This window comes from Marmota marmota, unplaced genomic scaffold (assembly GCF_001458135.2).
Source record: "Marmota marmota marmota unplaced genomic scaffold, marMar, whole genome shotgun sequence".
Lineage (NCBI taxonomy): Eukaryota > Metazoa > Chordata > Mammalia > Rodentia > Sciuridae > Marmota > Marmota marmota.
The window spans coordinates 12652459-12724547 of NW_025999998.1; the positions used below are offsets into that span (position 1 = coordinate 12652459).

The 72089-nt window shown below is 41.4% G+C and overlaps 2 protein-coding genes across 23 annotated transcripts in view; both read right to left on the minus strand.

Annotated features, from left to right (window-relative positions):
• Positions 1–30799: 30799 nt before the first annotated feature.
• Positions 30800–33258, minus strand: LOC107148272 (xaa-Pro aminopeptidase 1-like). The gene is given in 2 exon segments (XM_048806901.1): positions 30800–31822; positions 31825–33258. Coding segments are annotated over 2 exon segments (2025 nt in total). The 5' UTR covers positions 33236–33258; the 3' UTR covers positions 30800–31208.
• A 26897-nt stretch (positions 33259–60155) lies between these two features.
• The window catches only part of Trpm3 (transient receptor potential cation channel subfamily M member 3), a 529872-nt gene continuing 517938 nt past the window's right edge, over positions 60156–72089 (minus strand). For 19 of the 22 annotated variants that reach the window (XM_048806882.1, XM_048806879.1, XM_048806881.1 and 16 more), the window contains 2 exons: positions 70223–70355; positions 60156–65645 (listed from right to left, as the gene is read on the minus strand). In XM_048806882.1, the coding sequence (XP_048662839.1) occupies positions 64193–65645; positions 70223–70355 (1586 nt within the window). In that variant the 3' untranslated portion in view covers positions 60156–64192. The remainder of the gene's footprint in view (positions 65646–70222; positions 70356–72089) is intronic. The other 3 variants (XM_048806896.1, XM_048806897.1, XM_048806898.1) reach the window with 1 other exon arrangement.

The following is a 72089-nucleotide window of genomic DNA, read 5'->3' on the forward strand; positions in this document are numbered from 1 at the left end:
TTTATGAATTGGTTCCCCTTGGCTGTTTTGGTAGGGGGAGAAGAGTTCTCTATCCTCAAAGGTACAAGAGACCATTTCAGTTTATTTTTTTGGAGTTTCCTAAACTTCAAGGAGTTAAAAATGCCAGGTTGGAAAACAGTCTGGGAAAGCCTTCTAAGCCTGAAGGAGCCTTATCTGCTTAAGTCTCTGAACTAAGCCGGCAGGCCAGGGTTGGAGTCTGTGGGGTCTGTCTGGAGCCAGAACAGGGAAGGCAGGGTCATGGAGGAATCTGGATGCTGACAGAGGTTCTGGCACACAATGGCCTCGTTTATGTGTGGTATCAAAGATGGCGCAAAGGAGAGTGTTTAAGGCAAGAGGAGAAGGGTGGGAGATGGATGTGTTGAGGATCAGGACAGAATCTAGCTGCTTTTTATAGGGGCTCCTAGAAGTTGCTAGATTCAGGGATGAAATTTTGGCTGTGGAACCAATGGATACATTTGCTCTGCTGCTTCCTCATTCTTCTGACTTTAGAAAATGCCAAAGAAGACGAACAAATATTATAAGAAAGGGAGAGAGAGGCCATTGTTTGGACACCAAATATCCTTAATAAAGTCCAGAAGCTATGAGAACACACAGGACGCTAAATGGATTTATGTTGAAAGTGGCTGAGCTATGTGAAGTTTGTTTTCTCACACTTCCTTGGAGAGAATCCTTAGTTCCTCCCCCTACTTGTTCCATAAGACAGCTTGTAATGCCCTCTCAAATGCGGATAACAGAATTCTCCAAACAAAAAAAAAAAAAGAAAAAAGAAAAATCAAAAGATTGAAAGTGCATTTTTTTTTAGACTTAACAACAGCATAAGCATCTTAGTATCTAGAAATAAATAGAAAACAGAAAAGAGAATTATGGTACATCCTTTTGCAAAGCGAATATAGTATGTGTAGTCCACTTAAGTTCATGTGCTTTGTGGATAGGATTTTTGGGGGAGTTCCTAAAGTAGGACATATCTGTATCCTATCAAGACCCTTCCCCCAAAGTGCAGGGCTGAATGACCATGAGTGATTACCACCATCATCAATTTTCCCTTCTTCCTCACACTATCTACTTGTTTTTCCTGTTTTGTGCAAGGAGATGACAGAATCATAGCACATTGGAGGAAGAAGGGAATGTTGATATCTTTATTCTGATCTCTTTAATCTGCAAAGAACCAAGGCTGAAAGGCTGAAAGGGGTACGTCCAGAGCCACATGATCAAGGAGTGGCTATAATGACACTGACTATCTTGCCCAGTTTCTTTCTTTTCCATAGAATTCCAGTTTGGATTCCATCCCTCCTGACTGTGACTCAGAAGCTGACCTCATTTGCAGCCCACAGTGGATCTTGGCCACTCTAAGCCACTTTGTGGCATTTCCCTGCTGTTGATCCAGAGGTGAGTACATGGATCAGGATGGCCCAGACCATCAGCTCAAGATGGAAGGGGAGGCCTCATGTCCCATGCTTTGGGGAGAAGATTCTCTCTCTCTCTTGCTTGTGATTGTCACCACTATTGGGAGCCAGTGTTTCACCTTCAGGGGTCTGTCTGATGCAGGTGTCCAAACACAATCAGGACACAGCTCCATTCCTCCCAAGTGAAGCACACTTCTCCTTCTGCTGCACAGTTGCCTCATAGTGCCCAGCAGGCCACGCTACTCCACTGCACAACTGGGCTAAGGAGAGTTTTATGGACTGCTAAGTTAGTGATTAGCCTCAGAATGGCACTTACTGAATTTCTGTGACTCCATCTTCGGCTGTTGGACTGTATGCAGGCCCTCAGTGCTGTAAATAGCATTGCCTGGTTCAGCATGGTGGTGCATGTGTGGAACCATAACAACTTGGGAGGCTGAGACAGGAGGAGGGTTTAGTTCAAGGCCAGCCTGGACAACTTAGTAAGATCCTCACTCGAAATACCAAATAAAGAGGACTGGGGCTGTAGCTCGGTGGTAGAGCAACTCTAGGTTCAATCCTTAGTAACAAACTAAAAAAAAAAAAAAAAAGTGTCATTGCCTATATCAGCATATGACTGATGAGACAGAAGAGGAAGAAATGACCTGAACCAGTCAAAATATTTTAGTTGCAAGAGATTGATGATTAAATTCTAATTCTAATTATTATTATTATTATTATTATTATTATTATTATTATTATTACAGGCTCTGACTGGGAGTGTAGCTGAGTGGTAAAGTACACATTTAGCATGTGTGAGGCCCTCCATGCAATCCCCAGCACAGGGCAGGACGTATAGACTAAATAAATAAAAAGTATGCATGCATGAGACTCAGTATGGAGATTAAAAGAATGACACTAGGATCCTGACATTATTCCCATCTTGATTTTTCTGCCACCCACATTGGTCTCATTCTCACCTCCACATGGGGTCAAGATAGTAGCCATAAGCCAGGCACAGTGACACATGCCTGTTATCCCAAGACTTGGGAGGCCGAGGAGGAGGATCACAAGTACAAGGCCAGCCTCAGCAACTTAATGAGGCCCTAAGCAATGTAGTAAGATCCTGTCTCAAAAAATAAATAAATAAATAAATAAATAAATAAAAATAAAATAAAATAAAAATAAAAAGAGCTGGGGATATGACTCAGTGGTAAAGTGCCCCTGGGTTCAATCCCCAGTACCAAAAAAAAAAAAAAGTAGCCCTAACCCCAGACACACCTTTCAGTTTCATAACCCAAGGAGAGGAGGTGGGCTTCCTCCTGTCTCCAGCGATGCTCATATCTCCTTGCCCCTGGTTTTTCTGATTGGGTCATGTGCTTACTCCTGACATGGCAGTATTCTGGCCAGCCCTGAGCTGCTTGTCTCTTCCTGCACTAAAGTGTGGGCTGAGATTGGCACCACGTCCCCAGAGGAAAGTCACTGTTCCGTTACCCAGGAGACAAGCAAATGGGTGCTGGTCTGCCAGTTCAATATCTAGAAGCTCTTCTTTGTGTGTAGATTCTTAATTTTTAATTTTTTGGTACTGGGAATTTAACCCAGGGGCACTTTATCACTAAGATACATCCCTAGTACTTTATATTTATTTATATTTTTTTGAGACAGTGTCTCTCTAATTGGCGGAGGGTGGCCTCGAACTTGCAATCTTCCTGTCTCAGCTTTCTGAGTCCCTGGGATTATTTCAGTCCATCACTTGCCCAGCTTAATGTGTAGATTTTTAATTTAAGTTTTTGGTTTTTATTATGCAAAGAATAGAGAATTTAAAATCAGAAAACCAAGATCACAGTCTCAGCTCTTCAAAACTCAGCTCCACAATTCAGTGGGAGGAATACTTTTATCGAACTGGACCCTGGTGTTATTCTGAGTGGGATTCTTTATAGGAAAGTACTTTATAAAATGTGAAAGGCTAAACAAGAATAAGGGATTGTTTGGGAGGCTGAGACAGGAGGATCACAAATTTGAGGCTTGCCTGAACAACTTAGTGAAAACCTGTGTCAAAATAAAAATTAACAAAACAAACAAAAAGAGTGGGCTGGGGATATAGCTCAGAGGTAGAATGCGTCTGGGCTCTCTCCCCAGTACTGCAAGAAAAAAAAATCATTGTTATAATTACCGTTATTGTCTGTTCTAAATGTCTTCTACTCATGCTCTGACTATGGTGTAAAGTTAGGCAAGACATGAAGAATGAGTGCACCATTAGCACCTGGAAAGAATTTGGGCAGGTTGTTGTAGGCACATACAGCATGTTTGTTAGAATCAGAAATAGACCTTTCCTTCTACCTCTGGACAGTCCCTCAGAACATGGCTTAGCAAGTGGATAGCATCTTTGTGCAAAGAAAAAGCCTCTTCCTCTAGGCAGACACTGGCATGCTAGGGCACCTGGTATGTTGAATGGAGCGCATGCTGGGTTTTGACTCTTGTTGTTCCCTCAGCAGGAGAGTGGGGTGGCTGCAAGGCTCTTTGCAGTGTAGAATCTGCCCTGATTTCTGGTGATGAACTACTGAGAAGGTTGAACTCTTGAAAGATTACTCCTTGTTTTCCTGGCAAAGTCCATCTAACACGCTAGGACCATTTTACCACTGACCCCTCTCTGAGTCTTTTCACTTATGCTTAATGCAGCAGTCTGTGCTAGCTCTCTTACTTAACTGCCCACCAGTGAGTGATCCAGAACCTGCGGGCCTTCTCAGGTGCTTGCCTGTGGATCGTTCCAACTGCAAAGAAGAGAATTCTTCCTTTTAAACTGTGTTGATGAGTGATTTTGCAGAGGACAATAAAGCCTTTAAAATGAACACAGTGCACTGGATTGCCACAGTTGGCTGTTGTTGGAAAGTCAGATGCTGATTTTACTAACATGCCCAGGAAAAGGCCATGAAAAGCAGAGGCTGCTTCACCTAGATTGACCATCACTGTTTGCTATTCTAAATCCTCCTGGCAACAGCAGCTGGGGAAATAAATTATTTGAACTAGATCCAGCCAGCCTCCAGGGAGCCAGGGATGTGACACAGTAGCCTTTATGTTACTACAACTGAAAGCTTTCTATTCTTAAATGATTTTCCTTCTCTTTTGTGACTGATGGATAGGTAGAGCCAAAAGCCACTTGCAAACTTGTGTGGGGACCAAGTCACCCCTTTCACTTCATCCTTGGAATCTTTTGGGTCATCTGAAATGCTTAGCTATGTCAGAAACTTTTCAAAATGATTATAGCCAGGATTAACCGGTCACCATGACACCAGTGGCGGCTTAAGAGAATTAGGTCTCAGTTTAAAGCACGCTCAGGTCTCTTCTGCCTAGAAAACACCTTTTCTCAGCGCAGCTATTATTACCTAATCTCTTTTCTTCCCCCACAGAAAGTGGTCTGCTGCCTTGACTGGCTTTCATTTCCTTACTCTTTACTTGCTTTAACTTCCTCCATTGGGTTAGTTTTTCTGTCCTCCCCACCCCCATTGCCCACCCAGATCCTCTTCCTGCAACTTCTCTCCTCCCCTGGGCTGTCTTCCAAGGGAAGGCACAGCAGGAGACTGGAAGGTGATAGGGCAGCGTGCTCTGTCATAGGGAGACTATACTCCCCTGCAGCCATTCCTGGTAGGGAGTGGTGCCCCGTGGCTCTGGAATCACACTCTTTCTCTTGTCCCTTCAGGCACAGAAATGGAAACAGCTTCCTGCCATCACGAGTCTCTGGGTGCCTCATTATCTCTTGCTGTTTCTCTTATTCCTTCCTTCACCCTATATAGTCCCTTCATCCAGTTCTTTACAGTTCAAGCCTTTGGAGCATTCATCTGCTTCCTGCCTGGATGGCAATTGATGTAGCGCTCATCCTCACCTGTCCTGAAATGGTTCCCTGGAGGTTCATCAGGGAGATCCAAAACGGACACCCAGGAAACTCAGCCCTTCTTCTCTTTAGCCATTCATGCTCAAATTACTTCTTCCTCTCTCTCTTCTCCTTTAGTCTCCTAGGTGCCGTTCTGACTCCCTTTTCACTCATTCTCTGACAAGAACTATTATACATAACACCGGTCCTTTTCTTTCCACTTCATCTTGCCCCATTTAACATATCACCCATAAAAACGCAATCTTCCCCAAACACCTGGAACCAATTTATGTTGCAGTCTCAATTGAGGAGAAGTAGATTCTGGACCATCTCAGTTGCCCCTCTCAACCAGGCTCTGAGCCCTGAAAGACAGACTGTGATAGGTAATCAAAGGACTCACGAGAATTCTAGCTTCCTGTTAGATCCAGCCAGTTAGAAAGTACTGCTAGGACTGGCATGGGGGCACACACCTGTAATCCCAGCTACTTGGGAAGCTGAGGCAGGAGAGTCACAAGTTGGAGGCAAGCCTCAGCAACTTAATGAGAACTTGACTCAAAATAAAAAATAAAAAGGGGATGAGCAGGGCTGTGGCTGTGGCTGTGGCTGTGGCTCAGTGGTAGAGTGCTCGCCTAGTACGTGCAAGGTGCTGGGTTCAGTCCTCAGCATCACATAAAAATAAATAAATAAAATAAGGTATCGCGTACAACTAAAATAAGTAAATAAATAAATAAATAAGGGACGTAGCTCTGTGGTACAGCACTCTGGTTTTAATCTGGGGAAGGGGGGAGGGATTCATGGCTCAATTGGTTAGCACGCAGTACTTAAAAGAAAGCTCTGGCTGGAGACCAGAGGGCTGGGGAAGGTAGGTTACAGTATTGCCCAACCTGATGGGCTGGTGGTGGGACATGGCTGTGTTCCTGTCCTAGACTCTGAACACTGTTTTCTGGCTACAACTTTCCCCTTTCAGGTTTATGGATGCCAGGGGCTCTCTAGTACTGCTGGCCCTGTGGGTTCTCCTTCATCTGCCCACCACTTCATCAACAGTCCTGTTCTTTTACACTCTTCAAATTTACCCGCATTTGAGTTGCCCTCTGCTTCTTGCTAGAACCTGACTGGTCCTGGGGCCCCAGTCACTGTCTATAGCTAGGGGCCTCCCTTTTCTTTCTACTCATTCCAATTTATTGCAACTTAGCCTGGATGGGTTAAAAACTTAACTTCATGTCTGATTTAATGCTTCTCTCCCTTCCTCTGCTCAAGAAGAGGGTCCACACGAGAACAGTACTGTACTCTTCTATGTCTCCTCCCCTGCCCAGCATGTCCTGGGTGCTGAGGGAACAGGAGGAAAAGGGGAAAGGACACCCTGTCTTTTTATAACCGGTGCCTGAAATAGTTTGGTCTTGCATATTTGCTAACGTCTAACACTCAGGCCCCATCAAAGCTGCCATGGGGTCAGAGCCCAAATGCCAATTCTTCCAGGACTGATAAGAAACAGTACTGGGGAAACAGATCACCTCCAAATTTTAATAACTTACAGCAACACAGGTTTACTTCTCTTTCATGTTACATGTCTGTTGCAGGTCAGTAGAAGCTCTGCCCACTGTGCCACTCAGGGACTCAGGCTCATGGGACAGACACCAGAGAACAAGAGTTCCCAGAAGGCCTTGCAGCAGGACTTAACTTTGGGTAGGCAGTGACCTAATACTTGCATTTCAATTGGCCAGAACTAACAATGTGGCCTCACCCACACCAAGGGAGCCAGGAAGTATACCATGTTTCTAGAAGGGGGGTGCTCTAGAAATATTTTGGAAATATTTGGAAACAGTGGTAATAACTATTGCAGGAAGTGTGTGTGTGTGTGTGTGTGTGTGTGTGTGTGTGTGAGAGAGAGAGAGAGAAAGAGAGAGAGAGAGAGAGAGAGAGAGAGAGAGAAATTCAGAAACAGAATGACTTCTTCAGAGGGTTCAGCCTGGTCTAGTTCTCAGGCGAGGGAACTCTGATGCTGGTCTGAAGACCCTGTCCCACCCCCTCACATTCCTGGAAGTCCCCTCCAGGACATCTTGCTGCTGAAACTCCACTCCTCATAGGCAGTTTTTGGGTGATGACTTACAAGATGGCTGAAACCCAGCAACTATTTTTTCTTTTTAAAGAAAATTATTGTGGTAAAATACATTTAACATGAAATTTACCAATTCAGTCATTTTAAAGTATACAATTCAGTGTGTTCTGTATAATCCCAATGTTTCATAGCTACCATCACTACTAGTTTGGGGCATTTTCATCACCCTAAAAGAAAACTGCACCCATTAATTAGTTTTTCCCTCCCCTCTCCCTCCCTCTGCCCTCTGGCAATCATCATTCTGCTTTTTATCTCTATGGATTTGCCTATTCAGGATATTTCATATAAGTGGAATCATAGAACATGTGATCTTTTGTGTCTTTAAATCCAGCTGCTGTCTGCAGTCCTTGTGACCCACAGGAAGCCCACACAGTGTACTGCCAAATGGTGGCAGTGATGGTACTCTCTAGGAGCCTTCTCTCCACCTGCTGTTGCTCCGATTTCTTTTTTACAGGCTTTGAAGGATCTCAGCACCCTGCTGTCTAAGCAAGGAATGCATTGCCTGCCTCCCTTTCCTTCAGATCCTCAGTCTTGATGAGTGAGTCTCTTGAAGGCCCTAATGCTGATGAGATTGGCCTGGAGAAGTTTGAGCCTCACCAGGGGGAAGTCAGATGGGGAAAAAATTGGGTGCATGTCAGCTGTCCAGAGAAGGGAAAGCCACTGCACTTCCCTGAGCCAGTCTCTCCTGACTCCCCGCTTCCTCTCCAAACATGCTTCCACAGCTTGAAGTAGTGGCCCTTATAGTGGAACCAAGGTTTGCAGGACCAGGAGAGTGTGGCATCTGGTCCCATCTGTTTTTTTTTTTTGTCTCTGTGTGTGTTGAACCCCAGTAGGGTTTAAACTCAGGACTACTCTATCACTGAGCTACATTCCAGTCCTCTTAATTTATTTTTAAAAATTATTTTACTATTTTGAGACAGGATCTGGCTAAGTTGCTGAGGCTTCTTTGAACTTGAGAACCTCAGCCTCTCAAGCAGCTGGAATTACAGGCATGGGCCACCATGCTTGGCTGGCTGGTGCTCTTTAGAAGTTCTTCATCTGCCTTGTTTTCAGCTGTGGGCCTGCCAAGTGTGCTTCGGTCGAAAAGTCCTATTTGACAGGGTGTAGTGGCCCACACCCAGCAACTAGGGCAACTGAGACATGAGGATCTCAAGTTTAGGGACAGCGTGGGCAACTTGGTTAGTGGAGGATCTGTCTCAAAACAAAAAATAAAAAGGGCTGGAGATGGGCTGGGTTGTGGCTCAGCGGTAGAACACTTGCCTAGCACGTGTGAGGCCCTGGGTTCGATCCTCAGCACCACCTAGAAATAAATTAAAAAATAAAGGTATTGTGTCCAACTACAACTAAAAAAAATAAATTAAAAAAAGAAAGGGCCGGGATGAAGTTTGATTATAGAGTGCCCTGGGTTCAGTCCCAGGTACTGAAAAGAAAGGCCCTCTTTGATGTTTTCTTTACTCTACCTCATTTTTGATAATGGAAAGATCCTGCTCAATGACTTTCCATGTCTCTATTTTGAATGAGATAAATTCCAAACTCCTGTCCTGGCATTCAAGGCCCTCCACAAACTAGCTCCAACTTAGCCTTCCAGCTTTCTCTCTTACCACTCTTAGCACAGATTTTCTTTCCTTCCAGACTGGCCTGCATGCTCACTGCCCCACAAATGGCCTCGCTCAGTTTTTGTTGGGGGGCTTCACTCATCCATCACCATTTGGAAGGCCCTTTCTCTCTTCTGGCCCATGCGGTTCTTTCCCATTATTGCCTCCTCATCTTTCCTCCCTGGTTCCCAGCCTTCCTTCCTGGCAGCATCCTGCTGTCTAGTTCAAGCCCATTGGACATGTATCCTTCTGCCTCCAGTGGTTGGGGGCCTCCTCACATGTTTTTGTCTCCTATGCTGGGAGCAGGGTCAGTTGCCAAATGACTGGCCGATTGATTGATTGGAGACAGCTTGGTTGGAGCCACGCCCACTCCCCCATCTGATGTCCTCAGTAAAGGGAACCAGCTGAGCCAGGCAGCAGGGACCTTAGCCAAGTCTAGGAATCCAATCTTTTTCTGATTGGTGAGTGGGGGAGAGTTAGGAATCAACTCTGGGTAGCTCTGCCATCTCCCAGGATGCCTGTCCAACTTCTCCTTGGGCTGGGGATCTGGAAGATATGGTTGTGAATTGTCTGCTAGGGTTGACTCAAGGACATTCTGTTGTTACCTTGTTTGTGTGAGGATGAGAAAAAGGGAGAGGAGGGAAGGAGCAAGAGCAAGGAACACTGGGAATGGGAAGGGGAGCTAGATATAGAGAAAAAGGCAAGCTGAGGCAGGAGAGTCTCTGGAGCTCAGGAGTTCAAGGCCTGGGGCAAAATAGAGAGATCCCATTCTAGAGAGAGAGAGAGAGAGAGAGAGAGAGAGAGAGAAAGTCAATGTGGGCAAGAGAAGCAGGGACCCCAAACTTTGAATGAGAAGAGGCAGGACCCCACTGTTTTGAAAGGCGGAACACTGTTGAGTGGCTTCCCTGTTTCTGTTTTTCTACCCCCATGCCAGGATACACAGCTTTGAACAAATTAAAAAACTGGGCAGAATGTGTCTTCCTTGGTAATCTCACCTCTGCCTTGAGATCCTGCACTTGCCTTGTTTTTGTGTTTCTGGTTTAGTTTGTCTCAGCGGAAGGGCCTACTTGTGCCTTGGGGAGACTATTCCAGGCGCTGGAGGAGTGCCCAGAGGGAAAGAGCTACCGCCCCAGTCCCAGTGCAGGCTGACCTTTCTCACAGTGGCCTAGAGTCACCCTTGCGCTAGAAGTTCCCCTTGGCTGTACAGGAAGAGGGCATGTCTCCTCCTCGGCCTCCCTAAACCAGGCCAGGCTGGCAGCCTTGTTTTGAGGCATTCGGACTTTGCTCTCCTGAGAGGCAGATACTACAGGCACGAAGCAGGAGAAAGTCATGGCACATGTGCTTCTGTAAGGCCTGTGATCTGGCTGCTCACCTGAGGGTGGCCTGCTCTATCCATTTGTGAACCCTTCTCACCAGGACTTTCCAAGACGGGTCCTGGCCTCCAAATTCTCCCCTCCCATCCATTCTATCTGTAGCTGCTGCATTAAATTTGTTAAAAGCCCTCTCTTATCTTGTTATTCCTCCACTTAGAAACCACTAGTGCCCAGTAAACCAGTGGCACATGCCTGTAATTCTAGTGTCAGGAGGCCAGCCTCAGCAACTTAGCAAGACCCTGTCTGAAGATGGAGATTTTTTAAATTTAATTTTTAAATTTGTTTTCATTAGTTATACATGACAGTATAATGCACGTATACACTTTGATATATTATACATAGATGGGATATAATCTTTCATGTTTCTGAGTGTACATGTTGTAGAATCACATTGGTCATGCAGTCACATATGTACATAAAATAATAAAGTCTGTTTTGTCTGTTTTGTTCTACTATCCTTCCTATCCCCACATCCCCTCCCCACCCCTCCCTTCACTTGCCTTTACCTAATCGAAGGTAACTCTATTCTTCTCTAGTGCTCCCCATCAAGATAGAGATTTTTTTAAAAAATATTTTTTAGTTGTTCATGGATCTTTATTTAATTTATTTATATGTGGTTCTGAGAATCGAACCCAGTGCCTCACACATGCTAGGCAAGTGCTCTACCACTGAACCACAACCCCAGCCACAAGATAGAGATTTTTAAAAAAGGGTTGGGGGGTTTAGTTCAGAAGAGCACCCTGGGTTAAATCCCCAATACCACATACACACACACACACACACACAACAAACAAATAAACAACAACAACAAAAATCCCCTAAACCATGAGTGGGGTAGAGGGGGAATGTGGCTTAGTGGTAGACTTATTGTCTAGCAATGCTTGAAGCCCTAGGTTATATCCCCAGCAACAATTAAAAAAAAAAAAAATCAGTGAGTCCACTGCTCATGGAATAAATAGCTAGTTGGTTTAGCTAGTGCAGTCAGAGTTGTTTTGTTTCATTTTTGTGCTTAGCCTTACACAGTGGTGCAGGGCTACAATCCCAGCAACTCAGGAGGCTGAGTCAGGATTCAAAGTTCAAGGCCAGCCTCAGCAATTTAGTGAGACTCTGTCTCAAAATAAAAAATAAATAAAATAAATAAAAAGGATTGGAAATGTAGTTCCATGCTCGAGCACCCCTGGGTTCAACCCCTAGGATAAAAAAAAAAAAAAAAAAAAAAAAAGGCTGGGATGTATCTCAGAGACAGAATGCTCTTGGGTTCAATTCCTAGTACCACACACACAGGCCCTCTAACAGTGTGTACTTATGAAGTTATTGTGCTTACTCCAGAAGGTACAAACTCTTCTGTCCTTCCCTGAGGAAGACCTGGGAGCTGGGGAGAATGGATGGACAGTAAGCTGCAGTATTCTGGGAATCCTATAATTTGCCCTCATCCTATTGCCAGTTCTAGAGGCTTAGAGTAGGGGTCCTGGGGTGAGCTGGCCTCAGCATTCCTTATACTTGGGGTTCCCTCCTTTGTAGACTTGCCATCAGGCCCTCTAACAGTGTGTACTTATTTGACCTGGAAAAAGGAGGTTCTAGATGAATCTCCAAGTCTGCAGAGAACAGTAGGCAGCGATGGCACTTCTTAGCGTGATGCCGTCACTCCTCCTCCCATATCCATGGCGGATGTGACTAATCCATTTTTGCCCACTGAGCCTAACGGAGGCCTCAAAAAAGCTTTTCAACACTACTCCAGGCAGCCAGCACCAATCAATTGCATTTAGCCAGTGAGATGAAATCTATTTGTTATCCCTACACCTGACTCTTTCAGGAGTGAAATGTTAAACCTTGTTGATACAGGACACCAGAAGATGTGAACTAGCCATTAAGGTGGACCTAAAGAGGCAGGGGAGCTGACTCATGTGAGATAATCCCATTTTGGGATTTAATCAAATCTCCCTTTGCATTTCCTTTATAGCACTTCCCTGAGGCTAAGGACATTCTTTAAAAAAATATTATTAATATTATTATTAACCCATAGGACATTCTCATGGCAAATGAATGACTCAGCAAAAATGCAGAGAGAACGCTCAGAGTTGAAACAGACTATTGAAATCTCTGGCAGGGGCTTTGAGTCATTCTTGCCCACTCTGCTCTGCTTTACAGAGTGTTACTTTCCCTCGCATTTTCAATAAGTCTGTGCTCTGCCCGTTTAAAAGAAATAAGGAAAAAAAGAAATTGCTGGCAGAGATGGTAATTTGAGGGGAAAAAGTTTTCAAGGTTCAAAGCTGAAATTTGGATTTCCAAAAGCATGGCCCCTAAGGTGAGTCTGGGCCTACAGAATATGGGATGAGTGGAACAAAGAACAGAAACAGCGCCGCACAGTGGTAAATGCCTGTAATTCCAGGGACTTGGGAGGCTGAGGCAGGAGCATTGCAAGTTTGAAGTCAGCCTCAGCAACTAGTGAGACCTTTTCTTAAGACAAAAATTAAAAAGGACTGGGAAGGAAGCTAAATTGTAAAGCAACCTGAGCTTAATTCCCAGTATGGAAAAAAAAGTACACATGGAACACATTTTAGCCGATATTTGTATACACTACCTATAGACATTATTGGCCTCAGATCAATATTGGCATCAGATTTATCATTTTAGGTTGGGAGCCATTTTATCTAGAGGTTCCAAAGTTTGGATTCTGAGGCAAAGCTGCTTAACTTCCAGTAAGAACACGTGCGTGCTATCAACCCCACCCCAGCTTAAACTCCTAAACAGTTTAGGAGGTCCCTCTTGCCGGCTATAATGCTGCTCTGTGAGTGCAGTCAGCCGGCTGCTCTCCTGGGAGGGACACCCTTGTCCGTATGCCTCTTGTTACTGACAATAAATCTCTTGTGAAACGTTCTGGTGTGTGGTGTGGTCTTTGGACTTTGCATGGACTTTGCAAGTGTCCTTTCAGACATTATCCAAACTACGATCATGAGGTGACATTTTCTGGATTTTCACTGTGACTCAGGAAAAAAGTTGGTGGCTTCTCTTAGAAAGCACCCCAAGGCAGGAGGATGCTTGAGCGCTGGAGTTCCAGACTGGCAAGCTCCCAGCTCACTGTTAGGGTCCTCAGGAATGGTGGGTATGGACCTGGTCACTGTCCTTCAGGAAAAAGGAGAAGGTTCAGAGATGGCAGTGCTAAGAGGTAAGTTGGCAGCACAGCGCTGACATTCAGTGTGGCTGACCGACTAGAATGTGCAAAGCTGGGAAGATCTGTCATCAGAGGTGGTGTGGGGGCTCAGAAAACAGTGTCCCAGCCCCCAAATCTGGTGATGTTAGCAACTCAGCAGTATGTTTCCCGACTCATTACCATTTACAAATAGCCAAACAGTTGTAGGAGCAGGCAGGAAATCTTAATGGCCAGGAAATAGAGAAGGGTGCTTCAGCTCTAAGGGCACCCTATCAGGTCTGTGTTTACCAGGACTGGGCAGTGAGGCGAGCCATATGCATGCTGTCATCAGAGCTTTCCATGGGAAGGGCAGGACATTTCCTAGGGTCAGGGTGCCACCTCTTTTCTTCCCTAATGTGGGCATGGCCAGATCTGTCATGGCATTGGTGGATATGTTTTTTTTTTTTTTATCATTATAATGAGATTATAAGGAACCCAAAGTCCTCTGGATATCTAATATGACATCTTGACCAGAAAGAGCCCAGTCTGGACACTGTGGAGCCTTCCTGCATGCTCCTCCTCATCCTCCTGTAACTGGAAATACGTGATGACTTTGTGATCGGCAGCTGAGAACATGTGGTTATCAGCATCCAGACTTTAACTTTTGCAAGGAAGTGACATAGCAACCTGGCAATGGGCTATCATTAATTTGGGGGCTTCGTATGGTGACTGAGGCTTTGAATTAAAGGAGCAACTTCAAGGTACCTGATTTCCCCACCACATGACCCTGTCTCTTACCCACTTTGACTCCCAAAGCATAAGGAGGAGATTCCTCTGAAGCTCTCTTCCCAGATAGTATACAATTATTAGGCAATCTCATTAACCAGGAAAGATGAACCACCCAGAAAGAAAGAGGCAAGAGTGATGTACCCGCAGGACACCGGCACCTGTGGACTTCTCATTGGTTCTGAAGGCAGCTCCTAAGAGATTGCATGATAGATTTTATCTGCATAATCAGACAACCTTGTTGGTGTTCATGCTTCCCCTCCTTCTCTGCTGTACCTTGGGATGTTATTTAGGCTCAATCATCTGTCCTTCTCGGAGGCTTATACTTTGTGTGGGATCCCTGTGCTGATTGTGTTTTCCCCTGTGTACGATAATATGTGTATCTTTTTTTTCCTATTTAATCTGTTCATTTCTGCCAAGTTTCAGAGGACCAAGGGGAAGTTTCTTTTTTGTCCCTGCCTTGGCAAAGATGAGGGTTGGGCTCTGTGGATTGTTCATATTGACCTCAAGCACCAGAGACATACATAAGCCAGGTCCAAGCAGAATAGCGTGGGAGGGAAGAAAAGATATTACGGCACACAGAAGGTGATATATCTATGGATGGTTAACCTACAAATTATGTGTTACTGGAATCCTAGGCCAGAAGCCCATCTCTGGGCAATCTAAGAAATCAGATCCAGTGACTTGATTCAAAAACCAATCAGAAAAATAATGTTGAAAAGCAGGAAAGGATTGATGTATCCACACCAGGAGGACAAGGGAATCCATGTCCTTTTCCCTGTCTTTGAGGGGCTTTCGATGATTTTGAGGTTTGACCCAGCTATCCCCCTCCTCGGTCTATTCCCTAAAGACCTAAAAAGAGCATACTATAGGGACACTGCTACATCGATGTTCATAGCAGCACAATTCACAATAGCTAGACTGTGGAACCAACCTAGATGCCCTTCAATAGATGAATGGATAAAAAAATGTGGCATTTATACACAATGGAGTATTACTCTGCACTAAAGGATGACAAAATCGTGGAATTTGCAGGGAAATGGATGGCATTAGAGCAGACTATGCTAAGTGAAGCTAGCCAATCCCTAAAAAACAAATGCCAAATGTCTTCTTTGATATAAGGAGAGCAACTAAGAACAGAGTAGGGAGGAAGAGCATGAGAAGAAGATTAACATTAAACAGGGACGAGAGGGGGGAGGGAAAGGGAGAGAGAAGGGTAATTGCATGGAAATGGAAGGAGACCCTCAGGGTTATACAAAATTACATACAAGAGGAATTGAGGGGAAAGGGGAGAAAAAAAAAACAAGGGGGAGAAATGAATTACAGTAGATGGGGTAGAGAGAGAAGAGGGGAGGGGAGGGGAGAGGAGGGGGGATAGTAGAGGATAGGAAAGGCAGCAGAATACAACAGACACTAGTATGGCAATATGTAAAACAGTGGATGTGTAACCGATGTGATTCTGCAGTCTGTATACGGGGTAAAAATGGGAGTTCATAACCCACTTGAATCAAATGTGTGAAATATGATATGTCAAGAACTATGTAATGTTTTGAACAACCAATAATAAAAATTAAAAAAAATAAAAAAAAGAAAGGGAATGAGGGCAGGGGTTTGCCTAGTTGGAGGCTTTGCACAGCTGTCAATGCAGGTGATTTTGATGAGGCGTGGTCTGCCCATCACAGACCCATCACAGGATGGGTCAGGTGGGGTCTTGTTGGTTGCTGTCACCTGGAGGGTAATTTCGATTCATTATAAGATGTTTACTGATTAAGCCTGTTGTTCCTGGAATCCAAGGTGACTCAGAGCAAAGGAGACAGATGCAAAATGTAGGCAGAGATGCCCAACTTTTTTTTTTTTTTGTAGATGGACACAACACAATGCTTTTATCTATTTATTTTTTTATGTGGTGCTGAGAATTGAACCCAGGTCCCTCCGGTGCTAGGCGAGCATTTTACCGCTGAGCCACAATCCCAGCCCCAAGATGCCCATCTTTAATCCCGCTTTCAGCCACCCGTTGGACATTTGTAGGCAAAAATAAAGAGTCAAAGCCCTTTTACATGTGTAGGTTGGAAACATCAATATGTTTAAGAAGGGGTTAGTATGGGGTTTCTTAACCCTGGTATGGTTGGCTTCTAGGTCACATTCACAAAAGTCTTTGTTGCATGGGCTGTCATGTATAATGTATGGGGGTCAGCAGCATTCCTGAGTTCTATTCATTAGGTGACAATAACATTTCATCCTTAGCGTAAAGTGGACACTGTTACACTATCAACTGAATACTTGTGTCCTCCCCCCCACCCCAAATTCATATGGCAAAGTGCTAAACCCCAAGGTGATGGTATTGGGAGGTATGGCTTTTTGGAGATGGTTAAGTTATGAGGGAAGAGGCCTAATGATGACTTGGATTAGTGCCCTCATAAGAGAACTCACGGAGGTTTGGGGATGTAGCTCAGTGGCAGACCACTTGCCTAGCATGTAAAGGCCCTGGGTTCAGTCTTCAGTATGGAACTGCAGGGTGGTCTACTTTATGCTTTGAATATAACCCTTGTTGCTATGCCACTGCAACTTACTTTTAAAATGGACAGGTTTCTCTCTCTTCCTCTCTCCCTGTTCCTCCCTAATCTCTCTCCATCTCTAATCTCAGGGGAAACAGGATGACCTTTCTTCCTCATCCTAGGCAGAATTATCTGTCCCTGAGTACACATCCACTATAGGAACAAAGTCATCCAGACTTTGAGGATGGTACCAGAAGAGCCAAGAAATGACTATCTTCCAAGTTAACAGTGAATGCCAACTCCAACAGAGAACACGTGGAATGGAGTCTTTGAATCACCTCTTTCTGAACCTATTCCAGCTGATGGGCAGGGGAGTCTGGGACAGGAGTCCCCTGTGTTTCTCCTTTGCTGGCAAAGCAATAAACCTTGTTTTTCCTTTTTCTCAAAACTGTGTCCTCGTTATTGGATTGGCATTGGGGACAAGAATTCAGTTTTCCATAACAAAACTGTGAGAAATTAATTTCTATTGTTTGTAAGCCTGGTAGTCTCTGGTATTTTTTTTTTTTTTTATATTAGCCTGAACTGGCTAAGCAGCTGTCAAAGGATGAAATTACAGTAAGTTATACATCTCAATTGGCTTTTTAAAATTCTAGGATTGAGTGACTATTTATTCCAAAGATAGAATGAATATTTTCATAAATAGAGCAGAGGACGTTGACATAAAAAAGGCTAAAGAGAGCAGAAACAAAAGCTAAAAAGTGGATTGGTAATTCCTTCCTTCCTTCCTTCCTTCCTTCCTTCCTTCCTTCCTTCCTTCCTTCCTTCCTTCCTTCCTTCCTTCGGCATTTGGGATTGAATTTGGTAGCACTCCACCTGTGAGTTATACCCTGATCTTTTTACTTTTTTTAAATTTTGAGACAGGGTCTCACTAAGTTGGCCAAGTTGACCTCAAACTTGCTATCTTCCTGCCTCAGCTTCCAGAGTGGCTAAGATTATAGGTATGCACCACCCGGCTGGGCAAATTACTCTCCTTCTACAGAGGGCACAGGGAGACAGAAACAATCGGAAAATAACTGATTACTTAACATCAGGCTATTTCAGGTTACTTCTTTTGTGTAAGGATTAAAGCAGAGGGAACTTCATCATGTAGATTAAAACTGTCCAGTTTGGGAAATTTGGCTGTTTTCTCTCTAATCCTGATTTCTCAGAAGGTCCGATAAACAGCTTAGTTGCAGTTTGATGACATGAAATGTTAGCAAAAGTGACTCCATTTTGGCTTTTAGCCAAGTCTGTTGGGAGCCTACTGCAGGAGTTTAGTCCAAAACAATACCTCCTTTTATTTGTATTTAACACAATCGATGCCTACCTTTATTGGTGTGTGTGTGCCAGGGATTGAACCAAGGGCCTTGCACATGCTGAACATGTACTTTGCTACAATTCCCAGGTCCTGATGTACACTTTAAATTTCAGAGGCAACATGTACTCTGGACATTGCTACATTAGATACATTTGTTATTGTAAAACATTAGGGTTAATAATAATGAACATGTTTTTAGTGTTTTACAGTGTTTGCCAAATATATTTGCTTTTCCCTCTTAGAAGTCCCCAAAGTAGATGTAATTATTACTTTTTTCTCAGTGATTGGAATGAATATAGAGCCTTGTGCATACTAGGCTAGCACTATAACATTAAGCTACATCTTCTTTTACATATTTTTTTATTTCTTATTTTGTGATCTCACTAAATTGCCCAGGCTGGCCTTGAACTTGAACTTGGGATTCTCCTGCCTCAGCCTCCTGTGTAGCTGGGGAGAATGATACGCAAATCAGTTTTGGATTTTTAGTTTCATGTTCTTTTTTTTTTTGTACTGGAGGTAGAACCCAGGGCACTTTACTACTTACCTAAATCTGCAGTTCTTTTTATTTTTTATTTTGAGATAGGGTCTTGCTAAGTTTCTGAGAGTCTTTTTAAAAATTTATTTATTTATTTGGTTCTGGCACTTAACCACGGAACCACACTCTCAGCCCTTTTTCTGAGACAAGGTCCCATTAAGTTGTTTAGGGCCTCACTAAGATGCTGAGGCTGGCTTTGTACATTTAATCCTCCTGCCTCAGCCTCCCAAGTAGCTGGGATTATAGACATGCACCATCATACCTGGCCCTAGGCATTATCTTGGCCTTGACAATTATCTCCTCTGAGTGCTGGAATAGGTATTACTAATTACTATTTTCATTTGACTACTGATGGGTAAACCCAGGTTTCAACATTTTAGGTGACTTGTTTTTGCTTACTAATGACTGTCACAGATTAGCTAGTGGAAGAACTTCGAAACTGACTGGAATCTTTTGCCTTTGGATGGGAGGTTGGACCTGAGCAGGGAGGCAGATCTGTGACACAAAGGTTGAGATGTTCTGTCCCTGCTTCCTCTCTCCAACATACACTGAGAGGTGGCAGTAACAACCTGAATTGATCTAAGTTCTCTTTCCAATGGAGTCCAACCATAGTCAAAGTCTTCAACACAGTGCCCCAGAGATACATCCAGTATCACAAGACACAGTGGGAGGCTAGGTGTGGTGGCACACACGGCCTGTATTCTCAACAAATTGGGAGGCCGAGGGAGAAGGATCACAAGCTCTAGGCCAGCCTCAGCAACTCAGGAAGGCTCTAAGCAACTGGGAAAAATCTTGTCTCAAAATAAAAAAGAAGGGCTTGAGTTGTAGTTCAGTGGTAAAAAGCCCCTGGGTTCAATTCCCCCTCCTCTCTGTTAAAAAAAAGACACATCAGGACTAGATTTTTTTTTTTTTTTAAGGATTCCATTAAACTAAAAATTTTATACTAGATGAGAAATCTGAGATTACTGAGCATGATGGATCTTATCTGTGGCATCTGCCTGGCAACTTTAAAAGTAGCAGGTAGGTCATTTGGGGATAATCTTCATTCTCAAGATTCATTCCAGTTTGGATGGTACTAATTTTAAATCAGCCATTAGTAATGGATACTAAAAATAGAGTACATAAAACACCTAGAGCAAATATTATACCTTAAAAAAAAATCTCCTGGTGGCTTCAGCTGTACTGCACTACATTTACTTCTTAGCTGATATTTTGAGTCTTATAGTTAGTAGCTGTAGATATTGTTCTAGGTTCAAGATTTTAGCATGGGTCAACATGATGGGATAGAAGATCCAGACAACTGTTGGGGAGAAGGGGAAAATGTCTCTTTTTAGCTTTAGAGAATGTCTCAAGCAGAATCCATTTATTTGTTTCAGATGTTTTTTTTTTTTAAAGTTTTTATCATTACTTTTTCCAAAGTCTTGCTTTTCTCTGGTTTACAGTAAAAATTAAGAGCAATTAAGATCAAAATCAATGTTCTTCCTTTGCATGGGATTGTTTACTATAAATTTGCTTCCTTTGATGTCTGGTCATAGATAATATGAAGTGTATCATATCAGTGTATGAAGATGGTAAAATCACTGTTTAGGATTCTTCATCTAAGGATTGTTTGTTATTTAAGGTCACACTCCCTTCTTTTTGATCCCATTTATTTTATTTCTCTTTCTTTTCCTTTTCCTTTTTTTTTTGGGGGGGGTAGTGAGAATTGAACTCAGGGGCACTTAACCACTGGACCACATCCCCAGCCCTTTTTATTTTTTATTGGGACAGGGTCTCACTAAGTTGCTTAGGGCCTTACTAACTTACTGAGGCTGGCTTTGAACTTTCAATCCTTCTGCCTCAGCCTCCTGAGCCGCTGGGATTATAGGCATGCACCACTACACCCAGTTTTTGATCCCATTTCTTAATTTTATATGAATGTGCTAGAAAGATGGTCAAATGATAAAGGAATATTTGGACCATTATTTGGCAGTCGTGTTTTGAATCTCTTCTTTTAAGTAAAAGGAATCCTGAATCTTGCACGATGAAACCACAAATGGAACTAAATTATGCTAAGCAAGAATAAATTCTTTTACTGAGAATTTCCCAGGAGTTTTGATATTTTTGACTCCTACTCACTAAATATGGAAAAGATTGAGACACTATGAGAAGCAGGGGAGCTGTGCTGCCTTTTTTAGACCTTCTTTTAAGAAGTAGCTTCATCCCTTTTATGCTATATAACAATATATTTGAAGTCCTCTCCCTATTGAAAGTCATAGCTCTCTAAATGGTAGGTTTCTAAAGATATTTTTTTATACCTCCTTTTTAATATAATGAATAAGGCTCTGAGAATTATACTTTATCTATTTATTTATTTATTTTGGTACCAGGGATTGAACTCAGAGGCACTCAACCACTGAGCCACATCCCCAGCCCTATTTTGTATTTTATTTAGAGACAGGGTGCCACTGAGTTGCTTAGTGCTTCACTTTTGCTGAGGCTGGCTTTGAACTTGCTATCCTCCTGTCTCAGCCTCCTGAGCCACTGGGATTACAGGCATGCACCACCACATCCAGCAATACTTTATTTTCAATGAGACTACTAAATGAATGTTTGGAAATTGTAGAAATGGACACTTAACATCTTTCCTTTTCATTTTATTCTATTTTATTATTTTGGTTATCAGGGATTGAACCCAGAGGCACCCAACCACTGAGCCATACCCCAAGATCTTTTTATTTTTTATTTTGAGACAGGGTCTCGCTAAGTTGCTTAAGGCATCCCTAGGTTGCTGAGGCTGGCTTCAAACTTGTGATCCTCCTGCCTCAGCCTCCAAAATCATTGGGATTATAAGCCTGTACCACCCTGACTATCAACAGTAGTAGTATTGATCCATGAGCAACCTGGGAACCTGCAGTACTCCCAACTGTTCCCCATCTTCACTTGGAACCATGTGATATGTTTCTCTGTCCCATATGGCACACACAAACTAGTGACTACACCTAGGAGCTTAATCAGTTTTTTTTTTTTCCTGAGCCTTTAGCCTTGACATTGTGTTTTTCATTCAGTTGTCTCTCCTATGGGGTTGTGACCTGCCGTTGGTATTTATTACCTAGATACACTAACTTATTAGACTTGCAAAATAATAGCATTCTAATTTTACCATGCTTTATTTACTGGCATACATCTAGAAAAGAAACTTTCTCATATAAACTACTTGGTTGCCTTGAGATACAGTGGCTTTGGAAAATCCCCCCAAAGAAACCAATGATAGTGTTTTAAAAAACAATCACTATGATGCAGAATTAAAGTCATCTTACTATAGTGATAAACGCATACCCATGTTTATATCAGCACAATTCACAATAGTCAAAACCATGGAACCGGCCTAGGTGTCTATCAATGAATGAATGGATAAAGAAAATGTGGTAAATATACTCATGGAATTTTATTCAGCCATAAATAAAAACGAAATTATATCATTTGCAAGAAAATGGATGGAACTAGAGACCATCATGTTAAATGAAATAAGTCTAACTTAGAAAGTCAAGGGTCATATGTTTTCTCTCATGCAGAAGCTAGAGAGGAAAAAGGAAAAGAAAGGTGGTGGTGGATTTCCTAAAAATTAAAGGGAGATCAGTAAAGAAAAGGGATGAAAGGATGGGAGGTAGTGAGGGAGGGGGGAAATGCTGGGAATGATATTGCCCAAATTATATTGTTATATTGTATGCATGTAGGAATTTGTAACAACAAACCCCATCATTATGTACAACTATAATGCACCAATAAAAAACCTGGGGAAAAACTAGTTACTGTGAACATTTAGATAGAACATACTATACTTGTGTTTTCAATCTACTGCAGTTGATGGCCAAATAGGTTCATTCTTAAGTCATTTAGTGTAATCCTGGTGATCTTTGCTTTCTTTGTTATTTGGTGATCAGATGTTCAATTTTGGCTTTAGACCTAGAATCAGTCATTTCTCCAAGTAGATCTGCTTCCTTACAGTGGAAAATGATATTTAGACAGCACAGTCAGGGTGCCAGAGGAGTTCATTGATACTGAGTTGGTCATTGTTTCTAGGTTCTTTTAGGAGACACAGCTAGAATATTTGTATTTACTTCCCCCTCCCCGCTAGTCCTAGGGATTGAACCAGGGCTCATACCACTGAGCTATATCTTCTGTCCCATAATTTTATTGAACTTTTATTTTTAATTAAAAAAATTTTTTTGGTACTTGGAATTGAACTCAGAGATGCTTTACCTAAATACATTTACTTTTTATTGTGAGACAGCATCTTGCTAAGTTGCTGAGGCTGACTTCAAACTTGTGATCCTCCTGCCCAGTCTCCTGTATCTCTGGGATTACAAGAATTCACCACTGTAATATTTAAGTATTTTAAATATTTTTATGTCCTTCCACCCCAAAAGTTAAGATATATTATGCATTTGGAATAAAACTTATAATTGTGTGTGTGTGTGTGTGTGTGTGTTGTGTGTGTTAGTGAGGATTGATCCTAGGTCCTTGCACATGCTAGGCAAGTGCTGCACCATTGAGCTACATCCTCAGCCCTTTTAATTTTTAAATTTTGGGTCAGAGTCTCACTAAATTACCCAAGCTGGCCTTGAACTTGTAATCCTCCTGCCTCAACCCCTGGAGTGCCTGGGGTTATAGGTGTGCACCACTGCACTAGGCTAAATTTCTTATTCTAAGTTGCCTTATTCCACAACACACACATGACAGTCTCAGAATAACAGTGTCAATACCACAACCAATAATGTAATTACCAGATATATATTTTTTTGCAGTTCTTTATTTAAGAAGACATGGAATAGTTCATCTTTGTGTGATTATACTACCAACTGTACACATAGTTAGGTTTTTGGTTTTTCCTTTTGGTACTGTCGATTGAAACTAGGGGTACTCTAGCACTGAGCTACATCACCAAACCTTTTTATTTTTTATTTTTGAGATAGGGTCCCATTAAGTTACAGAAGCTGGTCTCCAAATTTCAATTCTCCTGCCTCAGCCTCCTGAATCAGTGGTATTACTGTCATGCTCTATTGTGCTCAACTATTATTTAGGTTTATTTGCTTTATTTTGGTTCTGACTTTTAGGGTTGTTTTTGTACTAAATACATTTAGCTGTAATTATGAAAATATGAACTATTTCAGTTTTTTAATATTTAAGTATTTTGAGTATTTTAAAAATATTTAAATTTTGAATATTTATTTTAAATATTTTTAAAATATTAGCACATAGGTAAGTGCTGTACCACTGAGCTACATCCTCAGTTCTTTTAATTTTTAAATTCTGAGTCAGGGTCTCACTAAATTACCCAAGCTGGCCTTGAACTTGTGATCCTCCTACCTCAACCCCTGGAGTGTGTCCCCAAAGTTCATGTGGGAGATAACGCATAAATTTTAAAAGAAGTGGCAAGAATTGTAACCTGATTAGTGGCTTAATCCACTGATGTGGATTAACTGGGCAGTAACTGTAGGCAGGTGGGATGTGCCTGGAGGAACTAGGTCACTGGGGGTGTGCCTTTGGGGATTTATATTTTGTCCTTGGTGAGGAGTACTCTGCTTTCTAGTGGCCATGTCCTGTGCTGCTCTCCCTGCCATCCCTTCTGCCAAGGTGCTGCCTCACCTTGGGCCCTGAGATATGGAGTCAGCCAACCTTAGACTGAACTTCTGAAACCACGAGTCAAAGTAAACATTTCCTCCTCCACACTGTTCTCATCAGGTCTTTTGGTCACATTGATGAGAAAGCCAACTAAAACAATTTCCATAATTAAATCAACAACAACAACAACAAAAACACATATTGAGGGGCTGGGGTTGTGGCTCAGTGGTAGAGCGCTTGCCTGGCACGTGTAGGGTCCTGGGTTCCATCCTCAGCACCACATATAAATCAATAAAATAAAGGTATTGTGTCCAACTACAACTAAAAATTAAATATTTTTTAAAAACACATATATAAAGAAGTTTAGTTCTTTCCCCAGTCTCTGTACCTAATGCTTACTTTATCTATAGGCAATTAAAAAAATGGTTTACTGTTCTATTAAAAACAAACAAACAAAAAACTTAGGGTTTAGGGATGTGGCTCAGTGGTAGAGGGCTTGCTTACCATGTGTGAGGTTCTGTGTTTGATCCCCACAATACTGCAATAAATAAGTAAATAAGAATAAAATATATAAACATAGGTATCTTATCTACTTATATCTTTCTTTCTTAGATAAATGATAGTATGTATATCTGATACACTTTTATTCCTCCTTGCTTTCTGTATTTAATCTCTTTTGGGGGGAAGATGGCCAGTGTCTCATTGGAGGGTTCTTCTGCCAGAGGAATACAAGCCACCCTAAATGGTCACTCTCAATCTTAATATGTCAAATAATTAAGCCACCCTAAATCTTAATATCTCAAAAATTAACAAATAATAAAACACAAACACTCAGAAATATATTTACAAAAGTGAAGCCCCTGAGAGATCTAGTCTACGTGGGTTCTTGAACTAAACAAAGACAAAATGGCTCCTGTGGTATTTTAAGGGGGTACATCAAAGGCAGGGGTAAGGTTTCAAGGGTGGAGTCTTGCTTTGTGATGTCTTGCAGTCATCCAGTTGATTGACAACTTGGCAGGTCACACCCATCTCTGGTGTCCTGTGGGATCTCAGGCAGAGCTTGAGGGGGAAGTTCACCTGCATGAGAAGGTCAATCCCTGTGGGGAGTGCCCCAGGGAGTTCCCAGTGCCAGACTTATCCCCTCAGGAGGCTACCATGTGCAACAGAGTCCACACACAGCCCACAGATGACTTGTGACAAATCTCTACCTTGAAGATTACTCCACAGTAACATACATACATAACATGCTATTATTTTGAAATGTGCTCATTTTCAGCTGTGTTCATGCACTGTCCAGATATTAAACAGTTTTTAGGGACATATAGAGAAAACCAGATACTTTTAGAAGGACTACTCAACTATTGGTCTTCAAATGAGCAACCACTTTGAAGAACAATATGGCAAAATGTAGAAAAGATAAACTTGTGTGTTTGTTTTTGTTTTTTCAGTGCTGGTGATTGAACCTAGGGGTGCTTAACCACTGACCCATATCCCCAACCCCTTTTTATTTTGTTACAGGGTCTCACTAAGTTGCTTAGAGCCTTGCTAAGTTGCTGAGGCTGGTCTTGAACTTGTGATCCTCCTGCCTTAGCCTCCCTGGTTGCTGGGATTACAGGCGTGAGCCACAGTGCCTGGCAAACTTGTGTATTTACTACAACGCAGCACTTCTCTTACTGGAGAAACTTGTAATGTTAAAGGAATACATCATAATAGTGGGAATTTTAAGAAATTTTAAATGTTCATCAAAAAAAGAATGGCTAAATTAAATTGTGGTGCATTTGAAGGATGAAAAACTATATAGCAATTGAGATGAGTGAATGAGGTCAATATATAGAAACACAAATTTCAAAAATGAAAAACAGGTTGCAGATTAAATATAGCAACATATTTATGTAAAATTAAAACCTATAGAACACTATTATGTATTGTTTCTGACTACATAAATTGATAGTGACCATGTGAAAACATGAAAAATTTGGATACTCATCAAAGGTCTTCTATGAGCTCGCTGAGGTGGACACAGACAGCTGTACTTTGTAAATGAAGTGTTTTATAGAATTCTTTTTTCCTGTTCCTCTGCTCCTTGTTCTGCCTTGTCTTTTGGTTTTCCCCTAGGATTTATTTATTTATTTCCATTCTGAGTTATCCTTTCCAAGGGATACGAAGAAGTCAGTTTTGAGGTTGCTGGGCAGCAGTTCACCCTGGGGACCCAGAGGGGAGGCAGTGGTGTTAGAGCAAGTAAGAGAGAACCCCAGGCTGTGATCATTTAATCTCTGCAGCTCTCCAGAAGGAAGGATATTCTTGTGTAAACGTATCTGATCTGCCATAATAGACCCCAAATCAGTGCCTAAAATATCAGTTATACTCTGTGTGTCCTGTGACAGTGTAAAGTGTATATTTTCATTACAATAGAAGATAAAAACATTGAAAAACCTGAGCCCTGGGCAATATCAAGCAGGAGCCAAGAGAAATGAGTTTGGGGGCTATAGGAGACAAACTGGGACCCTAAAGACTTTGAAAAAAATTTTTTTTAGTTATAGATGGACACAATACCTTTATTTTATTTATTTATGTGGTGTTGAGGATCAAATCCAGTGCCCCTGCATGTGAGGCAAGTGCTCTGCCGCTGAGTCACAACCCATCCCCTAAAGACGTTTTTTATGAAATTTTTTGAAACAAATTTTTTGTCAAAAAAATTTTTTGGCGTTATTGGAGATTTAACCAGGGGTATACTACCATTGAGCTACACTTTGAAAAATTTTACTTATTTATTTATTTTTGGTACAAGAGATTGAACCCAGGGGTGCTTAACCATAAAGCCACATCGCCAGCCCTGTTTATTTTTTATTTATATTTTATATTTTAAAAATTAATTAATTTTACAGTATAATACATTTTATCATATAGTACACAAATGGAACACAGCTTCTCATTCCTCTGGCTGTCCATTGGCAGAGTCTTTACTTTTTATTTTAAGATAGGGTCTCACTAAGTTGTTTAGGGCCTCATTTGGTTGCTGTGACTGGCCTTAAACTTGTGAGCATCCTGCCTCAGCCTCCTGAGTGGCTGAGATTACAGGCATATGCCACCATGCCTGGCTTTGTCAATTTTTCATTCACATTATTGTGTGTGTGTGTGTGTGTGTGCGCGTGTGTGTGAGTGTGTGTATTTTAATGTGTAAACATTTAAATATTGGGAGATTTCATATTTAAGAAATCCATATTTTTTTATTATCTGAGATCAGAAGCTGTGGCCCTCCTGGGCACCGGGCAGCCTGGAACCAGCCAGTGAAGGTGCTGCCCTCTGGTGCAGTGTGTGTTCTGCTTATCACCGTCCCTATCAGACAGTGCCACTTATTCGTGCTACCTGCCTAGTTTGGGGGACCAGATGGTGGCATTTGTTTTTCTTGCCACTAACAGCTTTCTTTTTCCCAGACACCTCAGTCATGTGTTTCCAACTGTACTGAAATGAGCTGTGTTTTCTTTGGGGATTGGGCAGTATGATTCAATTAAAATCACAATGGGAAGTTCCTCGAAGACCTGCTGCCTGTGACTTTAGTGCTTGTTCTTGGTCCTATGTGGCCATAAAAGATGGCCAAGTTGGAAAACCACTGTGTACTAGGCAGCCCAAATTAATTTTTTGCAATTTCAAATGCAGACCACACTCTATTTTTTATAACCCTCTCAGCAGCAACTCCCCAAGAACTAAGTCTAATTAAGAAATCCTGATTGTTATCTAGCTCAGAAATGAATTGGGATGAGTCCTGGACGCTATCCATGAGTGTAGCATGGGGTGGGGCTGGGAGGGCGAGGACTCCGTAGACAGTCTCTGCCAGGAGGAGAAGGAGGAAGAAGGCCAACAGCTGGTTCAAATAGGAAGTTCAACCCAAAAGACTCATTTCTGTAGGGCCATCTCTCAGAGGGCTTCCTGTTCAATGCCTTTGGGCAGAGGTGGGCTCAGATGAGCCAGTGAGGACTGAAAGGCTCAGATACAACAGATATTGCTGGAAGTAGATATTGTGCAAGTAGAACACATGCAGCCATAGCTGGAGTTTTTCCATAAAGCAGCCATATGCATGGTGTGAACCATGGAGTGCTGGGAAGGGAAGACCCCTGCAATACCCACCACCACCAATTGTTCTCACAATTCGCTTCCAAAGTCTGCTTCCTTTTTTGTGGGCCGGGTACCAGGGATTGAACTCAGGGGCACTCGACCACTGAGCCCCATCCCCAGCTCTGAGAATTATACTTTATCTATTTATTTATTTATTTTGGTACCAGGGATTGAACTCAACCACTGAGCCACATCCCCAGCCCTATTTTGGATTTTATTTAGAGACAGGGTCTCACTGAGTTGCTTAGTGTCTCACTTTTGCTCAAGCTGGCTTTGAGATCCTCCTGCCTCAGCATCCTGAGCCGCTGGGATTACAGGCACACACCACTGCACCCAGCCCAAAGTCTGCTTCCAAAACTGTCTGGGATCCTGTCAGTAAAGTCATTGCTTTGTATCCAGGCACTATCCCTAAATACTATCTATTTACATATAGATGTCTTTAGGGTAAACTATAAAGAAGCTTCTTATGCATTCCTTCATACCCAGGGTCAAGTAGCTAGTAAGTGGTCTCCAGGATTTGTGATCCTCTTGACTCCAAGTTCATTGATCCTGTAGCACTTATTTTCAATGCAGGATCATGGGAAAACTTTCAGTGGGTCAATGAAGTGAGAATTGTTCTCCGAGTAACATCAAGACAATATTTGCCATTTTACCTCAAAGTGCAGAGGCTACGAGACGAGTGATGTTTCAATGGATAGGATGCAGAAGCGGACACAAGGGTTCAGCTGTCTTCTATTAAGCCAGGTGCTGAAGAGGTTTGCAAACAGGTAACACCATGCTATTCTTCTCACTAATTTTTGTCTTTTCGGTTTGAAGAGTGTAAAGCATCTTGAGACCAAAATATTTTAGAACCACGACTGTTCTGCCTGTCCAGTTTCATTGGAGTATAGACTACAGTGTTTCTCTAAGACAGGTGGTGAAGAGGGGCTCTCCATGGAGTGGGAAGAAATGTGGTCTCTGTCCATGGTGAACATACACTTTAGAAATAAAAGGTAGGCTGGGTGTGGTGGCACATGCCTGTAATCACAGTGACTTAGGAGGCTGAGGCAGGAGGATCGCAAGTTTAAGGACAGCCTGGGAATTTAGTAAGATCCGATTTCAAAATAAAAAGAAAAAGGGCTGGGGATGTAGCTCAGTGAGCTCAGTGGTACAGCATCCCGGGTTCAATCCCATCCTCAGTACCAGAAAAAAAGGAGAAGGAGAAGAAGAAAGAAATGGAAGATAGGATGAATATATTCAGGTAAAGGAAAGGCCACCAAGGGGGAAGTTCAGGAGGGAGAAACTCAGAGCAAGTCTTTCTCCTACCCAGGACAGGTAATTGGATATTATGGTATAGAAGAAGAAATCATGGCATGATTTTAATGACTCACTTTAACCAAACCACTTAGAAGTGGTGTGAACTGTGCAAATTGCTCACACCTGTTGGACTTGACTTTCCTTGATTGTGAAATGAGAAGATTGTACTACCAACATTTCATGATTTTTCGATCCAATATTGTGATCAATTATATATATACATATATATATATATATATATACACACACACACACACACACACACACACACAAACACACACACATATATCAAGAATTAAAGAAAATAGAAAAAATGGTATTTGAAAATATTTAATTAATAAAAATCACAAGGCAGGTTTTGCATTGTCTCCTGTTATAATGCCTCTCTACAAACTTGTGTTTTTTTTTTTTTTTGTAGTGGGGATTGAATTCAGGGACACTTGACCGCTGAGCTGCATCCTCAGCCCCATTTTGTATTTTATTTAGAGACAGGGTCTCACTGAGTTGCTTAGTGCCTCGCTAAATTGCTGAGGCTGGCTTTGAACTCGTGATCTTCCTGCGTCAGTGTCCCAAGCCACTGGATTACAGGCATGTGCCACTGCACCCGGCTCATACTTGAGTTTTGATTTTCTTTCTTCTTTTCTTTCCTTTGCTCACCTCCCTCCCCCATCTTTCTTTTTTTTTTTTTTAAATTTTATCTCCCCCTGCCCATGTTGCCCAGGGATGCTCTATCACTGAACGACACTCCCAGTCCAGTCTTTTTATTTTGAGACAGAGTCTCACTAAATTGTTGAGACTGCCCTCAAAATTGCGCTTCTCTTGCCACAGCCTCTCAAGTTGCTGGGATTACAGGTGTGCACTGGTGCATCTTGCTGATGTGCTTTATTTTCTCCAGTGGGACTATTGCCAGCACTGAGAGTGGCTTGGTCTAGGGAGAATAAGTCATTGTGGCTGGTAAGAGAGGTAACTCATAACCATTGGGAGTGGATGACTTGGTAAGGTTTTTTTTCCCAGCTTAAAATCTCAACAGAGCTAAAATGGTGCTTGGTTCCTAGGAGAGAACGTGGAAGGTCAAGAGTTTTCAGACTTTCCAGCCACATAGACCTGGGATTATTTTTCTTTTTTTTTTTAGAGATCTGACATTTTTATTCACTGATCATAAATATAGTCCCATGAACATCAAAGTGATCATGAATGATGGACTAGCACCTGGAACATGACCATCATGGAGCCCTCACTGATTCGCCATCACTGCCAGAGAGCTCAGGGTGTCTCCCCTTCACTGAGTCTTCAGCTTAGTGGGGACCCTCTTTCTGGGGTAGCAATTTTATTCCTGGCTCATTCTCAACAATTAAAAAAGTCATAAAAGACTGTTTTCAAGAAAATATCAAAGAAGGTAAGAAGATTTTCAGTTCTTCTTAGAGTCTAAAAGTAAAAAGGGGAGTTAGGCAAGGAGAAGAGGAAAGGGGAAATATGTCAGGGGTCTGCCAAGTTTCTTCTTTCCCCAGAGAATTTTACAAAAAATAAAACCAGGGAGGTATTAATGCTGTTTAGAGATGGGTTGCGTCTCTCTGATGAGCCACTCCAGAGCTTCCTGTCTGCCCTGTTTCTGCAGTTCCTTCCCGATCACATCTCTGCAGGTCAGGTGGTAATTGTTGAGCCAGTCACACTCTTTGTCTGTAAGAGATTCCACATCTATCATTTTGGTCTGGATCGGAACCAAAGTTAGAGGCTCAAAGGTCAGGCTTCCCCGGTTATTGAAATTATACTTGGTCTTCACGGGAACCACCAGGACTACATTCTCAATGTGGATCCCAAAAGCCCCATCTTCATAATATCCTGGCTCATCAGTGACAATCATGCCTGCCTCCAAGGGCTCGTCAGAGAAAGTTTTATAACTAATGCCGCACGGACCCTCATGAACATTCAGAAAAGATCCAACACCATGTCCTGTTCCATGCAGGTAATCCAGGCCAGAATCCCATAAAGCTGAACGGGCAAAAGAGTCCAGAAGGTGGCCTTTGGTTCCAGTCGGGAAAATGGCTGCACTCACAGATATATGGCCCTTGAGGACATATGTGAAGCATTCCTTCTCATAGGCTGTAGGGGTCCCAAAATGCATGGTCCGGGTCACATCTGTGGTTCCATCCTTGATTGAGCGCCTGAGTCAATGAGGTACACCTCATCCAGTGACAAGGTCCTATTCGTCTCAGGGACCAGGGCGTAGTGAATGATGGCGCCGTTGGGTCCCGTACTGGAAATTGTGGGGAAGCTCAGGTCCACAAAGTCAGCCTGTTGCCTGCGGAATTCCTCAGCTTTGTCAGCAGCTGAGATCTCTGTCACGCCACCTTTAGGAACCTCTTTCTCCAACCAGTTAAAGAGTTCACAGAGGGCAACAGCATCTTTAATGTGAGTCCGCCTCATGCCTTCTGACTCGGCTGCATTCTTCACAGCTTTGGCAATGCAAATGGGGGTGTAAGGCATACAGCAGCGGTGATCCTTAGGGATGGCCTCGCTCACGGCATAGCTGGCCTTGTCGCTGATCCACACCTTCTCCCTCGGGGAGAGGTCGGCACACAGGGACTTGAGCTGGCTCAGGATGGACTTGTAAGGAAGCACCTGGATTCTGTATTCAGCCTCCAGGCCCAAGTCAAGAAGCAGGTGCTCCTTCACACTAGGGGCATCTATGCGGTCCCCATCGATGAAGAGCATGATCATCTCTAGTCCTATGATTGCATAGGAGAAAAATACTGGATTGTGCTCCACATCTGATCCTCGGAAATTGAACAGCCAGGCAATCTCATCCAGGGCAGTGACCACAAACCACACAATGTTCCTCTCTGCCATTTTCAACCGAAGGTCTGCAATCTTGTCCTTCCAGGAAATGCCTGTATAATCCAAGCCCAGCATGAGGAGGGGTTTACAGGGGCGCTCAGGCTGGTCTGTCCAGATTTTATCCACAAGGTTCTCCTTCACAGGAATGAGGTGGTGGCCAGCACTTCGCAGGACCTTGGCCATCTTCTTCCAGTAATCTGTAGGAATGATGAGTGGGTCTACACCCACCCTGGATCCTTCAGGAAGCACACTCACCAGCCAGTCTTCCTGAGTTGGAGTGTCCTTCAGATCCATCTTCATGAGTGTCCAGTTGCTGTCCATCTGCTTGGCAGCCTGCAGAAAGTAGCGCCCATCGGTCCACATGGCTGCATGCTCCTCAGTGATGATGGCTGTGCCCGCAGAGCCATCAAATCCAGAGACAAAGGCCCGAAGACAGTCACATGGAGCAATATACTCGCTCTGGTGGGCATCCCCCGACGGGATAATATAGGCCTGGATTGGTTCCGTCACGTACTCCAAATTCCTCATGGCTTGTCTCAGCTGCCGAAGCAGCTCTGAAGTCACCTTTGGAGCCATTCTGCAACCTGTTTTCCCACCTGTGTCTCCTAAGTGTATCACCTCGTTAGGTTCAATTATTCTTAGATTTCTCAGCTGAAAATCCTGGTGATTCGCCCTTACTCGCGGTGGCTTTCTGGAGGCTGCCATTCGGTGGTGGCGTGCCCCGGCCCACATCAGGGGAGCGCAGACCAGCTGATCACCCCCGGAAAGGCAGGAAGAGTGGGATTATTTTTCATCCTGTCACCTGATTTTTTTTTGTGCCCTTGAGCAAGAGATATAATCCCTGTATAAAAAGGGCATAATAATGCCCACTTCACAGGGCTGTTGTAGCAGTTTAGAGAGCCATATTTCAGACTCTCTGGCTCACACCTGCCGCTCAGTAAATGTTGGTTTTTTCTTTTCTTTCTTATTTATTCATCCATTTATTTATTTATATGTAGTGTTGAGGATTGAACCCTGTGCATCACACATGCTGGGCCAGAGCTCTACTTGCCCCCTTTTTGTTCTTTTCTTAAGGTGGGCAAGTAGAGAGAGAACAAAAGACATATGAAAGTTTTTCCTTTTTGGGTCTCTCTCTCTCTTTTTAAAATACCTCTATTTAATTTATGCATTTTTATGTGCTGCTGAGGATTGAACCCTGTGCTTCATATGTATGAGGCAAGTGCTCTGCTACTGAGCTACAACCTCAGCCCCTCTTGGGTGTCTCTTGATGACAGGGAGGCCTTCCTCGAATAGGGTGAGGTTTAGCACTTACATGCTCAGAAGGGGAAAGTAATTTGTGATTCTGTAGCTCGAAGCCAAAGAGTTCTGGAGAAGTCATTTTGGTGGTCTGTTCCTTCCCAGCGATCCCATGGAATATCTCCTGACTCGAGCCTGTGACCCTAGGTCCCAGCTCCTGGGAGACATGATGAATGCAGCACAGCCAGGAGAGGCATCCTTCTCCATCCATCATCTCCTGTCTCGCTTAGTGGAGCCATTTGCTTGCCAACAGGTAAGCTGGAGGAGATGGATTACATGTTGTCAACACGGTAAGTAATAGGATGTTGTGGTCATTCTTCTGTGATGTAGAAGTGAGAAACGTTTAAGCATTTCAACTTACGAGCTCAGGAAATGGATATTTATGGTTCTTGACTCTCCCTCCTCTACCTGTCTTACTAGTTTTAAAATTAACACCACAAAGTGCCTTATTCACGTTTTAGTATTTCCTTGGCACAAAAGTATCTGGAGGAAAAAAAAAACACTCTATAAAATTCAACGTTGCTTTGCATAAACAAATATGGCAGACTGAGATCTGTTGTTGGGGTTCCTTGGTTAGTTCTGTTAGATGATCTCCAATCGAAGAGCAACTCTTGGGCAGTTCAGAGCTCAAGATGTATAAAACCTCAAACCTGGGCTTTCCGTGTGTTACAGAAGAGGACTGGAAAAAGCATAGGCTCTGTGACTCAGAAGATCTGGGTTTGAATTTGCATTCCACTTTTTGCTACACATGTGACCTTGGATAAACCATACTGAGCCTAATTTTCTTATCAAGTTGGAGATAATAGAACTGGTTCTCTCTCTCTCTCCTCTCTCTCTCTTTCTTCTCTTCCTTCCTCCCTCCCTCTTTATCCCCCACCCATTCCTTCCTTCCTTTCTTTCATATGGGGGATGGAACCCAGAGGATATTTATCATTAAGCCACATCCCTAGATCTTTTTTAGTTTTAATTTTGAGACAGGGTCTTGCTAAATTTTGCTGAAGGTCTTGCTGAATTGCTAAGGTTGGCCTCAAACTTGTGATCCTTCTGCCTCAGCCTCCCAAATCGCTGGGATTATGGGCATTAGCCTTGTGGCTGGTGGGAGCAATTTTTTTTTTTTTTTAAAGAACATGAAGAGGACTGGGGCTGTGGCTCAGTGGTAGAGCACTTGCCTAGCATATGTGAGGCCCTAGGTTCAATCCTCAGTACCACATATGAATAAATAAATAAAGTGGAAAATCTATTGGCAACTAAAAAAAAAAATTTAAAAAAGAACATGAAGAACACCAATTGTAAAAGGAAAGTTAAGAATGTATGTTCATAAAAAAAACAATAATATTGAGGAATCTTATTCTCAATCTTACTCTAATTACCTAAAGAAAAGGGGATTCAATTAAACTTTAGGTTTTCTATTTCTTTTTTCTTTTTTTTTTTGTGCTGGAAATTGAATCCAGGTGCATTTTACCACTGAGCTACATCCCCATTTCTTTTTATTTTGAGATAGCATCTTGCTAAATTGCCTAGATTGACTTTAAATTTGTGATCCTCCTGCCTCAGCCTCCTGAGTCACTGGGATTACAGGTAAGGGGTTTGGCTATTTCTTTTGTTTCTCCTTCCTTCCTTCCTTCCTTCCTTCCTTCCTTCCTTCCTTCCTTCCTTCCTTCCTTCCTTCCTTCCTTCCTTCCTCCTCCTCCTCCTCCTCCTCTTCTTCTTCTTTATATCAGGGATTGAATCCAGGGGTGCTGAGCCATATCCTCATTTGTTTTCATTTTTTTTTTAATTTTGAGAAAGGGTCTTACTAAATTGCTTAGGGCCTGGCTAAGTTGCTGAGGCTGGTTTTGATGTTGGTGTTGGGATTTCCCTCTGCCTCAACCTCCTGAGCTGCTGGGATTACAGGTGTGTGCCACTGTGCCTGGCTCTTTCTTTCTTGGTACTGTAGTACTTGCTAAGCAAGTGCTATTCTTTCTTCCTTCCTTTCTTCCTTCTGTCCTCCCTCCCCCCTCCCTCCCTTCTTTCTTTTCTTTCTTTAGTTCTTCTTCTTCTACTTTTCTTTCTCCTCCTCCTCCTCCTCCTCTTCCTTCTCCTTCTTTTTTTTTTAAGAAAGAAAAAAGATTTATTATCCATAATAAATAAGGAGATATGGATGAATGGAAAAAAGTGGCATATATACACAATGGAATATTACTCAGCAATAAAAGAGAATAAAATAATGACATTTGCAGGTAAATGGATGGAGTTAGAGAAGATAATGCTAAGTGAAGTTAGTTAATCCCAAAAAACCAAATGCTGAATATTTTCTTTGACATAAGGAGGCTGATTCATAGTGGGATAGTGAGCGGGAACATGGGAAGGAGGGGGCGTGGGGTTATTAATGATGGTGGAATGTGATGATCATTATTATCCTAAGTACAGGTATGAAGACACAAATTGGTGTGAATATACTATGTATACAATCAGAGATATGAAAAATTGTGCTCTGTATGTGTAATAAGGATTGTAATGCATTCTGCTGTCATATATAAATTACAAAAAAAAAGAAAGGAGAAAGATTTATTATCCACAGTGAGTAAGGAGATCACCAGAGGTATCTACAAAGTGATGCTTTCCCAGAATAAAGGAAGCATGGAAGCATGAAGGTTTTATTCTGGGAGTCTATACATATGCATTTTAAGTGCAGGTACAGTCTTGAGCATACTTAGTTTAGGATGTATGCTTTTTTTAATTGATTTTTTTATTGGTGTTTCACAATTATATATAATAGTGTGATTCATTGTGACATATTTGTACATGCACATAGTATAATTCATTCCCCAGTACCTCCCCCACCCCCTGGTCCCCTTCCTTTACTGGTCCCCCTTCTATTTTCATGAGAATCTCCCTTTCCCTCACTTTTTTCTCTCAAGCATCCACATATGAGAGAAAATGTACATCCTTGAGTTTACTTAACATAACTCTCCCAAGTTCTGTCCATTTTCCTGCTAATGACATAATTTAAATTTTCTCTATGGCTTAATAAAACTCCATTGTGTATATATACCAAATTTTCTTTATCCGTTCATCTATTGATGGACACCTAGGCTCTTTTTATAACTTGGCAATTGTGAATTCTATTGCTGTAAATATGGGCATGTATGTTTGTTATGGAATGCTGACTTTAGTTCTTTTGGATACATTCTGAGGAGTGGTAGAGATTATCATTTTGTGATCCCTGTCCTAGTCTTCTGAGGTCTCTATACTCCTAGATGTTTATTTATTTATTTATTTATTTTTTGATGGGCTTGGTGGTATATGCCTATACCCAGTGGCTCAGGAGGCTGAGGGAGGAGGATTGCAGGTTCAAAGCCAGCTTCAGCAACTTAGTGAGGCCCTGTCTCAAAACAAAAAAAAGTGGGCTGGGGATGTGGCTCAGTGGCTAACCCCCTGGGTTCAATCCTGGTGCTTAAAAAAAAAATTGAAACAAAATTTCTGAGGTCACTATGTTTCTAAGGCTGGCCTTGGCCTCGAGATTCTCCTGCCTCAGCTTCTCAGGGAGCTGGAATTACAGGAGTGTTCCATCACATCTGGCAAACTTTAAGGATGTATGTTTAAGTAGAAAAAGCATGAAGAAGAGAAAGGCAGTGATTACCACAAGCAGTTTTCTGCTGGAGCTGGACAGTACTGCATCGGTCGAGCTGAGTGGCATCTCAATCTGAATCTCTGTTGGTGGTTTGGAATCAGCCATGACCAGAATATTTACGTCATGGAAACGAGCAAGTTCTGCAAATCTCAGCTGTCCTGATCTCCTTTTCCCCTTGAAGAAAGAGCTGTCAAATATTAACCAGCACACCTTTGCATGAAAGTCACGACAATATGACCTTTAGTGGGCAGGGGAGGCTAGGTATTGGGACAAGCATATTTGGGTCTTTCCTGTATCTGTTGTATAGCCCAGTAGTCTTTTTCTTCTCTTCAAAGATTTAATGTGAATTCAATAAGGCAGGAGAAATAAATAGATAATTCCTGGGGAAAGGGAGAACCATCAGAGCCACCCTGTTCGCCTGCCTTGCGGTATGGATCTTTGGGAAAAGAATGGAGTCAGTCCTGTCCTGGGGTATATGAGGTAGAAGATGCCAGAACCAACTGTGGATCAGCATCTCTGAGATGAGGCTGAGATGCTGAGATGAGTCTGTGTATGTGAACCAGAGAGCTGAAGGGGGAAGACAGCAGAGGGATATCCATAGCTCCCTGAGCACTGATGGGCTGGGCCTGACTCCTTCCTGGACCACAGTGCCTTGTTCAGGGACCTGGATTGAAGTGGCATCATCCCAAGATGGACCAGACCCATTAGGACTGCGCAGGGAAAGACTTCAGCAGTGACGCTGTGTGACAACAAGAAGCAGTTGCAGTGGCAAATGGATCATGACCGAATTCTCACCTCATTGAATGTGAGAGCAGGACTGATCCTTTTGGATGAGTAGTTCCAGAAGGGGGCAGGGGTGCATTTTGTGTGACTGTTTCAGTCAGGGCTGTATCAATGGATTCTAAAACCAGTAGGTGCAAAGTTCTTAGGTAAACAGTTCATTCATGTGACCTAAGCATCACCTCTCAGATTACTTTTGAATTGTAAAAGTAAAATGTATTTTTACATTGTAGAGCTCTGGTGGTCTCCACCTTAACCATGTGGTCAAATGTAGCACCACTATTGTAAACAACCAGCGCTATGTACCTCTTGGTGGGACACAAGAGTATGCAGAATATTGTAAGGTATTCTTGACAAATATTGTTAACCCAAGTCTGATAAAGGCCTTAGGCCAAACTTCCAGATTACAGGTTACAGAGGGTACAGAGAAGCCTGAACAGAATAAGAGGAAATAACCACACAAATTCAGAATGTGGGACAGTTAACATCACAGTTGGCCAACACTCTTTAAAAAGTCAGTGTCATGCTGGGGGCTCACCTGTAATACTGGAGACTCGGAGGCAGGAGGATCTCAAGTTTCAGGCCTGCCTGTGTGACTCAGTGAAAGACCCTGTCTCAAAATTAAATAAATAAATAAAATTTAAAAAAAGGCCTTGGGATGTAGCTTATTGTTAGAGCACCCCAATTCAGTTCCTAGTAACTCCCCCCAAAATCAGCATAGTGAAAAATGTGTGTTGTGTGGGTTGCTCTAGTCTAAACAACTGAAGAGTTATATCAACCAAATATGATAATTTGGAAAATAAAAGTAGCCATAAAAATAAATATGGGACAGGTGCAGTGGTGCAGATATGTCATCCCAGCAACTAGGGAGGCTGAGGAAGGAGGACCTCAAGTTTTAGGCCAGCCTGGGCAATCTAAAAATAACAAAAATTTAAAAGGTCTGGGGATATATGGGGATATAGTTCAGTAGAAAGGGGCCCCTGGGTTCAATCTCCACTACAAAAACAAAACAAAACAAAACACATGTAAATTTAGAAACAATTTTGTAATTAGAAGTTGGGCTAGATATTATATGGCATTAGGATTATTGTTAATTTTCCTATGCATGATATTAATACTGTGGTCATAGAAGAGGATATCCTTATTTGCAGGAAATAGATGTTAAAGTCCATAGAAGTGGAACGCTTTGATGACTGCAGCTTGCTTTCATCTGGGTTCAGAAGGAAATATTACAGAAAAAGTGAGGAAGCAAATAGACCAAAATGTCAATAACTGTTGGATGTAGATGGAGGGTGTCAGGTGTTTGTTTTCTTGTTCTTTCAATGTTTCTGTATGTTTGAAAATTTCCTCATTAAGTGGTAGAAAGGAAAAAAGAGGGAATGGAGAGTTTTGAGGGGTGAGTTGACTTCTAGCTACAAGATGTGAGGATTCAAAGAATTTGCTGGCAAAACGAAGAGATGTGACAGCAGCTGTTCCCTATGCTTGTGGAACAGTGTTCCTAGTTCAATAAATAGATGAATCCTGTCCAGTGTGACAGAGAGTTTTTGTGTTGTCCCATGGGGTCCTGATGAGAAGGTCTACTTGCTTGAATGTGTGTGGCTTTCTCATCGGTGGCCAGCCCTTAGGGAAGTGGAGGTAGGGACACAGATCTCCAGACACACCGAGATGACTGGCGGGATTCTTCATCTTCGTTTGCAGGCAGAGCTCACCTTTGGAGGGCTGGAGAATCTTTGGTTTGCAGGGGACTGGGAGGGTGCACAGACTGTTCACATTATCCTTGCTCAAATTCAGGATCTGTCTGACTTCAGAGCATGAGTTCAGCAGCTGTGGAGGAGGAGCGAGTGCCTGCTGCCTGAGACACCGTGGTTCTTACAGCTGCCAGCCTCATTTCTTCCACAGACAGATGTTTCAAAACGACTGTGTGTGACTCCCATTTTGACAGCCTGCAGGGTGTCTCAGGGCTTTACAGCTGCAAGGACAATTGGTTCTTAACTCCTTCTTTGCAGATTCTTCCCTTGGTGACTGTGGATGAGTTTCAGGAATTCCACGAATGCCTTTAAATGGTCTTCCAGATAGCAGCTGCAACACCCCCACCCAGTCCAGGAAGGGGTCTTAGTAGATCCTGGGAAGTGTTATAACTCCAGAAATTTAGGAGCCACTGATCTAGTCCAACCTTTAAGCTCCACTTAAGAGAGAAACAAAGAGAGCATATTAGGAAAAATATCAGTTTTTGGAATATCTGCATAGCATTATAGAACTGACCTTGTTTTCTACCACCGCAGACTGAGCTAATGGCCCAGTAAAATTGGTTGAATGAAATAGAGCCACTAGGGAGCTTTTGTTGCCAGCACAGAAACCCCAAATAGCAGAGATGAGTCTGGATGAAATCCCTAAGAAGAGAGACAAATTTAGGAGCAGTCCCTCAGTCTCCAGAAGCCAGTTACATGGGGGAGATCAGCTAGGTTCTTTTGCTCGGATTATATCTGAGCTCTGAGGAAAAAAAAAATCATTGCAAAATATCCTTGCCAACATATTCTATTCCCTTACCTGCTCTCTTCTCTTCCTTACCTACCCTCTCTACTCCATGTTTTAAAAAAGACAGAGATGGAGAGCCCTTTAGAAGAACCTACACAAAAGAGGGAGCTCAATTTTCTTTTTGAAACAGAGAAAATGAAGCTTTATTGTGTTTACCAAATAAGGTAAGACAGGACAGGTGGGCATAGGCTGAGGCAGGAGGATTTTAAGTACCAGGCCAGCCTCAGCAATTTAGTGAGGCCCGAAGCAGCTTTGTGAGATTCTGTCTCAACACAAAACAAAACAAAAAAAGGGGGCTTGGATGTGGCTCAGTGGTAAAATGCCCCGGGGTTCAATCCCCAGTACCCGCCTCTTCCATGCTACAAAAAAATAAGAAAGGACAGATTCTCTAAATTTGACTTGAGAATGATGAGTGTGGGCGTGGGGGAGTAATTATAACCAAGAACAATGCCATTTAAGTAAAGTTGAAAAGGTTTTAAGTGTCTGGGAGTCCTGAGACTTCTTCTGCTCCCCGTGGTGAGAGGTCATGGGTTGGGAGGCATGCTGCCCTCTACCTGCAATCTCTCTCCCGGCTTTTCTTGCTCTCAGTTCCTCAGGAGCATCCAGTGACTCGGGGTCTTCCAGAGACCATTCTACTCCAAACATTTTCCCATGGTCAAGTTAGCTTTCATGAAAAATTTTAAATATCCCCTCAGGGACATCTGTTGGATTTTATATACAAAGATATCTGTTCCTTCTAGATTGGGAATGCATGAGGGAAATATACAGACATAACTTACTGGGGGAAAGTGCTGTGGTGGGCAAAGCACATAATGGCCATGATTCCTAGAATGATTTTGAGGCTAGATCCATTTTTGGGTAAAAGATCCCAGGTATTTTTTATTTTTATTTTTATTTTTTTTGTGTGTGCCACTAGGGATTGAACCCAGGGGTGCTCTATCACTGAGTTATAGCCCCAGCCCTTTTTATTTTTAAATTTTGAGACAGGGTCTCATTAAAGTGCCATATGATCCTTGGGCCTCAGCCTCCTGAGTCTCTGACATTACAGGCATGCACCACAGCACCGTGGTACAATGGCACTCTTATCATGATATTTCTGGGATTACATTTGAGACTCACAACCTTGGAGTCATCTCCAGCTTTTCCCAAATCCTTATTGTGTCTATCTAACTCATTCTTGTACATTTAAACTATTCTGTGCCCCTTTTTATTTCATTTGCAAGCCTGGTCTGTTTGTTTCCCATTTTGGTTTCAACATCATTTCCCCTTTCAGGTCATCTTTAGTTCTCACCTTGATCAAATTTCCTGAACTCATCTCTTTCCACTTAAGACGTGTTGGCATGTGCTGCAGTCGCCGTGGTCCTACACCTGTTTTCCTGTGCTCTGTTATATCTTCATGCCATTGTGACTTTTCTTGTTCATGTTATGTTCTTTTCCTTGAATCCTTCCCCCTCTGCCTCTCTTTTGCCTCTTGAAATTCCACTCATTCTTCAAGACTGAGATGTTCAAATGTCATCTCTTCTGAGAATCCCTCCTAAACTTTCCTTTGACCTCTCTCTCTCTCTCTAGTTATTGAAAATTTGAATGTACATTAAAGCACACCCTGTACTCTGGACAACTTTGTTTACGTGATTTATTTATGGAGCTTTGAAAAGTCTGATTTGTATAGTGACATTTGACATTTGTGCTTCTGCTGGTGGGGAATTTGCTGAAGGTGGTACTGTGCATTTCTTTCTGTGTGCAGGCATTGAGCTAGGTATTAGGAATGTGTCAAGGCTCTCAGGGTCTGGCTGGGTAAACTTCCCAGTATCGTGTAGTTGGTGATTTCTATGTTGGAAGATACATTTGAGCCTTGAAGCATAGTCAGGAAAAGAGGGTTTATTGTGGTGGGAGAATACATCACAGAGGCAGAGTTGGTTGAGTTGTGACTTGGATACATTATTTTAATAATTCTGAGCACTTGTCTTTTTTTTCATATTCTGAAGCCAGGATATATTTTTTGATCAATGCATGCATTTAATGTGGCAATGTTTCTCTCCCATCCCAACTTAGTGAGACCCTATCTCAAAATAAAAAATAAAAGGGGCTGTGGATGTAGCTCAGTGGTAAAGCACTCCTGGGTTCAATCCTCAGTGCAAACAAAAAGTTGCCGAGGCTGGCCTTGACCTTGTGATCATCTTGCCTCAGCCTTCTGAGTTGCTGGGATTCTAGGCATGAGCCACTATGCCTGGGCAAGAGTCTGGAATCTTTCTGATTCCTCCGTTTCTCCTGTCTCATGTCTATATTTCTTTTTCATTTCCTTGGCAAACTGACTTTCTCTGCAACTCAGCCAACACATAGGAACATAAACACATAGGCCTTAAGTTCTGTTTCTGTTATCCAAAGATTGCCCCTCTCATGTCTGGTCCAGATTCCCAAGGGAAGGACTCTGGCACTCTCAGGTCAATGCCACCTTTGTCAGGGATATAGCCAAAGTTATATTTGTAACCAAAGGGTAGTGCCCTTCCACATTGTATTAATGCTAGCAGGGTGGGGGCATTTCAAGGGAAGTTCAGCTGAGCATACACTAAAAAATAGTCCTCTATGAAGGATGACGGCTTACCAGGAAATTGAGTAAGAGGGTGACATTTCAGAGAAAATGTGCTAGTACTTAGTAGTTTTCAGATATTGAGTATCCAAGGTGTATTTTTTGAACTGATGTATTTCTTTAACCCCTCCCCCCCACATTTGTATATTTATGTGTGTGTGTGTGTGTGTGTGTGTGTTTGTGTGTATGTTGCTGGGGATTAAACCCCAGGCTTATGTTTACAAATGTTTTACAAATGAAATATGCCTTGCTGCCCACCGCCCCATGCTTTTTTAAAATTTTGAGACAGGGTTTCACTAAGTTGGCCAGGCTGGCCTGGAACCTGCAATTATCCTTCCTCAACCTCCCAAGGAGTTGGGATTGCAGGCATGCCCTACTGCATCCTGCTTCTATGCCATATTATTACACACCATGTTCTTTTTGCCTAGAATTTAGTCATTGCTTTCTTATCACAGAATCAGGTTCTAAATCTGACTCGGCACTGATGTACAAAATGATGAGCCCCATTTCTCCATCTAGGGTAGGAGAATAATAATAAAAATAACCTCACAAATGTGTTGAGAAGAATAAGTGAATATGAGGGATTGTTAGACTTGCTAACACATCTCCTGGTGAGTCCTCTGCTCTGATCAGGTTGGGCTACTTCTGCTCTTCAAATGTTTGTCTCAATGATTCTCATGGCTTATTGTAGTCAGCTGTGACCCAAAGACCTGACAATAACAATTAGAGGAAGAAAAAATTATTTTGGGGCTCATAGTTTCAGAGGTCTAAGTCCATAGAGAGCTGACTCCTTTGCTCTGGGCTTAAGGTGAGGCATAACATCATGGCAGAAGGGTGTGGTAGAAGAAGTGCTCAGAACATGGAACTAGGAAAGAGAGAGAGAGAGAGAGAGAGAGAGAGAGAGAGAGAGAGAGAGAGAGAGAAACACTCCACTCACCAAGAAAGAAACATATACCCCAAAGGTACACCCCCCAGTGACCCACCTCTTCCAGCCACACCCTACCTGCCTATAGTCACCACCTAGTTAACCAGGGGATTAATGAACTGATTAGGTTAAGACTCCCATAACCCAACCATTTCACCTTTAAACTTTCTCGCATTGTCTCACACAAGGGCTTTTGGGGATACCTCACATCTAAACCACAACACAGCTGAAGCTTTGTTTCTCCTTGGAGGCCTGCCTTGGCCACACCTGACTCTACGCTACCCTCTTCTTTAGTCCCGCCCATTCCTTTAGGCCCTGCCAGCCTACCATGAAATTCATCCTTTTCTCTTAATTCCAGGAGAATTTCTAGTCTGTTCAACAAGGAGTCTCTGAGTAGATTATTTAGTCCAATTTCCTACCCGAATGTGGGAAACCATCCACATACTGCCTTCCTAGTGACCGTTTTGCTTCTACTTGAACAGTTTCAATGTTGATGAGCTAAACTTAGGCTGTTCATTCCCATTTTTTCAACAGCTCTAATTAAATAACGAAAACATGCAATTATCTTTTTAGTCATGACTGTCTTGCCTTTTTAATAAAAATTTCAGTTCTTCCAGAGGAACAAAGCAGTGTTCGAAAGGCACTGATTATATTTATGCCTAAAATTATAATTTCATGACATTAGTAGTTAAACCATTTCTACCATTTTCCTTTTCTTTTATTTTAACTTTACCATTCCTCAGAGGAGACAACTTGCTTAAGTTTATTGAGATGATGCTTACAACAGGTTCCTTTCGTTTTCTTTTTTATTGTAGTTAATGTATCAATTGTACAAACTAATGGGATTCACCATTATATTTCTATACATGCACATATTGTGCATTTATCATGTCCATTTATCGTGTGTGTGTGTGTGTGTGTGTGTGTGTGTGTTGCTGAGGATTGAACCCAGGCCTTGTGCATGCTAGGCAAGCACTCTACCAACTGAGCTATATCCCTAGTGCCCTCCAATCACCTTTCCTTAATATTCTCCCTTCTCGTTCTTTTCCCCTCAGCTCCATTCCCAGTCCCTCTTCTGCTTTCCACTTTTTAAGTTTTCGCATATGAGAGAAAACATGAGAGTCTTTGTGTCTGGCTTATTTGACTTAACATGAGGTCCTCCAGTTCTATCCACTTTCCTATAAATGACAGGATTTTTATTCTCTCTTATGGATGAATAATATGCCATTGTGTACATGTACCAAATTTTCTTTATCCATTTATCCATTGATAGGCAATAGGCTGACTCCATATCTTGGCTATTATGAACAGTGCTCTAATAAACATGGACATGCAGGTCTATTTGTATGCTGACATCATTTCTTTGGATAGATACCTGGGAACAGCATAGCTGAATCATGTGGTGGTTCTACTTTTAGTTTTTTGAGGAACCTCCACACTATTTTCTATAGTGACTGTAGTGATTTACATTCTTACCAAGAGTGTATAAGGGTTCATTTTTTCTCTTCATGCTTGCCAGCATTTTTGTTGTTGTTGTTTTGAAAATAGACATACTAACTGGAGTGAGATAAAATCCCACTGTAGTTTTGATTTCTATTTCCCTGATAGCTAAAGATATGGTGCAATGTTTTGTTTTTTTTTTTCCTGATGTGATGGCACATGTCTCTGATCCCAAAGGCTCTGCTCTGGAGGCTGAGACAGGAGGATGGCAAGTTAAGGCCAGCTTGGGCAACTTAGCAAGACCCTGTCTCAAAACAAAATTTAAAAAACCTGGAGACATAGCTCAGTAGTAGAGCCCCCTGAGCTCAATCCTCAGTAATACACACACACACACACACACACACAGATATTGAGAAATTTTTGGCTGCTTGTATTTCTTTTGAGAATCCACTTTTTAGATTTTTTTGCCCATTGATTGATGGATTGCTTATTTTTTGTCAAGTTTTCAGAGTTCTTTATATATATTCTGGGTGTTAGACCTCTGTCAGCTGAATGACTGGCAAAGATTTTCTTCCATTCTGCAGGTTGTCTCTTCACTTTCTTGTTTCCTTTGCTGTGCAGAAGGTTTTTAATTTGATATAATCCCATTTGTCAATTCTTCCCCCAACCCCCCTTTTTTTTCTTGAGCTTTTGGAGTCCTATCCAGGAAACCTTGCCTGTGCCAATATTTTGAAATGTTTGCCTGTTTTTTCTCCAATTGTTTTAGAGCCGCATGTCTTACATTAAGGTCTTTGATTTTAAGGTAACAGGGATTTAGTTTTAATCTTCTACATGTGGATATCCATTTTTTCTCAGCACAATTTGTTGAAGAGGCTGTCCTCTCTCCAGTGTATATTTTTGGCATCATTGTTGAGAATCAGTTGGCTGAAGATGTGTGGATTCATTTGAGTCCTGTATTCTGTTCCATTGGTCCATGTGTCTGTTTTAATGCCAATACCATGCTGCTTTGGTTAGTATGCATTGATATTAAATATTGTGATACCTCCAGTCTTGTTCTTTTTGCTCAGGATTGCTTTGGCTATTCTGGGTCTTTTATTCTTCTATATGAATTTTAGGATTTTTTCCTGGCCCTGTAAGGACTGTCATTGGTATTTTCTGGAGGATAACACTGAATCTACAGACCACTTTGGGTAGTGTGACCATTTATTTTAACAATATTAATTCTAGTTCATGATCATGGTGGGAATCTTTTCACCTTTCAGTGTCTTCCTAATTTTTTTTCAGTGACTTGTGATTTTTATTGTAGAAGTCTTTCACATACTTAGTTTTTATTTCTAGGTTTTTAATTTATTTTGTGTGTGGCTATTGCAAATGGTATTACTTTCCTGATTTCTTTGTTATTTTATTATTGCTATGTAGTAAAACTGTTTTTTTTTTTGTTTTTTTTTTGGTGTTGGTGCTGGGGATTGAACCCAGGGCCTTGTGCATGTGAGGCAAGCACTCTACTAACTGAGCTACATCTCCAGTCCAAAACTGTTGATTTTGTATCCTGCTAATTTTAATGGATTTGTCTGTCAGTTCTAATAGTCTTTTGTTGGAAATTTTAGGTTTTTCTATGTAAAGAATCATATCATTGCAAACAGGAATTATTTGACTTCTTCCTTTTCTCTTTGTATGCTTTTTATTTATTTCTCTTGTCTAATTGATCTGGCTGAAACTTGTATTACTATATTGAATGAGGGTGGTGAAAGTGGACACCCTTGTCTTGTTCCTGATTTTAGAGGAAATGTTTTCTGTTTTTCCCTATTCAATATTGTATTGACTATGAGTTTGTCATATGTAGTCTTTATTATTTTGAAGTTTGATCTTTCTGTATCTAATTTATTCAGGGCTTTTATCATGAAAGATGTTGAATTTTATCAAAAGCTTTTTCTGAATCTATTGAGGTGATTGTATGATTTTTATCCTTGATTCTATTTATGTGCCCTATTTACATTTATTGATTTGCATATGTTGATCCATCCTTACAATTGTGGAATGAAACCAACTTGATCATAGTGTATGATCTTTTTAATGTGCTGTTGAATTTGATTTGCAAGTATTCTGTTGAGGATTTTTACATCTATATTTATCAGGGAAATTTATTTATGTTTTTCCTTTTTAGTTGTGCCCCTTTCTTTAAAAGCATTTTTAAAATTTATTCTTTTAATTGTACTTGAACACAATACCTTTATTTTATTTCTTTATTCATACGTGATGCTTAGGATCGACCCAGGGCCTTGCACATGCTGGATGAGTGCCCTACCGCTGAGCCACAACCCCATTAGTTGTGCCCTTTTTTGGTGTGTGGTACTGGAGATTGAACCTATGGATTGCTCTATCACTGAGCTACATCTCTAGTGATTTTTTATTTATTTATTTATTTTTGTAAAACCCAGAAAGGCTTTACAACTGAACCACATCCCAGCCCTTTCATTTCTTATTTTGAGTTGCTTAGAACTTTGCTATACTGGCCTTGAATTTGTGATCCTCCTGCCTCAGCCTCCCAAGTTTCTGGGATTACAGGCATGTACCATCTTAGTAGTGTCTTTGTTAGGTTTTGGTAGTGGGATGATGCTGGCTTTGTAGAATGAGTTTGGAAGAATTCTTCCCTTTCTATTTTTTGGAACAGTTTGAGGAGTATTGGTTTAAGTTCTTTAAAAGTTTGGTAAAACTCAGAGGTAAATGTTTTCATTTCTGGGTTACATTTTTGGTTGGGAGACTTTATTATTGATTCAATATCAATACTTGTTATTGATCTACTTAGGTTTAAAAATCCCTTTGACTTAATTTTGGTAGGCCCAGAAAACTGTTTTTTCAATTGATTGGCATATAGTTTTTCAAAATATTTCCTAAAGATACCTTGAATTTCTGTAGTGTCAGTTATAATATCTCCTTTCTCATCTCTAAATTTATTTATTAGGGTCTATGTTTTTCCTTTTTAGTTGTGCCCCTTTCTTTAAAAGCATTTTTAAAATTTATTAAAAAATTATCTTTTTCTTTTGGTCAATTTAACTAAAGGTTTATCAGTTTCTGTTTCTCTTGTCAAAGAACCAATTCTTTGTTTCATTGATCCTTTGTTCTTTTAGTTTCTGTTTCAGTTACTTCTTCTCTGATGTTTGTTATTTTTTGCACCATTGTGCCTGGCTCATTATTTATTTTTGATGAATTTTCCCCTTGATCAATATATATTGACCTTATTTGTCTGTTCTAATAAACAAATCAGACCTATTTGTCTGATTTTATATTTAAGTCTAATGTTAGAAATAGGTGTAGCTATTACAGCTTCTTTTCAGATTCCATTTGCTTGGAATATCATTTTCCACCTTTGGAGGTGAAGTGAGTTTCTGGTAGAAGCATATTGATGGGCCTAGTTTTCAATCCATTCATTCAGTTTGTGTCTTTTAATTGAAAAATTAAGACCATTTACACTTAAAGTTAGTATATTGACAGATATGTATATGTTCCTATAACTGATTGATTATCTTCAGGTTGTTTAGAATATTCTTGGTTCATTTCTTCCTCTTTTATTCATTTTTATAGTTTGATGGTTTACTGTACCATAATGTTTGATTCTTTTCTTTTACTTATTTGTGTATCTACTCTATTACTGTAATTTGTTCTTTCATGATGGTGTTTATCTTTCTTTCTTTATGAATATAAAATTCTCTTAAATGTATTTTGAGGGGTGGGAATGTAGCTCGGTGGCAGAGTGCTTGCCTTTATGTGCAAGGACTTCAGTTGAATTCTCAATACTGGAAAAACAAACAAACAGAATAACCCAAAAGAAAAAAAAATTACTCCCCTTTAAATATCTTTTGTAATGCTGATCTAGTTGTCTTAAGTTCTCTTAGTTTATGCTTATCTTAGATGGTCTTTATTTCTTTTCAAATCTGAAGGATAACCTTGCTGGATATAGCACTCTTGGTTGGCAGCTATTTTCTTTCAGGACTTGAGATACAATATTCTCTGCCCTCCTGGCCTGCTGTTAGTCAATTGAGGCTGCATTTAAATGTGATTTGGTGCTAAGCACAGTGGTACACTCCTGAAATTTCAGTGACTTGGGAGGCTAAGTTAGGAAAAGCACAAGTTTGAGGCCAGCCTCAGTGACTAAATGAGTCTGTCCTAAAATTTAAAAAGGGCTGGGGATGTAGCTCAATGACTGAGTACCTCTGTGTCCAATCCCCAGTACTACAAAACAAACAAACAAACAAACAAACAACATACATACCTTTGACTTGGCACTTATCTTTTGCTGATTTTAATATTTATTATTTGTCCTGTACTTATCCCAATTTAAACTACAATATGTTGTGCAGAGGTTCTTTTCTGTTCATGACAATTTGGGATTCTAAATGCCGTCTGTTCCTGGATTTCAGTGTCTTTTCAAAGGTTGGGAAATTTTTTTACTATTATTTCAATGAATAGTTTTTTGGTTTTTGTTTTAATTTTTTTTAGTGCTTTCCAACTGTAGCTCTTCTGCCTTGGGTATACTGATAAGCTGGATGTTTGATATTTTAATGGTATCTCAAAGATCTTGTATGTTCTTTTCATTCTTTCTTATTTTTTCATTCTGTCTGAATAATATTTTGAAAGACTTGTCTTCAAGTTATAATATTCTTTCTTCTATTTGATCCAGTTTGTTGCTGAGGCTTTCAACTGAGTTTTTAAGATCTGACTTATTAAACTTTCATTTCTAATATTTTTTGTTTGGTTCTTTTTCAAATTTCCTCTTTCTTTACTGAAATTCTCATTCATGTCCTGCATTGCATTGTCTTCCTTAATTAATTCAATTGTTTATCTGTATTCTCTTGGATTACATTGAGCTTTCTTTTTTCATCCATTTTTATTCCTTTTGAAGTACTTGGAATTGATTCTGGGGCTTTGCATATACTAGGAAGCACTCTACCACTGAGCTACATACCCAACCCTTTTCATTTCATTTTGAGACAAGGTCTGGTTAAGTTGTTCCGTCTGGCCTTGAACTTGTGGCCTTGAACTTCTCTGTCTCAGCCTCTTGAGGAGCTAGGATTTTAAGCGTGTGCCACTAAACCTGGCTTCATTGAGCCTTCTTAAAACCATTCTTTTGGATTTTTCAAAAAGGATAAAGAAGGACACTACACACTGCTCCAGGGAACCATATACCAACAAGACTTAACAATTATAAATATATATGCCCCAAACAGTGGAGCATCTATGTTCATTAAACAAACTCTTCTCAAGTTCAAGAGTCAAATAGACCACAACACAATAATTTCAGCTGACTTTAACACATCTCTTTCATCACTAGATAGATCTTCAAAAAAAAAAAAAAAAAGCTGAACAAAGAAACTATAGAACTAAATAATACAATCAATAACTTAGACTTAATTGACACATATAGAATATTTCATCCGTCAGAGAATATACTTTCTTCTCAGAAGCACATGGATCCTTCTTTAAAATAGACCATATATTATGCCATAAAGCAACTCTTAGCAAATATAAAATAGTACAGATTCTACCCTGCCTTCTATCAGATCATAATGGAATGAAATTAGAAATTAATGATAAAATAAGAAATAAAAGCTACTCCAAAACCTGGAGACTAAATAATATGCTACTGAATGAACATTGGGTTGCAGAAGACATCAAGGAGGAGACTAAAAATATTTAGAGGTGAATTCTTTATCTGGCATATCATCCACTTTCCTATCTTTGGAATCTGTTACCAGAGAGTTATGACCATCAGGAGATGGCATATTACCTTATTTTTTCCTTGTTACATTATTTTTTCTTTTTGATTCTAGGTTGAGATTTGTGTGTCTTTTGGGGTAGAAATCTCTTCCACTTTTAAGTGATGGCCTTCTTAGTAAGTGGCTTTCTCTTTATGATGTACCTTGCGATTTGATCTGTTGTACAATGTTGAGATTATTTCCATTTAGAGTCCATAATGTAATCTCTCTGTGGCTCCTTTGGCTGTGATTGATGGTTTGGACAGTGCATAATATGTTGGAATCTGAGGGACCCACTGTTTCTGTAGGTCTTGCAACCATGGGGACCCTCTGGTCATTCAGGCAGGTGTGGTATAGACAACAGACTATGTAGGGTGCACCCTCTGTGGAGTGGAGGCCCTTATCAGGTGATGGGGTTTCCACAGGTGCTTTTGAGAGAGTCAGGGGCCAGTATCATAATTTATTCTTTGAGACAGTCACATCCAGTCTGTTCAGCAGTGTGTGATCTGACAGAGGTGGCGTGACAGATTCAGAGGACCCCTGTAAGTACAGTGTCCCCAACGGTTATGCTATTCCTCCCTGTTGAGATGATATTTGTGTAGGAGAAGAACTTCAGATTCCCCCTTGCTGTGTCTACTTGAGGAAGTGTTAGTTATTAAGAGCTTTCATTCCCCCTATTCTTCTTTTTAAATTTTTTTTAAAGTTATAGATGGACACAATACCTTTGTTTTATTTTATTTTTTTGTTTTATGTGGTACTGAGGATCAAACCCAGTGCCTCACACGTGCTAGGCAAGTGCTGTACCACTGAGTCACAACCCCAGCCCCTCCCCCTATTCTTTATAAAAATGTTTTTTATTAGTGCACTAAAGTTATACATAATATTGGGGTTCATTTTGACATAATCATAAATGCATGGAATATAATTTGCTCCACCTCAGTCTTAAGTATTTCCTATTTCTCTGTTCTTCTTCCTCTTCCTGTTCCCCTTCCTCTGCTGTATTTTTGAAGTACCTGTTAAAGTTGAAGCAGGACTGGGTTGTGGCTGGATCTGGGTACAATTCTTCTCAGCTGGACTGGGAGCATAGTTCAATGGCAGAGCACCTGTGAGGCTCTGGACATAGTCCCCAGTACCACACACACACACAAACAACATTAAAAAAAAGCAACAATAGAAAGTAAAAGGGAGAAATAAAATTAAACAAAAGATAAAAGTAAGGTTAACAACAACAACAACAACAACAACAAAAAGCATAAAATAACTTTTTTTTTTTTTTTTGGTACCAGGGATTTAACCTGGGGGTATTTAACCATTGAGCATTGAGCCACATCCCCAGTGCTTTTTATTTTTTATTTTGAGACAGGGTCTTGCTAAGTTGCTAAAGGTGGCTTTGTACTTGAGATCCTTCTGCCTCAGCCTCTCAAGCCTCTGGAATTACAGGTATGCACCATTGTGCCTGGCAACATTTTATTTTTTTTAAAGGGGAACAAAAAAGAGAAAATTTTTTTTCTTCTCTCTCAAGATGCTCAGATGAGGGGGTGAGGGCAAATGATTGTGAGATATGCCAATCAAGTCTTCTCTCCAAGTCTTAGACTGCACAACCCGTGATGGAAGAGTGGCTAGGCTATTTCATCCCCCTTCCCCCTCTCCCATCCTTTCAGTTACAGTGCTAGCCAGGTGATGAGCAAGAAGACTTTGTGGCTGAGGCTTAGCTCTATTTTCTCTCTGCTTCACTGCATATTGGAACGAGCTAGCAAAGACTGCAGAGGGTACCAGGCAAAGACTCTGTCCAGAGCTTTTTATGCTATGCCCTCTAGGGATGGGGCAAAAGCTACCATTTTTGTGTGTCTCCAGAAGCCTCTGAGAGTGCAGAGGAACAACGGAACAGCAAAGATCTGTGCAGGATGAAGTGATGTATAGATCTGAAGACTGCTACATTCTGGTGCTCTCTGATCTGGGGTCCCTCAGTGGGTCTGGCTGTTCACTCCCTGGTTCTCAGAGGGAGCCCCTGAGCCACTGATTTTAGAAGGAAGCACGTTCTGCTCTCTCTGTTGCAGTCTGGTTTCCCACAGCTCAGGACTCTCAGTGGTTTTGTGTCAGAGTTGCTTCCCTAAGCCAGGTGTCTCATGAGGTGGCTACCCACCCAGGCAGTGAAGTGGAGAGAACTTGAGATCCCAGAGATAGGAAAATTGAGGGGATCTGACCCCCCTGAGCAGTATAAGCTCAGAATATAGAACTGTTCTCAAGATGGCTTCTAATAATAGCACCCTAAGAGTTCTCTGGGAAATGCAAGGAATTCTTCAAAGCCAGCTCTCTGTGTAGATCCCACGTCTCTTACCTGTTTAGACTGTGTGTGTCTGCAAGGTGCCAGATTCTGTATTAATGAAGCTCCTGGGGAGTCCCTTTCAACTACACCCCTCCCTTGGCCATACTGCTCTATGATGGATTGGTGCTGGGGCACTCTGTTTCTCTGGCAATTCTGTTATCTAAACTCTGTGGGTGTCACTCGGTGTCCATCACTCAGTTGTTGGATTACAGGTCTTACCACACTGCAACAACACCTGTTGTTTTGGTTCTATCTTGTGAAGAAGCAGGCAAGTGTGGGTGTCTCCATTCTGTCTTCTTGTCCACCTGGACTAACGCTGAGTTTCTGAACACAAATGCCAAGAAAAACCTCCTGATTGGTGTCTCTTGACAGTTGATTGAACTCTACTTAGGTCACTTTAGGTTGCTCTTATGCAGCACTTGAATTTTTGAAACAAGCCTCTGTTGCAAAACTTTTACTCCTTTTTGGGAATTTCTTCTGTTTTTTTTTTTTTTTTTGACCATTCACATACAAATGCATCCCTATTTATATATCTGGTTTATCTGGTTTGGTTTTTACAAAAATTGGGATAAGATCATAGATTTTTTTTTTTAATGAAAGCTGAATCTAGAGGTGCTTTACCACTGAGTAACATCCCCAGTTCTTTTTATTTTTTATTTTGAGACAGGGCCTTGCTAAGTTGCTGAGGCTGTCCTGGAACTTGCAATCCTCCTGTATTAGCCTCCTGAGTTGCTGGGATTACAGGTATGCACCACTGCACCTGGCACAATGATTTAATATTTTAAATGGCTCTGTGTCATGGCATAGTTGACTTTTGTCCTATTGATTAACACATGTTGTTTCTAATTGATTCTTGGATTAGAATTCCTTTACTTTAAAAGATATTAAAAAGATAAATGACCACTGTACTTCTGTTCATAAATTCACTGAGTATTATGGGTTGATTTTTGTCTCCACAAAATTTGTATGTTGAAATTCTAGCCTCAAGCTAGAATGTGATCTAAGAATGAGATCTTGTTTGGAAATAGGGTCATCAAAAATGTAACTAATTAAGATAAGCTCAGACTAGAGTAGGGTAGACCCCTAATCTATGATGAGATGTCCTTATAAGAAAGGGAAATCTGGAGACAGAATGTGCACAGGAAGAACATAATGTGAAAATGAAGGCAGAGATCAGGATGATGCTTCTACAAATTATGCAATGCCAATATGGTTAGAAAACACCACAGTGTGAGCAAGAGCATGGGGCAAATTTTCTCTCATAACCCTAAGAAGGAGGCAACCCTTCAATACCTTAATCCACTTCTAGCCTCCCAAACCATGAGATGACACATTTCGGTTGTTTAAGCCATCCAGGTTATGATACTTTGTTAAGTACCATAATTTGCAAATTAATACACCTAATTTTTAAAAAAGCGACTATTAAGTATGTGAGACAAAGAATACCAGAGCAATAGGTTATGGTTTTGAGTGATAGTCTTTCTAGGGTGATTGTGTGGTGTCATATTGTCTATTCCAACAATAGGTTAAAAGATAACAAATGTGATAAAGCCCAAAGCTTTGAGGAAAGGCCTTAAACTATAAGAAAGCAGTATGCCGAATGGGTAAAGGCCAAATTAACAACCAAGGATCAGAAATGGTTAAAAAAGAAGTAATAACTGAGAATTCTAGTGATAAGAATGTGGTAATGCAGGTCTCATAGCCTGGAAAACCATAGTATGGTTTTTAACTGAGTGGGATAATATAAAATAAGTAAGTAATGATAAATTAGCTCTAGAGAATTTACACTTACCCCTACCTCCATCAAGGGGGGAGGCCTGGGTTGGCTTAAATCTGAGATTTTGGCAGCAAATGATGGTTGACTTGATTTTTTAGGGCACATCATTGAATGTTGTGTGTCATACATGAATATGTATATTCACGAATATGGGCAAATTGCTTCCCGAAAACTGTATCAGCCATTCCATTAAAAAATTGACTAGACAAAGCTAATGGGAGAAGTAAAGATAAAAGGAATTAGTTGGAGCCATGCCCCATTCTGAATACTGGGATCCATGCTGGGGATGCAGCCCATGAATACGAGACTCCCGGATGAAGCACTGTAACATTTGGGTGTTTATTAAAATAATATTCTCTTTACCTGAAGTGTCTTCCCTTGCTGATTAGTTAACCTTTCCCTGTACTTCAGGGTACATTCCAGCACAGCCTCTTCCATAAAGCCCTCATTGTCGCAGAACATTGTCACTCCTCTGAACTCCTAAACTCATATTTTTCATGCACTATTTCTTAGGCAACTAAATGGCAATGATAAGACTGTATAAGATTACATTTTCATTATAACTTTAAAAATCCACGAGAGTAAGGACTTTGCTTACCTTATTCATCTTGACACTCCACTGGACACATAATAGTTATTTAGAATACATTTTGAATTAAGAAACATCTCTCTCTATACAATTTCTCTTCCCATACTATTTGAAATTAAAATATTTGATTTATAAGGGCAGGGTCATTGCTTATTTTTCTTATCAGGTACCGCAGCCAGGATCACTTAATAGAAATGATATTTAGATCCTACCCCTATCTCTCAGCTTTTCCAAAGCAAATCCAATGGAAGACAATCAATATATATTTTTAAAATAGATAATGAAATCATGCTTGCTGTATAACTTTAAAGTAGAGACCAGTTTGCTATGTCTCTTATTAATCAAATTGCTACCCTAAGCTTTTCCTACTTAGAAATTCTAGAGCTGCCATTACAAAAATCCTTTAACACAGGGTTCCAAGTCTCCAGTGCAAATGAAGGCAGTTCAGGTAATGTTAATGAGTGACAGAAACCATAGGTGAGAAAGTAGGGAGTGCTGGGGACTGAAATGTATGCTTCTTCCAAAGGGATATGCAAGAAGCCATGGCTTAGGTTTTATTTTACCAGATCTTCACATTTTTCATGAGGGGCCAGAAATCTAGAATAGATGTGAAACTTATCAATATTAAAATGTTCAATGTTTTTTTAAAGCACTATGCTAACCTGTAACACCAATTCTCTGCTGGTTAGATATGACCCGTAGGCCACCAGTTTATAACCTCTGCGATGCATGAAGTACTAGGAAGTTATCTCTATGAACCCCCAAAGTTCTCATCCTGAGTATGGTGGAGATCAGATGTAGACAAATAAATGCACGAGAAAGTCCAAGTCATGTTTTGAACTACTGAGTTTTTTTTTTTTATTGCAAAACATTTGTTACAGAAATTTCAGAAAGATTTTCCTGTGGTATCTGCCAACTTCTGCTTTGAATTATATATCTACACAAACAAGCTCAAAGTGCAATGTGAATCCAATAATAGACCTTTAAAAAAGAACAATTCCTCTAAGGATTTATATATATTCATAGTGTCAATAGATATGCAAACCTCTGTCTATCCATATGCAAAGAAGGAAAAGATGTATATATATATATATATATTTAGTAAACCCAATTTCAAAATCATTTTATTTATAGGAATTCATTTAAAAATGATATCTGAATAATTTCCCCCATTATAAACTATGGTTAGAACATTTACAAATGAGACTCTAAGTGCTATATTATGAAATGGCTATGAGTACAGTATACTGCACGGACTGTTACACACAGTGGTAGCAGCAATATAAACTCAGGTCAGATCCTGTAGTGACAGGAAGCAGGTAAGTCTTCACACAATGTTATGTTACCCTCTTCTGAATCTCCCTCACAAGGATTCTGTGTTTGGGTCCAGAATGATGTGGCTATCAAATACACATGCATATATATCACCCAGGGGAACCAAAGTAACTCCAAATAGAGTCCCTTTTCCCTGTGTATTTAGTTCTCAGTGTATTTCATGTGCAGCTTTCTAAATTGGAATCAAGAAACTGATCCTGACTGGCTCTAAATCAGAGGTCTCAAACCTTTGGGAATGCTGCTGCTGGCAGACATATTTGGGTGGCTAGCACAGGGATTGAAAACCTGAAGATGAGCCGAGTGCAGAGGCACATGCCTGTAGTTCCAGCTGCTAGAGAGGCTGAGGCAGGAGGATCACCTGAGCCCAGGAGTTGGAGACCAGACTGGCAACCCGGTCTCAATGAAAGGGGGGTGTAAGAAAGGACGCCTAACTTTGAATGTTTTTGAGGTGGGATATGCATTTTCTCATGTTTTACAAATGCTATTTCTGTTGTCATTCATTCTCCTCTCTCTCTCTCTCTCTCTCTCTCTCTCTCTCTCTCTCTCTCTCTCTCTTCCTTGAGATGGGTCTCACCATGTTGCCCAGGCTGGTCTCCAACTCATGGGCTGAAGTGATCCTCCTGCCTCAGCCTCTCCAGTAACTTGGCCCATAAATGTCTAGTCTTTCTGCTGTCTTCAGGCCCATTCCCACCTTTGCATACTGGATCTGGCCCCCAGATTGGGTTTGCAGGCCCTCACTCTAGCTGCAGATGGTGGGTCCTGATGATGTGTCAGAAGTTGGTGGAGATGTGAGGGACACTTGGGATTCAGAAAGGGAAAGAACTGGATGAGGCAGATGCAAGTGCCAGCCAGTTAGGAGAGGCTGAATTTGTGGGAAGATCAGGCCTGGCCAAAGCCTGAATGTTTGGCTTTTTCCAAATACTTGCTGTTTTGGCTCACTCTGTTGGGGTCCACAAGGTACTGAGGTGATAGAATCAATGACCTGTTGGTCTCACATAAAAAAAGGAGCTGTGTTGGACTAAGAGGAAAGGAGGAAGTAGAGGGGATAAAGAAGGCTGTACCCCCAGGCCCAAGGCTGATTTCCCCCAGCGTGTCCCACAGCTCTTAGTAGCCTGCCTCTCTCTGAGGAAGGCTGGGGTCATGGCTGGCACTGACGCTCTTCAGAAAGCCAATGAACTTCTAGATATCATATCTTGTTCACTTTTCAGCATACACAGTGCAAATGGGCAAATGTGCAGTCCTAAGGTAGCTGGTTAGACTGGGCGAGTTAGGGAAAGGCACACATTTACCTCACTTTTATTGCATCTGGATAACCTGGTCACCTAAATCCTCTCTTAAGACGACACACAGAACTTGTAACATCTTCCTTTTATTTGCAGTGATAGGAGCAAGGAAATTATCAGAGAAAAGATAACACGAAGGCCCTCTGAAATGAATTAAAACCCAGAAAAGACAAGGAAAAACAAAATCTTGTTTTTCTTAAATCAGAACCAACTCCTTTTCTGGCTGACTCCAGTCTGAGAGTCAGCCAAATATTTGGTGAAAAGAAGAGAAAGCTAAGGTCAAGGAAGGCTAAGAGTTCTCCCCACTCAATTTAGGAGCAGTTACTGTGCACCTGGGCTCTTCTCTTTTCCAGGTGTTAAAGAGCTTCTCCTAATAAAATGGTGATTTCTTTAAAAAAGTCAGCTCTTCAGAGTCACCCAGTGCTCTGTCACCTGCCTCCCACCCAGAGGTCAGGCTCATCCACAGAGCGCAGAAAGCCACAAGATAAGGAGGGAGTCACATACCCTAGTGCAGAACCACTCAGTCACGTGACCCATGCACTTCTGCCCTGTCACAAATTGACCTTTCATGTTCATCTCTGGTGAAGCAATTTTCAGTCCTAAAAAAATCTGAAGCATGCTTCTCATACCATGGCTGACCAACACCGAGACCTTGGTAACCCCGAGTGGTGCTGGTTTGCCATCTCTGGGTTCCCTATCATGCAACCTGTGGTTAATACTTTATTTCATATTACCTGTTTGGAGGTTTACAAAAAAAAAGAAAGAAAAATTGAAAAACCCCTTGATTCCTTGTTTTTAATTTAAAAAATGAAACATAATCCCTAGTGTAAGAAGCCCGACAATTTGAGTGAGTTCCTAACTGGTTTAAGCATCGCAGCAGGCAATAGTAAAATGTTAAGTGCCTTAGAAAAAGTCAAAAGAAATGCATAAAGCAGTGCATGCATTTTGTTGACACAAAATTAAGACTGGGTTTGGAGAGGAATTACTTCATTTAAGTCACATTGTTTAAGGACAGTGAGTTATAAATGCAATATCTAGGCCAAGTATATAAACCACCTACATACTAGCATCACTTTAACTAGAAATGACATAATGTCACTAAATGAACATATTTATAAAATACTATACAATGCCTCTGCATTGGGTCAGCAGATGTAAACAAACAGCTAATTCAACTGGAGTTTAAAATATTATGTGAAGTTCATTTGTCATATACTCTTTTGCATAACATGCCAGTTCATCTTTCACAAAATCACAACTTGCCTACCACAGCTTGCAGGACTTGGTAGAGGAAGTACATCAGCTTATACAAATATTTTACAGTGGTCTGAAGGAATATGAAAAACAAAGTGGATCGGGAACAAAAATGCCCATTTTACGAGGAAGCTAAATAACATGGAATAGGGAACATAATTAATCCTTGCAACATGTGCTTCTTTATTGAATGTTACAGATTTATAAATGATTATAAAGCTGTCCTGTAACGTTCATTAATACAACCACATGCTACAACTATGCTGGGTTAAACACGGGTTACATATATGTTTACATATGTTTTATAATACAGCATTGCCCAACATATCTTATGGTATAGCCTACAGATATAGCATGATGGATGACTGGATAATATTTTATTATCTTTAAAGAAATTAAACAGCCCAAACATTTAGGAAGATTAGACTGTACAGCCTCAGAAAGAAGAAAAAAAAGTACTATCCAGTTATCTACCATAGTATCTATAGAAACCATATTTTAGAATACATTTTGAAACATTCAGAAAAAACACACTTTGTGTTTTTACAAGTACATTTTTTCCCATTTAATTATACTTATATATATATTTTTAAAAGGGGAACTTTCAAAGTGCTAAATATTGTCCTGGCCTCAGAAGCTTAGACTTAAAAAAAATCCAGTTCTGTAAAGTGCTGTGTTCTGACTGCTAATACACCTTTTGGCTTGCAGAAATACACAAACTAGCCATGCCAAGTGCACTCAGCTTTCCAGCTCCTCGTTCAAAGCCGTTATATTTTTCTAACGATAAATATAAAGTATGTTGGTTAATCAGGAAACCTTCACAGTCATTTTCATAAAACATCCTTAATTTTTTTTCCGAAAAGAACAAGCAATTTAGAACAAATCATTACCTATAGTAGTATATAAAAATTGGCACCTCTGAAGCAGATGATTAAACAGAAGCTATTTACTTCCTGGAGCTATGACTTTATTTACGGTCCTCAATAACTTGCTGCTCATGAGTTGCTTAATTCACATAGACAGGTAATTAATGCTCCCTCAATCAGGGACATGGTGGAATAAATGAGCTGAGCACAACCTGACTGTACAAGGCCACAGAATCGATGCCACGCTGGTGCACAGAGGACCCGGAAATGGAAAGAGACAGAGATCAACAACTCACACACACACACACACACACACACACGCATGTGCACAGGAAAGAGATGGCTTGTGAGGATTACACAGTTTGTGTCTAAAGTCATTTGAATTTGGTTTATACATGTCACACACTTCACCAAAGATGTTAACGTTTAGTTTCATGCACAACCAAAGAACCAGGTGTTTACAAGATCAGGACTGTTAAGTATTTAGTTTCCCAGGTCCTGTTCCTTTTCTCTCTGGAAATCATGACGAATGGAAACACATGCGCTCATCATTTCTTTCCCTCACTTCCAATCTGGTCCAGAACGAGGCTCTGGAGGTGCTTGTCCTGCTCTATGGTCAAAGAATGGCTTCACCTCCTTGGATTCCTCCAGAGACTCCCACAGAGAGCCTTCAACTTTGTGAGTGTGCTCACTGCTTAAAACCATCAAAACATTAGCACGTAAGGGTATCCAACTAGTCACATCTAATCTAAGCAATGAAAATAATGAAACGGTGGTTCAAATCTGGTGCTGAGACTTGGCCTTCCTGAGAATCACAGGGAAATGGTCTTAAGATGTAAAGTGCCTATTGCAACTATACTGATTATGAGCAAATGTCATTCCTTTTTCTCATTATCAATCAGTATAGACCAGGAGGTTATGGACTTTTTAAAGTTATATTGCAACTTCACATGTATGTACATTTTTAGGGAGTTGGGGGAGAAGACAGTGTGTTCATCAGATCCTCCAAGGGACTCATCACTCTAGGAGGTTGAAAGACGGCTGATTTATTCTCAGACTGAAAGCGTGTCTACTGAGAGGGAAAACTCCAACATAGGGCCCAGTAAAGCGAAACTGTCTCCAGAACAATTATAAATGAAGGGCTTGGGTATTTGTTATTGAGTGCCCTACCTACTAAGGAGTATAAGGAATGCAGAAGGAATTCTTTACACACGTGACCTTGTCACTTTGTACCAAAAAGCTTGTTCAGTTTTTTTCTTTTTTAATATTTAAAGGCTAGAGGTTTTTGTCAATAAACTTACTTGATTTCTCAAAATGGGATATAACCTAATGTTTACAACTACAATTGAAAAAAATAACCAGGTAGGATCTTGGGCCAGGAACATGAAGTTATTTTTCTTAAAGGTTTCATTCTTTTTAAAATTTCAATGATCCAAATAGGAATCTGAAGATTTGGGGTCAAGATTTCTTTATGTCACTTCAAACCATGACTGTGACTTTAGAAGAGAAGCTTATGCTTATGCTTCTATTCTAGAGTTCATCACACTAGCTGGTTTAGAATTGCACATCTATTCAGATTGTACTTGGTGTAATAGCTTTGTGTGGGAGAAACCAGAATAAAGGCAATATCATGAGAGTGAGTGTTTTTGGACAAAAAGGGGCAGAAGGCAGGGTGAGTCATTTTGACAACTGTTATTTGGTACATGGAAAAGTTAAGGTGATCAGAGATTTAAAAAGTCATAGTTTCAACATTTGGTCTAATGGTAAAATGAACTCTTTCAATGGAACTTCTTGGATATTAAAAAATCTTGGTTATACCTCCAGGAGATAGAAAAGTCCAAGCCTCTTAAGAAAGCTCTGTATGTCTGTTTATATACTATATATAAACATGTGTTGCTATGTAAATGCATATATATGTATATAAGCAGCATATACTAGAGAACTCTTTATATGGTTTATTTGCTTTCTATTTTGGCCTACTATATCTTTTTTTTTTATAGCTCTGTATATAAGAAAAATATTCATGGCATGCCTGCAACTGATGGCTTTGGATTGATACCAAACTCCTAGTCAATTCTAAAGTTATTTATGGTTTTGAAACTTCCTTAAAAAGTACTTTGGAACATTTCCATAAAAAAGATACCAGCCCTTGAAAAATTCCAATTAAATTTATGCTGAGCTCAGATTAGATGGCAAAACTCTAGGTATGAAAATAGCCACATATAACCAGGTTTTTGTATACAAAATGGCCATACGATGAGTGGTGTGAAAAATTGGCAGTTACACCTTGAGGTGATCAAAGGACGCAGTAGGTGGAGTCATGCATATGAAGAAGGTCACACAGCAGCACAACACATGACATGAATGGAGAGAATACAACAATATTCCATATGGCAATTTTAGGTTAGTTCTGCTCACTTTTTTTTTTTAAGTTCAACATTACATATTCAATGAGTGAATTCACTGATGACAGGAGAGATACAAAATAAATTAAGAAATATAAAGTTATTTAATTACATTCATCCTGAGCTTGCTTGACTATACTGGAATGCCCACCATATATGATATACATCATGTGACTGTTGCTTCTAACATCAACTCTTCTATCATTTCCATTGCAAGACCAAAAGGCATTTCTGTTCCCTTATTTTCTTCAAAAAAGATAAAACAGTTGTGGCACCAGAAGTGAATATATAAGAGACAGGTGAACTATGACTGTTACCTTGTTTTTTTCTTTATAATGACCAATTACAGAAGTGTTGGCATGAGAAGGATGTGGGACGTTAGGTAGAACTGCTTGCTGCCGGCTTATACTGAATAAAAAGGATGCTCTTCATCAGTCACCAGTGATGGAGCCAATGTGAAAAGAAAACAGAATTGAAGTTTAGAATATCTCATTTTGTATGCTGGCTATTTTATTTTATTTTGCAATTTAGCCCTGCATCCTAAAGCTCTTGATAATGGGTAGAAATCACAAGATGCCTCCTGGCGTTGAGAGTGCTTGAAGCCCCTTGGTTCCCCAGAGCTCATGGCTTTCTGCAGTGACTGGTGATACACATTCATCTCTAACCCTTCTTCTCCCCCCATCCCCTCCCTACCCAGCAAGTGTGAACATGCTCCAACTACCCTGTGTTTGGCACTGGGTCAGATCAAATGTTTTCTTGATCTGTGGCCCAGAAGTCACCTTTGATTTAACATCTCCCAACACATTGGTTGTTTTGCTCAGCTAAGAATAAAGCGGGTGTGATTCAAGGAAGGGGGAAAAAGGTGGAGTTTGGGGAGAATTTAGGGCTGGATTCTCGAGCCTCCTGCAAGGCATGGTAAGAAGAGTTAGTTGTGCTTGCTTTCAAAGCTGTGGAAAGCCGACGTTCTGGACAGTCTCCTCATGGACAGACTGTCCCCTCGGCCATCCGGCTTGGAGGACTTACTCCTCTGGAAGGGATTTCGCAGGCTTGCCGTGTTCCGCTGCCTGTCGAGCTTGTCACTGATAGAGAAGCTCTTCCTGGTGTGTGCATATGGCACGCTTGGCTCCTCTGCTGAGTAGCTGTTGGCACGCTCTATCTTGGGAACCGTGATGTTGTTGGATAGGTTTCTGTCTGAGTTGTCACCCTCCTGGGAGGACATCGCGATGGCTGCTCTCCGGCCTCTGGCCTCATTCTCCTCACTGTCAGAGCTAGGGTGGCTCAGTTCTGCTTCTCGCTCAGGATGACAGCAAGATAAGTCCTCTACTTTATCGCCAAGACCTCCGGGGAAGGTGGCTCTGTCTGCAATCGCTTGAGGGGTATTGACACACCTCGTGTCAATACAGTCCGTAATACTTGTATATTCTGCTGTTTTCACAGGCACCCCAAAGTTGGCGTAATAACTCCTCGAAGGAGAAAACATAAAGCTATGAGATTTCACTATGGGGGCCTCTTCTAGAAGAAAGGGTGTGGCGGCTAGGTAGCGGCTACTCTTGGAACGCTCAATGGTGTGATACATAGGGGGGTCTGAGTCCCAGGGGTTTTGGCATTCTGGAATGTGGGTATAGTCTGAAGAAAAAGATCTAGTGTCCATGGAGGTGATGTCTTCGAAATCGATGCTCCGGCTTGGAGGTCTGTCTGTGGGTGCAAGGGTTACATAGGCACTGCTTGAAGGGGCTGTGGAAGGTGCTGGAACCGAAAAGCTTGGCTCTCCCAACCCAAGGATGTTCATGGAATTGTCCAGAGGGTCTATGTCACAGTGAAGCTCATCCATGGCAGAGACATAGATGTCTATGCATGACGATGGTCTTCTAGAATCAGGAACAATGGCCAAGGTGTTTGCAGGGGCTGCAGGAGCTTTGGATTCTTTTGCTACTGAGTGGGAACTAGTAGCTCGGTGTAGGCTCAGGGACCTTTCTTTAAAAATACTTTCCAACTTTTCTATACCACCTTTGTCTTTCATATTGACTGAATAGAAAGAATGGCTTCGCATACGGGGCATTAAGGTTGGAGAGGTTGGGGACATGGTCTCCTCACCTGCAGGGTCTATACTCTCTTGGAGCTTGAAGGTGTTTCCCTCCTGGCTGTTGAAGCTGCTCTGGCGGACGATGTAGGCTGCGTCTGTGCAGTCCGAGGAGGTCCTCGAGCGTATCTTGTTCGACTCAGCTCGCTCCAGACCCGTCAGGCGCTCCAGGGCTGTGGCCATGCGCCCGATGAGGTCCTCAAGCTGTGCCAGCCGGATGTCCACGGTCTGGAGTGAAGCCTTCATGGAGTGCTCTCTCTCATTGACCTCCTCCAGCCGCATGGACATGTTCTCTACCCTGTATGAAAAGGAGAGAATGACAGTCCCTTGGGTCAGGTTCCTCTCCTGGGGGTTTAGAGAGCAAGGATAGAGGGCATCAAAGCTCAGCTCACCTAGAGGCCACCAAGACTCTTTTCCCAGAGGGAATCTGAGGGATGACAGGTAGTTAGAGGGGCTGAGGAGAAAAGAGTGGCATTGATGTGTTTGCTGAGAAATAGAATTAAAATCTTTTTGTGCTGGAGGATCATCCAATCTGTTTGTTTGTTTTTGGTACTGAGGATTGAACTTAGAGGCATTCGCCCACTGAGCCACATCCCTAGCTCCATTTTGTATTTTAATTAGAGACAGCATCTCACTGAGCTGCTTAGTGCCTCGAAGTTGCTGAGGCTGGCTTTGAACTTGCAATCCTCCTGTCTCAGCCTCCCAAGCCTTTGGGATCACAGACATGCACCATTGTGCCTGGCTCGTGTGTGTGTGTGTGTGTGTGTGTGTGTTTTGGTGATGCTGGGGATTGAACCCAGGGAGGGCCTTATGCAAGTGAGGCAAGCACTCTATCAATTGAGCTATATCCCCAGCCCCTCCATTGTCTTTTTAAAAAAATTTGTTTCAATATGGGACCATACTGTTTTTTCCCAGGCTGGTCTTGAACTCCTGGACTCAAGTGAGCCTCCTGCTTCAGCCCCCAGAGTTGCTGGGACTATGGATATGCACCACCAGGCCTGGTGTAGTAGGTTTTGTTGTTTTAGCTTTTTTGTTTAACATATCCTAGGTGCTGGGTTCTATTAACTTGCTGGAGCTAGAAGAACAAGAAAGGGTAGAGCAGTTTTATCCCTTTTCTATTATTTTCAGGGCCATTTATATACGGTTGATATTTGAAAAAGATAAAGATGCTCTTTTGGCATAATTGCACATGAATGATCACTGGTCCAAGAGCTGTGCAATCTCTCCTCACTGCCTGTACCGTGGGGCCTCTCTCCCATGACCCACCTCCCTTTGGCCCCAGGATCCAATGTCAGAGAAAACTAGCAGGTGAGAGATGGAGCTGAGGTGCCAACAGCTGGCAGCAGAAGACCTGTTGTAGGCAGGAAGCTGGACACAGACTGAGGAGCCCAAGGAGGACACAAGGAAGTCAGGGGGTATAGGAAGAAGAGGTTCTTCAGGGAAAGTCAGGAGAAGCTGGCAGGAGCCCCAAGAGTGAAAACAACACGGTCCCAGGGAATGGAACCAGGGGAGGAAGGCCTACACAACAGGGCTGAAGAATCATTCTTCACCAACTTCAGTCTCCTCTGGGCTCTCAGGTGGGTTGAAATGTAAGCCTTTTCTTTTGGTACTGGGGATTGAATTTACAGGCACTATACCACTATCTTTTATTTTGAGATAGGGTCTCAGTAAGTTGCTAAGGCTGGCCTCATACTTGGGCTCCTCCTGCCTTAGCCTCTAAACAGCTGGCATGTGCCACCATGCCTGGCTGGAAAGTTAGTCTTGCCTAAAATAATAATAATAATGAATTGTCTCATGCATTTTCCTGCAGAACTCTGGGTGTTCTTGACTATGTAAACATCCAATTGTCTGAGACATTTAAGTCATGGACCTAATAGGGTTTTTTAAAAAATAAAAGGGGTAGTGATTTTTTTAAAAATGAAATATCCTAGAGTCCAATTTACATGTTTAATATGTAACCAGAGTATTTCCCTTACTCTTTTAAAAATTCTTCTTGAAAAGTTAAGTTAAACAGGTATGTATCCCATATAAATAGGCCTGAGGAGCCAACCAGGGGTTTTGGGTCATGATTGTAGCCACTAGTTGCTGATTTTGATCGAATAACTCAGAATTTAAAATGGAGGTGATGAGAACTTATGGATCAACAGGGATCCCCAAGGTGACATACAGTGACCAAGTATAAAAAAAAAAAAAAAAAGAAAAAGCCCTATGGAAAACAAGAGGTTCCATGCAAGGAACTCTTATTTATCTTTCCCTCTCTGAAATCTCCAAATCTTGAGTGGCTCATTATGGCATAATCACAACAGGGTCCAGGAACACACGATGTGGCAGGTGCCCAGGAAAGGGAGCAAGCTTTCAGTGTTTCTAATTTCAAATCTCTGTATTGGGGTTGCCTAACACAAAGGTTGAATTATGTAATGTTCTCTGTACTATGTAGAATGTGCACAGGTAACTTAGAATGATTCAACCACATGTATCTGTCCCAATGTGTATCTACATAATACACATATGTGTATCTGTCTCTTCTCTACCAACAGAATGCAATCAGGACATGTGACATCTGCTGCCGCTCCGACTCAGAGAGGGCATGTCCTGGAGATGTGTGAGATGGGCAATATGGATCGACTCATCCTTTGGTCACACTCTCTTCCCTCGGGCACCCCAATGTTTCTGTTGTGCTGAGTGCAGTTTTGGTGTTGAAAGATATTTCTTTTTAATATGCTTCCAAAGGCAAACAAAACAAAATAAAACAAAACAGAAAAGGACAGCAACAGGAAACAATCAAAATAAAATCTCCAGACAAGTGCAGAAGAAGCCACAAAACAGAATGAGGATTGGCGCAGGGTACCTGGGCTTGGTCATGAGGGCATGTTGATTCTCCAGGCCTATTACTCCAGAATGCAGGGAGGGTAGGCTCTACACTCTGTTCTGGGTTTCTGCAAATTGCTCACCTTTCTCACCCTCTCTGAGGATGGGGCTCTGTAACCACCCAGACAGAACTGGGTCTTGGGGAAGGGTTTGCAGACACAGGCTCCCACCCAGTGCTATAGTTCCCTACTGTTTCTCTATAGAAGGAGTTGGTGACATGGTCACAGTGCGTTCACATGTGCTGCTGTCTGCAGCTCCTCACTCTAGTTCCCCGAAGAGACAAAGACTTCCTGCCTTCTTCTTCTCCTTCACCTTCTTCTTCTTCTTCTTTTTTTTTTTTTTTTACTTAGGATTACACCTAGGGGCACTATATCACTCAGCTACATTCCCAGTCCTCTTTGCTTTTTATTTTGAGACAGAGTCTTGCTAAATTTCCCAGGCTGGTCTTGAATTTGCAATCCCCTTCCTGCCTCAGCCTCCGGAGTCTCCAGGATTACAGGTGTGCACCATAGCATCTGGCTTTTCTGGCATCTTAACACTCCTTCCTCCCGACCTTTTTTTTCCTTCAAGGTCTAGGGCTTTCCCAAATTCAAAGGCATTTCAAAGGCCTGTAGATATAAGCTTTGGAAAGATGCCCGAGCAATGGTTATGTGCTTACATGGCATAATTTTCTGGGACCCACATAGCTATCTGTCCATTAATAAATAATTTTTTCCAAGGCCTCAGAATGGGAAAGACCTTCAGATTTGTAGCTATTTCCTCTGCTTTCCATTGCTTCACATGATATCATCACAAAATGCTCTCTTTTTAGTGACAGATGTGTATAAAATCTGCATGGCTTTAAATTTTTTTACTACTGACTTGGTACCTATGGATACAATCACTCAAATGCATACACACACACACACACACACTTACACACACACACACCACACACACACACACATATTCATTTAGACTGCATTCTCCAAAGAAATAAAGGGCCAGGGTTATTCATTTAATTTCTACATTCAGTAGAGAATGTATGAAGTGGATAAGCAGGCAAAAAATGTCATGTTTTTCCAAAAATGTCATTTTATGAAAGCTAAAAGTGACTGTCTTGAATCTTAGAATCCTGATTCATATTAGATAAAGTCATCAATATATATTTTTCTACACTATTTATAAGTAGCTTTTGCCATTTTCATATTGCAAATGGCTAAAATGTAAATCTACACTCATTCTTTGTTATACTCTGAGTGTTCTTTAGAACAATAGTTCCCAAGTGCACTAGGATTGAGTTTTTGTAAGTCTACAATAAAACAAGAACAACAAGAAAATATATGAGCATTTGCATAAATCTATTGTAGTAGATTTAAAGGATTCTCTTCTTTTTATTTGGAGATTTTTTTCCCTACTGGCTCTCAAAACTACTTGGTCAATGAGATCTAAAAGTATATAACCACAGGGTAGAAAAACCTGCTTTTATTTTATTTTAGTTTTTATCTTGTTCTATAAAGAGCAAAAACCAAAACAAAACAATTCTGGGGAAAAACCCAAAAATGATTCTCACTAATACACAAGTCTCTTGCTGTTGTTTATCTGGAAAGTACTGAGTACACATATAAGCTAGGCCCTAGTACCATTCTACTCTGCCAGAGAAGATGCTCAGTGCTCAGTGAAACTGTCAGAAAAGTGTAAATTCAGAATGAGTCTCTCTTGGTTTGTGTCTGGGTCAGAATTTTCTAGTTACTGGTCTGAGACAGCAGCGCCAGCCCTGGACTTGCCAAACTCTGCTGTCCAGGAGGGCCGCTGCTACTGCCTGCTGAAGAAGCCTAGATCTCCAAGACTGGATTTGATCCATAGCACCTCATGCAATGTTCTGTCCTCTCAGAAGCTCTATGCTTTCTTGGAAAATAAAAAATAAACACAAGGGGTCTCTGATTGGGGATCGTAAGAATGAATTCAATGGGTAAAGAGGACCACGCCATAAAGCATCTGCAGGAGGCATGTGCCCAGGGAACACACCTTTCTGAAGTCACCCGTATCCTCTCATCATTGGATGAGTTGAATCGATCATCCTTTTCTCTGAAATATTCCTCTATGCACTGCTCTTCAAAATCGTGTACTTTTTTGAGCTCGTCATCAGTTATGAAGAGTTCTGTGGAAAAAAAAAATGAGAGCCATGAGGCAGGGAAACAACAGTGATGGCAGGAATCTGTGGGCCTAATGAAGTTCCTAATGTGAATCAAGGCGGGAAAAAGGGGCCTAGCGTCTAGTCTCAAATGAAATCCAAATCCAATTAGGTGACTTGCATCACTGCCTTCCGAACGCTAGATTCGATCAGAGGCAGCTATTCTGTGGCTATGAAACAAGAGAGCACAAAAGAAGAGCTTAGCCTAACAACTGAAGGCCTCTGGGCCCTTGACTTCAGGGAACCATCCTTGAGTCTGGATTATCCATCTCCTTACTTTCTGTTATGTGAGAAAAACAAAGCCATATTTATTCGTGCTATTGTTACTCTGGTTTTCTCCTTATAGCAGGTAAACTTATTCATCACTAATAGAGCATGAAAAGAGCCCAGTAGAAATGTGAGCCTTTAAATGGGTTCATGAATTAGGGTTGGGCTGAGAGAGCTAGTTTGGAAGAACCATAAATGAGCAAGTCCTTCTTCTAATCCTGTGCCCTAGAGGTGCCACAGGGATCATCATCTTAAGTGTTTGGAATTCTGAATCTTAGCTCTTTAGGAATTTTCTGTCTTCCTTGCTTTGAGGCTTTTGTTTGAAGTTGCTGGGGGCATGGAAAATATGAATTTAAAAGCAGATAAGAGTAAAGAAAATACCAGAAATCAGACTGCTTTTCTTAAGTATGGCAGACTTCTTGAGGTGAGTATAGGGTCTTGATTTAACATTTGAGCAGCCATCTTAAATGTTAACTGCTGTCTTATAAGTTTAGCTTTCCTGTACTTCCTCTTACCTGAACTCCTCCCACCCCCATTAGTAACCTACCCCATGGTACCATAACCCTAAGTCAATCCCAGAAGGATGTGACCCCTTTGATCTGAAAAGCCCCATGGTGCCATGGACCTAAGCCAATCCCATGCTATTCCCCACCTGCCTAGCTCTGACACAAGCACCCCCCAGTCTCTCCCACAGAGCCACAACGACAACTCCAGACCCCTACCCCACAAAAGCTGAGCACCTGAACATCTGGGGCCTCTCTCCTCTCTATAGAGAGATGGCCTTATATTTGTCAGCTTTGACAAATAAACCTTTGTGTGGGTCTCTGTCTGGTCTCTGTCTTTCATTTCTTGCTCACCTGTCTCTCACTTTCTCACTTCCCTTTCAGCGAGGGAGGGCTTTCTCAGAAGTGGACATTTGAGGTTCAGTCATGAAATTACATAGAGCCTTGGGTGGGAGAGAGACCCATGAAAAGAGGCCAGGCATCGCGGCCTGCAAAGTACAGGCTCCTTCTTACTATTGCTATATTTGAGCCCAGAAGGAGTGTTCCAAATTCTTACTCTGTTGGCACCTTAATAGCACTTCCTTTGACTTCTTTGGCTAAATGTAATGTTCTTTCTTAAAAAAATAAAATATTATTTTAAAAAAAATCAATCAACATGTCAAATTTTGCAATATAGCTTACATTTTACACTTCAGAGTGCTTTTATCTGAGGCTCTGCAAGAACCTGGCAGTGCCCCGGGATCTTTTAATTAAGGCTACAGATTGACAGTGAAAAGTTCACTTTCCCTTGATTGATATATATATAACACAGTGCTCTCCTGTCTCCTCGTCATCCTTTCTGACCCAGCCACAGCTCCAAAATCTTCATTCTCTGAGAAATCTCCCTTCCATGTGCCCAGAGACCTGATGAGGGTTTCATTGCCACTATGGG